General features: G+C 52.3%; 1 protein-coding gene across 1 annotated transcript; it reads left to right on the forward strand.

The window, feature by feature from the left end:
* The first annotated feature begins 13,267 nt into the window (after positions 1-13,267).
* ARL4C (ADP ribosylation factor like GTPase 4C) lies at positions 13,268-16,355 on the forward strand. Its single transcript, XM_040070367.2, is given in 3 exon segments — positions 13,268-14,106; positions 14,286-14,326; positions 14,329-16,355. Coding segments are annotated over 3 exon segments (651 nt in total). The 5' UTR covers positions 13,268-13,531; the 3' UTR covers positions 14,364-16,355.
* Positions 16,356-70,686: the final 54,331 nt, after the last annotated feature.

Here is a 70,686-nt window from a genome sequence, read left to right on the forward strand (position 1 = left end):
ACATTAAGAGGCTGCACGGTCAAGTGCTCTGATATTAAATTGTGCTGAGGCAGAGATCGCCTCCAACAGCAGAATTCTGGGAGTTTCACGTGGATCCTCAGCATTTCACAGGAGCAGACACAGGAAGGTGATGGCAGCACTCCCAGCACACCCATCCCTCCCCAGGCTCCTTCCCAAGAGGGCTTTGTCCTTGCCCTGCCCAGCTCCTGGTTTCTGCAGGACCCTGGAGGTCGCTGCACCTTTCGAGCACAAGCCCTCCACACATCCCATGGAAAATGTGGAAAAAGCACGTACCCAGAGCTGGAAAACTGCTGAAGCCTGGAAGATTTGAAATGAATGTGGAGGGCAGCAAATGGAGATGATGTGGCTGATTCTCATGGGAGGAAGGTGACGGCTGAAATCAGGCTGTACTGGCTTCCCTAGGAAAAGTTGGGATGCAGGCACAGCTTCCCTTACTCTCCAAGTGTGCTATCCCAAAGGAATGCAGCTCACTTGATCAGGCTGTGCTTTTCTTTTCCAAAGCCACCCACAGCTCCCCTGGGGGGAGGTGATGGTAGAGGCTTGTCCCAGATTATCTCCTCCCATCCCACAGTTTACTCAAACCTCCGACAAACCCAGCTCTCCATCTCCAAAGGGTTAAAATCCACTGACCTCAGGGCCCCTTCCAGGGCCTGAAGGGGCTCCAGGAGAGCTGGAGAGGGACTTGGGACAAGGGATGAAGGGACAGGACACAGGGAATGGCTTCCCACTGCCAGAGGGCAGGGATGTATGGGATATTGGGAGGGAATTCCTCCCTGGGAGAGGGTGGAGGCCCTCGAACAGGGTGCCCAGAGCAGCTGTGGCTGCCCCTGGATCCCTGGCAGTGTCCAAGGCCAGGTTGGATGAGGCTTGGAGCAGCCTGGGATAGTGGAAGGTGTCCCTGCCCATGTGGAACAAAATGGTTTTGAAGGTCCCGTCCAACATAAACTATTCTGGGATTCTCTGAGTCTATTTCAATGCAAAGGCACCAGAGATCCAAGCTTTTGGAAACCTCTGCAGATTCCCAAATCCCAGCCCGGACAGCTGACAAGGTAATTTTTGTTTTAATGCTTTGGAAACGAGGGAATGCAGCCCAGAACTTGGCTGGGTGACAGTCATTGGTGCTTGCGAGCAGGTCACGGCAAAAGTGTTTTTAAAGAGAAATGCGATTCTTTGGGTATTTCCCCGTGAGTGTTCCTGCCATTCCCTGTTATTTCCGGGTTGCAGCAGCTGAGTCACTGCTGGCTCTGGAGGGCTGAGAAAGTTCAGGGGGAAAACTAGCAGGTCCTTGTGTCCCTGATGACCTCTGCAGAAGGTCAGAGCTGGAGTTTTGCGCATGGGGTGAGCTGATGGAATTTGTCAAAGACCTGAAAATGGTGTGAGATCGATGGGAATTAACGGAAGAAGGGCTCAGAGCAGGGGTGGGAAGTGAAGGCGGAGTCGAGAAAAGGGTGGAGAGTTTCCCTCTTGTTAAAAAAGGTGTAAAAAATGAGGATTCTTGTGTTTTACACAAAAACTTGAAGCGTCTGTCCTTAATTTTGCTTTGTCTTTAAAAATAGTCAGTGGGTGAAATCTGTGGGGAGAAGCTCTAAGCCCTAGAGTCAAACCCTGAGAAAATGTGGAGTTGCTCAGGTGGAGCAGCTTTGGGGTTGAGCAGCATTGCCTGACTCTTACCTGAACAGAAGCCAAATGTCAATTTAAAGAAAAATAAAAATTAAAAAATAAAATAAAATAAATAAACCCAACAAGCCCCAAAGTAACGATTATCCAAGCACCAGCCTGGGAAGAGGTGAGGCTGATGGGGGCATCTCCGGAAGAAGGAGCTGCCCCAAATCCTGAGGCTGCTGCAGCTCCATGCCCCAGACCCAGCCAACCCTCTCCCGTGTTATCCCATAAATCCTGCGCAATCCCAGCGTGCCCATGATGTGTCCTCTACCAGCAGGCAGAGGGTCCCCAGGGTCACCGACTCATTTGGTGGGTGTCACATCAAACGCTGGGACAGCTCTGGGAGGGTCCCGGGTGGGACTTTGGTCACAGAACCCAGGGTGGATCCGTGTCTCCTTCAGAAGGAAGGCAGGGAAAGGGGCAGGGAGTGCAGGACGTCTCCGTATTATTTTTCTTCCCAGCCCAGGCTCCGTGCCAACAGTGCTGCTGGTATAAATAATGGAGCGTGATGACAGGGACATTTTTAAAGGAGAACAAATCGCCAGACTCCTTTTCCCGGCTTTTTTTGCTCTAGTCTAAAGTGATGCTAATGAGGGAGGTCGAGCCGTTTCCATCTCTCCCTGCTGCACAAGCTGGGACATTTATCTCTTTTGACAAAATAAAATAATAATATTAATAAAAAAAAATCCAAACTCCTGGAGTAGATTTTTTTTTTTTCCCCCAGCTTGCATGGCTGGTGTGTCCCTTTCCAGGGAAGAGAACTCCTCCAGGAGCTGGATGATGTCCTGGGGGATGCACCAGTCTTTCCCCACTGCCCTTGCTGCCTGCAGGGATCAGCTGGAATGTTGGATCCTGTGAGGTGCTGCCTCCAAGGTCACCTTGGGGTGTGCTGGGGACACCCCAGCTGCAGCAGCACTGGTGACAGGGCCAGCTGTCCACAGGGAGCGCTCGGAGCTCAGCAGGACATGGCGGGGATGCCGGCAGTGTCTTCATGCAGGGACAACTTCTTGTCAGAGAGGATGGCTTGGAGTGACAGCACCTTTCCAACCCTGAACTCATATCCCGAACATCCCATTTTCCCGTGACCCACATGGGAAGCACTCCCATTTCCAGAGCAGCAGATGCCAGCCCACACACACACACCGGACTGTGCTGAGTATTTGGGTAAAACTCGGTGTATCTTCACATCCCTGAAGTTTGAGAGACAACCCAGATTCCTGGGAGAGCACTGCCTTTCCTTCCTGCTGTGGTAGCTGGAAGTGGCTCGGGAGTTCCCAGCTTCACAGGAGCAAGCCTGGGCTCCCAGCTCTTCCTCTCCAGGCAATCTGGATGTGTCCAAAGGGCTGGGATTTTGGGTCTTTTCCTCAGGGGAAGAGGCTCCCTCCTCCAGGCAGACTGAGTGTTCTCAGGGAAGATTCCAATGGAGCTGGCAGGGGCAAAGCATGGCTCAGGCAGGAGGAGTTGACTCCTCCAGGGTGCAGTTCCTCATAGAAGAAGTTGGTGAAGGTCAAAATGTGCCCTGAGCTCCAGGGAGGCTGAAAATGGTTGGAGAAGCAATTCTTGGGAGATCATAAATCCCAGAACGGTTTGGGTCAGAAGGGACCTGAAAAAACATCTGGTTCCACCCCCCTGCCATGGGCAGGGACACCTTCCACTGTCCCAGGTTGCTAGAAATCCCATCCAACCTGGCCTTGGACATTTTCAGGGATCCAGGGGCAGCTCCAGCTTTTCTGGGCACCCTGTTCCAGGGCCTCAGGGGTTTCTCTGTCTCCCAGGTGGAGCAGTGCAAGACAGGTGTAAAATGGCTTTTGTCACCCGTGGAAAGCTTCATTAGGAAAGAGCAGCCACTTCCAATTATCCGTACTGAGCCCTGTTAAATTTGTCAGGTGAAGTGAGAGCCTGGAAAAAGAGGATTGGCTCCTGTCAGGCACCTCAGCATCCCTCCTGATCACCAAAACCTCTCCTCCATGATCAATAAACCTCCTGCATGTGGGAATGGCTCTGGGCAAGCTCATGGAATCCCAGATTGGGTTGGATTGGGAAGGACCTTAAAGCTCATCCCATTCCACTCCCTGCCATGAGCAGAGACACCTTCCACTGCACCAGGTTGTTCCTGGGGTCCATACCTGGTTAGAGTCATGGTTCATGCTGGAATTTTTGCTTTATTTGACAAGAGTGGTGATTTTATTCCAGTCTAACAAAAAAAATCCCAGTGGACTCGTTGATGTCTTCCTTCAGTGCAAATTCCTGACCAAACCATCCTGAAAATGCCATTCTCCACTCTCCCGCAGGGCCAGCAACACTGGCAACCTTAAAAACACAGACCCTGGCTCAGTTCCTTAAAAATCATGGAGGATTATTCCCTATTCATGGTTCTTACCTCTCAAATCTGCAACTAGCTCTACAAGCCTATTTTTTTTTTTTTTTTTTTTTACAAGGAAAGCCAAAATTAACAATTAATTGCCTCCCCCAGGGCTTCAAGAGAATAATTTAAAATAGCTCAGGAACTGCAGACAGAAAGAGTGGTGACACTGTCTGTCTCTCAGAAGACCTGGCTTCTTGCTTCATTCCCGCAGATTGCTGGCTGATAACAAACCTCTAAGAAATGTTCACCTTTTCAAAGACAGAGACAAAAAAAAAAAAAAAAAAGCCTGAGACTAGTCTAAAAATCCCTGGAGCCTTCCCATTTGGTGCATGGGCTCCGTGTGCTTGACACTAATTAATTAATTTCCTCAATTTAAATTGCTTCTTCTGCATCCCCAGTCTACAGGAAAACTTACACCAGACCTGAATGCATAAGAGGGGAAACAGAGTTCATTTAAGGTATCATTTAATGGCAGGTGGCTTTTTTGGGTTTGGTTTTGTTTGGGTTTTTTTGTGTTTTTTTGGTTGGTTGGTTGGGTTTTTTGTGGGTTTTTTTGGGGGGGGTGGGGGTGGGGGTGTGTGTGGGGGGGGGGGTTGTCTTTGGGGTTTTTTTCTGTGTTTTGTCTCCCAGACTGGGTTTGGTGTCCAGGGATGCAGCAGCCTCGGAAATAGTTCAGCTCTATTTGACCCACTTGGAGTCGGGGATGTGCTGGGAATGGGTCTGAAGCTGTAGGAGGAGGAACCACTCTGGGGTGGTGAGACCCACACTGGAATCGCAGAATTCCCACCGGGCTGAGGAAAAGACCTTAAAATTCATCCAGTTCGTGGAAAGGGACACCTTCCACTGCCCCAAGTGGCTCCAAGCCCTGGCCGACCCGGCCTTGGACGCTTCCAGGCATGGGGCAGCCAAAGCCTCATCATCCCGATATTTACAAAGATTTCTAAGGGGATCCGATCCAGGATTGGCCCCTGGAATGAGCCAGGAAAGTGCGTGGAGGTCGGGACCTTTGATGCTGGCCGTGCCCTGCGTGTCCCGGCGATGCCACCACCCGGGCGGGGACAGCGGGGACACTGCGGGCTCAGCTCCATCCATCCGACAGTCCAACGCTTCCCTCTAGCGACGCAGCAGCCAAAGATCGCGAGTCCCTCCGAGGAGGAGGAATTCCAGCCTTCGGAGGGAATTCTGCGGCTGCACATGGCATTGGATTTTTGGGGTTTTTTTCCCCCTCATCCCTTAAAAACCGGACTCTATAGATGGAAACTCCACCCTTGTGCTCCCGCAGCACCCATGGGGTGGAATGGGATGGGCTTTAAGGTGCTTCCCAACCCAATCCACTCTGCTTCCATTAAATTCTTAGTTTACAACCTGGCTACCCCACTGGCTGATCATCAGGGTGAATGAGCTGCTGCCTTTCTCAGCAGCCAAAATAAAATAAAATAAATAAATAAATATGTATATATTCCCCATGGATCAGCTCACATGGCTCTGTGTGATTTATTCTATTTACTCTGCACACTGGCCTTCTACTGACTTAAAATAGGAATAAAGGCATCCAGAGCCCAAAGTGCTCACGAAATGGGGAGAGCCTGGAAGCACACGGGACCCCAGGCAATGATGTAAACTCGGATTAGGCTCAATTTGTGATGGGAAGAGAAGGGCCCGTGCTTTGCCAGACCTCAGAGCCGCCAGGTGTGAGGGGCATCCTCGGGTTCCCGAAATCCCAAAGCAAGGCTTGTCCCTGCGCCATCACCAGGTGGCCCTAGAAAACAGCTTTTGCCCGTCTTGCCGAGCCTCCCGCGGCTGATTAAACGCGACTGCTCTTAGGGTTGGTTCTTTTTTTTTTTTTTTTGCTTTGGTGTCCTCAAAAGCAGGAGGGAGGCAAATGTCATCTGCATTTGCCAACATCTCTGTGGGCAAATTTCGGCCCTGACCCCTTGGGGCTGGTTTTGACTCCGCTGCCAAGTACAGGGGGAGGTTCCTGTGCCACGGGGAGTTTGTTCGGTATCAAAGTCCCCTGGGTGGTGATTTGTGGACGCAGGAGACGCCCCTTGATGGTGTGACTGTCACGCAGGTGGCTGCCACGGCTGTCTGCCTGGCACGTGGGGACCATCCTAATGGAGAAGTCATTCCGCGGGGACACGGATTGCAAGGAGAGGGACCGATTTTCAAACCTCTCCCTGGCCAGGGAGCACAAGCAGGGCTTGTTCCCCTCCTTGGGAATATCCCATTGGAAAAAAAAAAAAAAAAAAAAAAAACAACCAACCTGCAGCCGTGCCCTTGGAGGAGTTTGCCCCCGGGGTGGGTTATCCAGTCTCAGCTGACCTTGGGTGGTGAAGGATTGCTCAAATCCTTGGGTGCAGGATTGCTCAAAGAAATTCCTGCCCCAGCTCTTAATCCGCTTCTCCAGCCAGCCAGAGAAACTTCCTGACAACACAAAAGGCCAAAAGAGGGCGGGTTTTAGTTCGGATTCCTTCCTCTGCCCAGCAGACCGAGATGTGCAGCCAGGAGCAGGGACACATTCCACTGTCCCAGGCTGCTCCAAGCCCCAATGTCCAACCCTGGACTCTTGCAGGGATCCAGGGGCAGCCACAGCTTCTCTGGGCACCCTGTGCCAGGGCATCCCCACCCTCCCAGGGAAGAATTCCTTCCCAATATCCCATCTGTCCCTGCCCTGTGGCAGTGGGAAGCCATTCCCTGTGTCCTGTCACTCCAGGCCCTTCTCACAAACCCGAAGTCCATCTCCAGCTTCCTTGGAGCCTCTTTAGGCACTGGAATGTGCTCCAAGGTGTCCTCATGATGAAGCCAATATTTGATGCTGTCTCTCTGAGGAAAGCAGGGACCAGGCAACCCTTCCCTCCCACCTGGATGAGCCAGGATACCGGATCCCCTCTGCCTAGAGGGGGATAACCCTTCCCCTCTCCAGCTGGGTAAATACCTGCTCTCAAGAGCCTGGAACTGGGCTGTCCCCTCGCCCTCACTGCCCACAGCACCCGAGGGACAGCAGGGATTCTCCCTGTCCCCAGCCAGCCCTGGACAATCCTCATCCTTCCAGCTTTGAGGCTTTGTTTTCCTCGAGCTGTGGCTGCAGAGGGAGTTTGGGGACGTCTCGAGTTGGTCAGGTGTGGATTAGGAGCTGAGATCTGACCTTCTCCTTGATCCCGGTGCACTTTTTCCCTAAATCAGGCTCGAGCTGAGCAAAGTAGCTGCAAACAACCCTGCACCTGGTAAAGAGCACGGAGCTGGATTTCTCCCCTCTGGCCATGGAGCAGCTCCTTTAAGGCAGGAAAAAATCCCAACCCACCAGCCAAGGAATAATAAGAATAATAAAAAAAAAGGACAGGCAGCAAATAAAGTGCTCTGACATTTTGGGGGGCTAAGCAGAAATATGTGGTGCAAATCACCCGAGGAGGCAATTTGAGATGCTGGCGGGCCCCGGGTGATTCATGAGCCCTAAATCTCCCCAGCCCTGTGCTTTCCTTCTCTCCGCAGTGCTTGCAGCTCGAAAGGCTCCGAGATTTACTGCCCTGGGAATGGGTGCTGGGAAATTGAGAGGTTTTCTAAGAGTCCTCTGCTTACCAGTGGCAGCAGGGCTAATCCCCTTTTTTTTTTTTTTTTTTTTTTTTTTTTGGCTTGGGATGGAGTGCCACAGGAAAATTATAGGGTGAAGTCTTCCCCAGGCAAGACTGCTTCGGTCAGGAAATTTGCCACGGTAGGAAAGGGCAATTATTATCCAGAATCATTCAGGACTGGAATGAGGGAGGCCAGGTTGGACAGGGCTTGGAGCAACCCAGGACAGTGAAAGGTGTCCCTGCCCATGGCAGGGGGTGGAACGAGAGGATTTTAAGAATGATTTGGGTTGGAAGAGACCTGAAAAAAGCATCTTGTTCCACATGGCAGGGACACCTTCCACTGTCCCAGGCTGCTCCAAGCCCCAATGTCCAGCCTGGCCTTGGACACTTCCAGGGATCCAGGGGCAGCCCCAGCTTCTCTGGATACCCTGTGCCACCCTCACAGGGAACAATTTCAACCTGTCCTGCTTGAAACTCAATGATCTTACAAATCTTTTCCAGCCTAAATGACTCTGTGTTTCCTTGGCACCCTTCTGAGGGCAGCAGGGATTTTGGGAGCGTAGGGTCCCAGATGCAGCAGATAAACCCCAAAAGCTGCCAACGCTTCAAGCCCTAAAAAGCTCACAGGAGGAAATCCTGAATTTCATCACTCCCCACGCTTCAGGATTTTATTCCAAGCACCCAAGCAGCTGGTTAGGACATCCAAACCTGAGCAGAGAAATTTAGGGGAGAAACAGAAATGCTGTTTGGCCACCGTGTGTCCCCTCTCGGTGCCCACAGCAGCAGCAGCAGCAGTGCCAAATTGCCATCCGACATCTCAGCAAATCACGGGAACAAAGGCAGGGAGCTCGCTGCTTTTGTCCCGGCCTGCTCCAGTCACGCACATGGTTTGTCCTCCTGCCCAATTTCATGGCTTGGCAGGGGAAAAAGGGACGGGCAGAATTGGGGCTGCACTGAAAGGAAAGCACAGGAGGAGAGATTTCTGACGAAAATCACAGCCATGGGTTAACTGCGAGGCTGTGCTTGGGCTGTGTGAGTTTGCAGAGGACATTTCCAGGCAGCTTTCACACCTCTTTATCCAGCAAAAATCAGTGAGCCACGCATTCAGCCCCAGGATGCCGAGAACGATAAAAGCTTGCAAAGCTTCATCATGGGTGTGGATTTGGATTTACGAAGAATAAAATAAAATAAAATAAAATAAAATAAAATAAAATAAAATAAAATAAAATAAAATAAAATATAAAAATAAAATAAAATAAAATAAAATGTTTTCTAATATGTGGGGATTTTATGAGAGATGGGACTTGATTTTCCACACAAATACATGCCTGTCTTGGTCCTGTATTCCTCCAGCTGCCTCCACTCCTGGCTGCTGGACTACACGGATTTTGGGCTGCCTCGGAAAGGCTTTTTTGACACCAATTCATTTGGAGGAAGAGTTTGTTCCTCCTGGGTGTGTGGCAGTTTTGGTGTTTCCTGGGGCCAAGGCTGTAGGAGTCAGATTCAGGCAGGTCCTTGGAGGACTTTGCTTGGCCTGAGGAGGCATCTGAGGTCACGGAAAGGAGCTGAGCTGCTGCTGTGCTGCAGATGAACAGATTATTCCTCACTCCTGCCTTAGGAGCTCTGTGGATTTAGTAATTTCTCCACTATGATGGTGCTTTTCTCGCCCCTACAGCCCTTCCTCCGCCTGTCCTTCTATCCTCCATCCACCCGGGAGCACCTGGAGACACCTCGGTGTTTATTCCAGGTGTTTATTCCAGGTGTTTATTCCAGGAGCTCTGGGAAGGAGCGGGTGGGGATGGAGGGACGCTCCCAGAGCAGGCTTGAAGGCTGGAGGGTGAAGGCAGAGCCCAGGAGAACACCGAGGCTGTCTCCAGCCACCACCGGAGAAAGCTGTGCAAGGGTGTGAACGGAGCGCTCAGAGGGATAACCTGGTTAAAGATGTAGTGTCCCTCTGTCTGTCTTCCCCATTAACCCTTTCCGGGGGGTGCCCATCTGTGTCACCGGAATCCAACGTTGTCTTTCCCTGGAGGAAGGAGTCCCTTTAAATCCGCGATGCTCTTTTCCCTCAGAGTTAACATCCCAAAGGCTCCCATGGGCTCGCAGGCTCCTTAAGTGATCCTGCAGCACGTGACCTCGTTATCCGGCGAGTGGGAAATCCATGGAAAGGAAAAGAGTGGATGAAGGAAGAAAGAGAGAATGCTGACCGCGACAAAAGCCTCCCTGAGGTCTTTCCCCCTCCATCAGGGCTCAAAAACCGGGATGAGCGTTCCGTACACGGTATTTCCCATGGCTGCCATTCCCAGCTCACGCTGCCCCGGGAAAGCAGCTCCTTGGACAGAGCTCGTCCCTGAAACGCCGGGAGAAGAGGAGAGGAGCCCCCCAAAGCAGCTGGAGACCCCAATCCCGTGCCTTGTCCCACCACCGGCTCTTCCAGAAGTGGCGCCGCCGCTGTGGCAGCTCAGCGCTGTTCCCGCATCCCGGGCATTAGTCACGGGCATGGCATTAATTATCCCCGCGATTCCCAGGAACGGGGCAGCCCTAATTACAGCCCCGGCCCGCTGGCTTTGTTTGGGCTGGTGTCTGTGCCTCGAACGCAGAGACAAAAGGCGGCAGATCGGGACAAGTGATGCTGCAAAGAAGGAAGGAGCAGGGGAGGGAGAGAGGATCCGGCGTGCTCCAAGAGTTGGGATGCTCCCCGCAAACAGATTTTTCGCCTTCTCCGGGTCACGAGATTTGGCAGAAAGCTCCGGCAGAAGCTGCTGCTCCGAGGTTTCGCTTTGCCCGGGTGATGAAGGGCTAATTGGATGCAGATTAAGAGTCACTATTAGGGATAATCCCTGCGCGGCCGTGGAAGCGCGGGGAGCGTCCCTCCCTTGGCTCCGGGACACCGAGACCCTTTGTATCGCACCCCACCCCCGGGGAGAGAGAAAAAAAAAAAAAAAAAAAAAAAGAAAAAAGAAAAAAAAGGTAGTTAGAAGAGCAGGATGAGCTGGGGGAAGGGAGATGGGATGGGGAAAAGCTGCGAAGAAATAATTGCCATGTCTGAAAACAGTTACTATGGCAGCGACAGTCTTCGCGCCGCCTGAGCGAAATGTTGGGGACCAGCAGCGGTCCCTTTGTCACATCCTCAGACGCACATTTAGATGCTAATGCTGCCTTTAACCTTGGCTGCTTAACCTTGATAGGAGGGGAAGGGCGGCGAAGGGGGAGAAAAAGCAGCGAGAGGAAGGGGGTTTATGGAAAAGATGGGTTTCCTCTCCCTAAATTTGCCACCGAATGGACTTGGCAGACTCCTCTCAGCTGCGATTAACGCTGTTATTTCCGCGCTTAATATTCCGCGGAGGTTTTACCAGCTTATTTATGGATAGCTGGCATTAGCCGCAGCATAATTCAGCGCTGCGACGCTCCCGTTTATCTCCATCCCCTCGGGATTGTCTCATCTGAGGCCGGTTTGGAGAACATCCGCAGGTTTGATCAGCCTGGCTATCTAATCTCGCCTTTATTTAGAACAGGAGTTAAAAAAAAAAAAAAAAAAAAAAAAAAAAAAAAAAAAAGGAGGGATGAGCTGGAGAGAAAGACTCCCCTTTAGACTTTGGGTGGCGGGGAAAGGAATTGTGGTGGCCTGTGTGGCTTTTCTTGAGGCTCCAAGCTGTCTCCAGCAGCGGGATGAAGGAAGAGGGAGGGAAGGAGACTGAGGAAGGAATTCCCTGGGGAGCGCTACCTGGCACAGCACCGAGAGCTGAAACAGCATCTCCCGCACTCCCGGCCCCGAGCATGGGCTCACAGCCCGAAGGTAAGTTCCTAAATCCCAGCCCTACTGCACACAGATTAGCCACTACTTCTGGGAGCAGCCCGGGATGCCCTCGCTTTGGGATTATCCTTAAAAGCAGCCTTTAAGGAAGCTTTTGCTGGAGCGATTCAGGCAGAAGAGATGAGAGCAGTGCCAGTGCCGGATCTGCCACTCACAGATATGACCCTATGCGTCTGTTTCTGGCATTTTTTTATTCCTCTTTAGTGCTCCGGGTCCTGCAGTCAGGTGATCGCTTACAGCCTCTCTCCCCGTGCTCTCGGAACATCATTTCTTTGGCGTGGTGGCAGAGTAAAGCCTGACACCAGCTCAAAGATCAGTCTAGGACAGCCCTGCTGCACAAAGTATTTCCATTTTCTAGCCCATCCAGCGCCTGTGCCTCGCCTTTGCATTGGTAGTGCCGCCTCACTCGTGCCAAGGAGCGTTTCTCCCACTTGCATGATGCCGGGCACAGAGTTCCCTGCTCTTTTCCCGCTGTCTCCACACGGTGATGTCCACAAAACTGTGCCCAGTGTCACCTCTGAGGGCTGCAAAAGCAAGCTGCCTGTATTTTTAATGAAGGCATGTTAATAAGGTAGCCTTATCTCCATGCAAAGCCTGCACACTCATCCTCGGGATGAAATATGAATGTGAGGAATGATCCCACTCCTGCCCGACAAATCCTCACCACACGCTGAGGGGTGGAAGCATCTTAAATTAAAAGCAGTATCTGTCTTCTGCAGTGCACTTCTTTCTCTGGGGCTTTCTGGCTAAGCTGTCACACAGAGTCGATATTTATTTTACAGACGCTGTAAAAGAGGCAATGGGTAATATTGTAGCAACCAGCCTGCTTCTGCTTTTTGGCTCGGAAGCGAGAGCAGAAATAAAAGCAACAGCTCTGGCTCAGGTTTTGCCCAGAAGAGTTGTGGCTGCCTGGAAGTGTTCAAGGTCAGGTTGGATGTGGCTTGGAGCAGCCTGGAGTCATGGAAGGTGTCCCTGCCCATAGTAGGGGGGTGGAACTGGATCTTTAGTTGGAAGCAGTTCTTTAAGGTCCCTTCTGTGAATAACTGGGACAGAAGTTCCATGGCCACGGAGAGCTCAGGAGCTTTAACAGGGGCTGAGGACACTCACAACCTTTACAAAATATGAGACCCAAAAGGCATTAACAGCGGTGATCAGCGTTAGAGCCAGCCCTGCCCTGGATCCAGCACAGGTGAGGTTTTCCCCTCGTGGCATCTCTCTGCTTTGGGACACTGTGACAGCTGCAGAGGACACAGATGCTCCACATTGCTCTGCTGCCTTGCAGCTCGAATCATCACTGGTGCCGGGTGTCCCTGGAGAGCTGTGCCTGAACAGCTTCTGGTGCACTGGAAAGTCCTCCTGGTGTCTCACGTGCAGTGAATAATCCCAGAATCCCAGAATGGTTTGGGCTGGAAGGTACCTGAAAACACACCTGGTGCCACGGAGAGGGACACCTTCCACTATTCCCAGTTGCTCCAAGCCCAGTCCAACCTGGCCTTGGACACTTCCAGGGATGGAGCAGCCACACCTCGGCTTCGTTGCTATTTTTAAGGGGGGTTGGTTTGTTTGTTTCTGCTTGCTGCGATGACAAACACAAGGATAACCAAGGCTTCCAGCACGGAAGGGGGGTGGCGCTCCCGGAGGTCCCCGAGGAGCAGAAGCGCGGGCAGGGCCAGGTGAAGCGCAGGTAGGGGCGGTGCAGGCAGGGGCGATCCGGGCAGGACGCGGGGCGGAGCGAGAAGAAGGCGGCGGCGCAGCCCCTCCTTCTCCTCCTCTCCTCCTCTTTCTCTTCCTCCTCCTCCTCCTCCTCCTCCTGCCGGGCGGGGCGGGGCTCGGCAGTCCCGGCGCGCCGCCGCCGCGTGGAGCCGGGCTGCGTGCTCCCGGTCCCCGCTCCCATCTCCCTGCTGCTCCCCGCTCCCATCTCCCTGCTGCTCCCCGCTCCCATCTCCCTGCTGCTCCCGGCTCCCTGCTGCTCCCATCTCCCTGCTGCTCCCTGCTGCTCCCTGCTCCCGGCTCCCTCCGCCGCCCCGAGCCGTGCCCCCGCCGCGGGCCGGCGGCGCGGGGATGGGCGCGGGGCTGTGAGCGCGGCCGTGAGCCGTGGCCATGGGGAACATCTCCTCCAACATCTCCGCCTTCCAGTCCTTGCACATCGTCATGCTGGGCCTGGATTCGGCGGGCAAGACCACGGTGCTCTACCGCCTCAAGTTCAACGAGTTCGTCAACACCGTGCCCACCATCGGCTTCAACACGGAGAAGATCCGGCTCAGCAACGGGACGGCCAAGGGCATCAGCTGCCACTTCTGGGACGTGGGCGGCCAGGAGAAGCTGCGCCCGCTCTGGAAGTCTTACAGCCGCTGCACCGATGGCATCATCTACGTGGTGGACTCAGTGGACGTGGACCGGCTGGAGGAAGCCAAAACGGAGCTGCACAAGGTGACCAAGTTCGCGGAGAACCAGGGCACGCCGCTGCTGGTCATCGCCAACAAGCAGGACCTGCCCAAATCGCTGCCGGTGGCCGAGATCGAGAAGCAGCTGGCCCTTCACGAGCTGACCCCTTCCACCACCTACCACATCCAGCCCGCCTGCGCCATCATCGGCGAGGGGCTGACGGAGGGCATGGACAAGCTCTACGAGATGATCCTCAAGCGCAGGAAGTCCCTCAAGCAGAAGAAGAAGCGGTAGAAGCCCAGCCGAGGCGGGGAGGGATGGAGGAGCAGACAAAGGAACCGAGGGGGAGACAGAACCAAAGCGATTCTTTTGGGTTTAATCGTTCTTTTTTCTTTCTTTTTTTTTTTTTCTTTTTTTCTTTTTTTAAATTTTTTTTCCTCCTCTTCATTGTTTTCCTTCTTCCCCAAAGGACAGACAATAGTGGTGATAACAAAGCGGCTCCCGCCAGAGCCCGGAGCTCCCCTCTCCAACCGCCCCGTGCTCCTGAGGGTCTGATCCGGACTCGTTTGGGCTGGAAACATGGAGAAACGGGATGAACCCCCCCTCTCCATCCTCCGGGACCGCCGAGCCTTTGTGTGTGCCGGGGAACCAACAGGGCAGGACCCTGTTGAAGTGCGTTCGAACGGAGCCCAGCGTGCTCATGGATCTTCAGCGTGGGCGTTTTGGGGCATTTGGGGGTGTCGATGCCAGCCCCCCCCACATGCCTTTTGGGGTGGGGGGTGCGGATGCACCGTGGCTCGGCAAGGTCAGCGGGGAGGGGGCTTGCAGCCCTGATCCCTGCATCCCCGCATCCCTAGATCCCTCCCCCGCGGGTGGCGGTGGGAAGGGGTGTTGAAAGCTTGGAGGGTGGGTCGGGCCAGCAGAAAATGTCTTGGAGGGGTGGGTGTGATGGGCAAGGGGACATCCACCCGCCCTGGCTGGTGTTTTAGGGTGCAGAGCGAGGACGGGCAGCCTTTGGGGAGGGGGGGGGGAGGATGCGACACTGGGGTGCTGAGCAGCTGCTGAATGGTGCAGAGCTTTAAGCTCTTGGTTCCAAAAAAAGGGTGGAGAAAGGAAAAAAATACCCAAGGGTTTGGGGTGAACGCTGCTGGAAGCATTGGGGGGGGTTGTGCAGGACCCCCATTTCTCAAAGGCTTGGTGGTGTCACCTTCTGCAGCAAAGTCCCCCGCAGGTGTGCAGTGTCCCCGTGCACAGGGTGCTCCCAGGGCGTGATCCGAACTAGGGGTCACTTAGTAAAATCCCCCCAAAAAAGCAGAGTTTGGGGTTCTGGCCGCTGTGCTGCTCTGCAGTGGGGCAGGAGGCCAAGTCGGGGGGGAGGGTCATGGCAGGGCAGGATGGATGGATGGACAGAGATGGCCAGAGCCTGCAAAAAAATCTCTGCTGGAAAGGGAAGATGGCAGGGAGTGGACAGGCATGGGGGGCTTGTGGTTCGTTTTTAATAAAGATTCAAACCTGATTAAAAGCCCCTCGCTTCCCCCAGTAGCCACATGGGCAAGCTCTGTCTGCAGAGCAGCCTGAGCGCCCGGGCAGGGTCGGGCCTGGCCGCCTCCTCCTGCCGGTGGACATTTGGGTACCTGCGTGGGGCTGGGGACCAAAATCCACATGCTGTCCGCGCTTCGGCCTGGGATCCGGCTCTCCAGGGTCCTGGCTTCCCACAGAGCTGAAGCAGACAGCCCTCAGGGGCCAAATATCCTGAATTTGGAGGCAGGCGGGATTTTCTGGTGATTTTACACCAGCTTTCCCGTTCGCAAACCCTTTCCCGGAGCTGCCAGAGGGAAAGCACCAAGCAGACAAAAGCGAAACGCCCTTCGGGTTTCAGGGAGTTGATCCTCCCCTTGCAGCGACGAGCACCTTCCAAACAGCATTTTGGGGGGGGCGGGGGGGTTTGTTAGGGAACAAATGCTGCAGCCGAGTTGTGTTTCTTCTCCTCTTGCGGGGTTTGAGTTCCCGGCGCGAGTCCCGATTTGTGTGGGCTGGTCCCATCCGTTCAGGTGGCTCCCTTCCCGCTCCCTCGGGTTTCCCTGCTTTGTCTTCGCCTCCAACACTTTGGTACTTGCTGTCAAGAGAGAGAAAGAGAGAGAGAGAGAGAGAGAGAGAGAGAAAAGAATTATTTATTTTTGATGCCACAGAAGCCACATGTATTAACCCTTTTTCGGGAGAGCAACCTGTTTGAAATGTAAGAGCTGTGTTGACCCCAGCAGCTCGAGAGGGATCAGGTTTTAGGAATGACACGTGCAGGCTGTTAGAGGTGGGTTTTTTTCACCTCCTGGCTGGTCTCGGTTTAGCAAATGCTGGCGATGGAAAGGCTGTTTTTACAGAGCTGGGTCCTGCCTGGGAGCTCGTTCCACCCGGCTGCGCATCCCCTTGGAGAGATGGCAGAGCGCTGGAAGGTTCGGCTGAGCCGGGCGGGACGCTGTGCTCGTGCCCTCGCCGGCCACTCTGCTTTCTGCAATAATTAAAAAGACTTTTCCGACGAGTAGCTCCTGGCTTCCGTGGTGTTTCCGTAATCACCCGGTTCCATTCCGCCACCGCCCGCGTTCCCTCCCCCCCACACCGGGTGGAGATGCGCGTCGCCCTCGGGGTGGGGGCTGCAAGAAGAGGGGCCTCAGCAGAGCAGCTCCCAAGGGGAACTGTCTGGGCTCTTTGCAAAGTTGTGCATCTTCTCGGATTATGAATGACCTGTGATTTTTTGACAGGTCTCATTCCCCCAGGTCCATTTGGGATGTGTTCCCATCCACGATATCCCGCCGCTCGTGTCCTGCCCTCCCCATTGTCTCTGTCAGTCTCTGTTCCTCCTGTCTTTCCTTTTTTCTGTTGGTGTTTTTTCTTTTTTTTTTTTTTTAAGATGCAGACATAATGCTGTGAACTGAAATAAATTATTTATACAATGAAAGGGCCTGATTAAAAAAAAAAAAAAAAACAAACAAAAAAAAAACCCAAGAACCAAAACCCAGCGTTCTGCTCATTTCTCAGTATCAGTGCTGCATTTTGCGTGGTTTGAAGGAGGTTCCTGCTGCCTCCCCAAGGAGAGGAGACAAGGGGACAGAGAAGTGACCTGCTGAGGATCCAGTGTCACGGGTCCGTCACGTGGCAGCCCGCTAGGACATGGGGGACATCCGTAATTTGCTGGTTAATGAAATCTGAGCTCTTTTGCCGCTCACTTAATGTCTCTGCATCTCTGCTGCTGTCTGTGAGAAAGGAGGATAGTTTTTGGTGTGGGGGTGTGGATTTTGTTCCACCACCTTCTCTGATTTTAAATCCATTTTACGGGAGTGATCACACAGAGAGAAAGTTCCCGTTTTTGCTCAGCGTGGCTTTTTTTAAACGGGTGGCCTCGGGCGAGCGGTGTCGGTGGCAGAGAGCCAGGCCTGCAGGGGTTAAAACACCACTTGGGAACAGGATGCTGCAGACCGAGCTCGGAGCTCGAGGCTGCCTCTGCTCCTGGGTGGCTGCTGACACAGGAAACCCAGGGTGACATTTCAGAGGGGAGCAGTGGAGCTGGGTGGCAAATGACTTTTTTTTTTTTTTTTTTTTTTTTTTTTTTTTTTTTTTTTTTTTAAACGATGACGAGGCAGCCAGAGGGGAAATGATGAGCTGGCTTGTGAAAGTGAGATTTGCAAGGGCTTGGGGTGTTCTCACCCTGCCCGAGGTTCGTGGGGTGTGCAGTGCCTGGGTGAGGGGCTGTGGTGTCTGCCTGCAGGATCAGGGATGGGGGCTCTGATGGGGGGACAGGACCCAGGGCATGGCTGGAGCTGTATCAGGGCAGGGTCAGCCTGGAGATCAGGGAAAGGTTCTTCCCCCAGAGGGTGCTGGGCACTGCCCAGGCTCCCCAGGGAACGGGCATGGCCCTGAAGCTGCCAGAGCTCCAGGAGCCTTTGGACAGCGCTGCCAGGGATGCTCAGGGTGGGATTGTTGGGGTGCCTGTGCAGGGCCAGGGGTTGGACTGGATCCTTGTGGGTCCCTTCCAGCTCAGGAGATTCCATGATTCTTTGAACCTTAAAGGCTTACCCAGCGCTGCAGCTGCTGAGCTGCTCTCAAGGCTCAGAAATCCCTTGGAGCTGAGCAGGACCATGGCGTTCCAGGACTGAGTTCTGGATTGCTCAGCTGCCCCCATACCCTGCAGAGAGCCTCTGGAAGGTGCAGCTCCCCACCGGCTCCTTCCTCACACAGAGCATTGCCCGTGGGCTCCTGTCCCTCTGCCACATGGTCTGGTGCTCCTGAAGATGCTCCTGACCATCCTCTGGCCCCGTTTTCCGTGGGACACTGTGTGCTCCTCCTGGTTTCATGGATCTGAAAGCCCAGCAGTGGATGCTGCAGTGCTCACACCTTCCTTAGGCTGAAGGGACTTGGCCTCACCTATCCCACCTGGCAGAAGAGGATTTTTGGGGGTTTTCCAGCTGGCATGGAGGTGTGCACGCTGTCATTGTGTCCCTGGGCTTATCTGTGTGCCAGGGGAACTGGATTTTGGTCCCTTGGGCACCATGTGGAGCTGGGAGGGCGGGGGGGGTGGGGCAGGTTGGAGCTCTTTCCTTCTGGTTTAAAGGGGGAACCATCCCTTTCCCTGTGGTGGGGGAAGAGAAACAACTGCCAGGGTTTGGGCTGTGGCTTTGAGAGGCTGTGACCGGGTGTGTGTGACTCTGCAGCTGGATCTACCCCCTCCCCCAGCGCCGTGGAGGGGCCGAGCTGGAATTTCTCCCAGGGTTTGCGGGAAGGGGCGGGAGGGGCTGTGCCCTGTGGCCAGCGGAGCTCCTTGTGCTTCCAGCGGCAAGGACGGACATCCTCCTTGGAGCAGCCTGTCCTGCTGTCCATAATGCTTCTGTCAGCGCGGGGGAAGCGGTGTTTGGGCCGGTTGTCATGAGAACATCGCACCAGGGGCTGCTGACCTTGCGGCGCCCCGAGGCAGCGCTGGCCCTGACGGATGGGGCTGCGCCACCTCCCCGGGCGGGCAGAGCGGCCAAACAGCGAGCGACAGTCCCCGCTGTGATGTCTGGGGACCCTGGTGGCACACGGGGCCACCGGGCAGTGCCCAAGGACGCTGCCCCCGCACGGGGCAGGCCGGGAGATAAAACAGCAAGGGGAGGGTTTTGAGCTGCACCAGCTGAGAAGGACCTGGAACATTCCAAACAGCATTAGAGGATGGATCAGGGTTGGGAGCAGTGAGAGATGGGGTCAGGACAGGAATAAGCGGAGATGAGGCACCAGTGTGTCCCCTGTTCCTCCTCCGCTGGTCCCTGATGGACCCCTCCACCTCTGAAGGCCACTAGGGAAGCCTGCTGAGCCATATCCAAGTGTTCCCATGGACAAGGGAGCCTCGCCAGCTTGGTGTATCCCACTTTTCCATGCACGCAGCTTCCCGACGTCTCCTCCACCCCAGGAACCCCTCTGCTGCAGGTTCTGCCTCGCCTCGTGCTCTATCAGCCACACAGGTCCTTCTGCCTCTCTTCCCGGGCTTTGCCTCATTAAGCTAAATCCCTCTGCTTTATTTCAAATGGGATTTGCTTCCCAAGCAAGGATCTTTAAAAGGATCATCCTGGTTAACGCAATCCGGAGGGCGCTGGATCCTTGGAGCCTGGTGGAGTGCACCGGCAGCGACTGCACTGCACCAGGCGTTTCTGGCCAAATTTTGGGGCGGGCTGAGGATCACCATCACTTTGAAACAGGCTAGAAACTGCTACCAGAAGAAAGAAAGAAAAAATAATCCCACAGTAATTCACATGCTGTTTGCTTTGTTCCAGGCAGCTCCATTCTGGAGCTTCTTCAATGGGAATTACCGCCAAACCACCAGAACTTTTTTGTCTGAGCAGCAAAAGGCCACTGCTGAGTTACTTTAAGCACTTTGCACACACACCGTGTAAAAAAAAAAGCGCCTCGTGCTGGCCTGCTAGAGCAAAATTGAGACATTTCAGCACGAGGATGTTTGAATATGGAGAGCTCAGCCTGGGAATATTTGCTCTAATAAACCATTCTGTTTATTTCAGCTTAGCCTGTGTTTGCTTCCCTCAGACATTCATGTGAGATTTCAGGGAGGAAAGCTCACAAAGCCCATCAAACTCTCCAGCAACGACATTAAAACACTGCTGGAAGGTGAGTTATGGAGCCTGGACACCCTCCTGGGGGGTGTCCAGAAGGAATCCCACGTGTCCCATGACCCCCTGCCCTCCCTCCCTGACAGCCCTGACTGATGGCATCCCACAGCTTCCCAAAACACTGGAAGACGGGAATTTGTGAGAAGGGCAGAGAGCTCTTCATCAGCCCACAGATTAGATTCTTCTCATTAATTATCAGCCATCCTTAGTTTGTGCTGTGAATGATATAATAGATAGGAATTCTAATTATTATTATTAACAATATTAACAATATTATAATACATATATTTCTTAATAAATAGTGATAAAAACAGTCAAAAAATAACAAAAGGGTGGGGAGGCACAGGGTGCCCAGAGAAGCTGTGGCTGCCCCTGGATTCCTGGCAGTGTCCAAGGCCAGGTTGGATGTTGGGGCTTGGAGCAGCCTGGGATAGTGGAAGGTGTCCCTGCCCATGGCAGGGGGGTGGAATGGGATGTTCTTTAAGGTCTTTTCCAACCCAAACCATTCTGGAATTATTTTTATTGCTCAGCCCAAATTTTACAGCTGGGGTGAGCTGCTCCCGTTTTTGTGTTCCTGTGGTGCTGGAGCATTCCCAAAAGATGGGGACTGGGGAAACAGGCGCTCCCAAAACTCCTGATCCCACCTGGCATTGCTTTCAAGTATTTTGCTACCAGGAAGAGAGCAGGATGCAAAGCTGGGCCTAAATGCAGGGGTTTTATACTCCCGCCTAACCTTGGTCACATCACTCAACTTGCCCCAGACTTCTTTTCCACAGGAATAGAAGGAAATTTCCAGCATTTTTCCTACTCCCTAGGCTCCAAAAAAAGGAAATTGGTGTGATTCTCAGATCCCCACGGCAGAGATGCTAAACCTGCAGGACTATCCCTTCCGTGGTGGAGAAAGGGGTTGAAGGTTGAGGGTGGGGGGAGATTCCCGCAGATCCAGGTCCTCCTGCTGTGCTGTGGGCACCAGAGTCTTGGGGTTTTTTTGCTCCGAGATTCAGGTGGTTTTAGAGTCTTTTCGCCCTCTGCAAAGCTTTGAGCCAAACGCAAGAAAGAGACGGAGTCTTCAGGTTCTGATTTTTCAAGGTTGTGCGCTTTGTTTTTTGTTTCTCATTTTACAAATTTCTCAGTGTCCAACAAAGATGTTTGCAGCTGCTTGGGCATCTGGTGACTCCTCCCGGACTGGGCTGTCACTATCTTTTATACTAATTGTTACGTGTTCTTTATTTATCATTATTTGCCAATACCTATCACTTATACTAAAAAGGTCATCCCTACTGTGACCCAATCTCTTTAAACTACTTTGTGCCAACATCACTGCAGAAAATGGAGTGAGGGAAGAAGAAAGAAGAAGCAGGAGACAACGCCCCAAATCCTCCATCTTGCCCCCATTCACTTCAATGCTAAAAACCCAAACTTACTTTTTCTCACCCTGTGATAAGCTAAACTACAATCTTTCACGCTCTTGTGGCCTGTAAACCCTCTCTCAGTGTAGGAAGTTTCTCCCGTGGACTGAGATCAAAGCCAGTGTCTCTCTGAGCTCTGGGCCGGGGTCCCAGACCCCCCTGTCCAGGTCCCTGACCCTCCAGGGCAGCCAAAGGAGTGCCCTGGACTCAACACCAGAGCTGCGGCAGGGCTGGCTGAGCACCTCGGCTCAGCTCCCAGCAGCTCCAGGCCACCCTGGCTTCACTTCTGATCTCTCTGCAACCCTCCAGCCGTACCCTGCAAGTGATGGCTGCGAGAGGGAAGGAAACGACCCGTGCTCCCGCCCTGACCCCATGTCTGTGGGCCGCCTGCAGCCACGGGCATGGCGCTGGCAGCCTGCGGGCGGAGCAGGGGCACAGGAGCTCCTGTCACCGCCACAGCACCGTGCCAGACCACGTCTCCAGGCCTGGGAGCAGCTCAGGGCTCTGCAATCCACCCACCCAGAGGTGAAGGCCCGGCGTGGCAGTGGGAACTGGGAACACAGGGCGATTGTTGTTGCGCTGGTTAATGTTTAAGCGGCCCGTGGAAAGCCCCTCCTGTGCCGCCAGCGCTCCCTAACAAAGGGGGCCCTTCCAGCTCCTTGGCAGCTTCCCCACCCTTCTGCTGTCTCGTGAAAATGTCCAGGGGCTGGAGAGGGAATGGCAGTGCTGCAGGTTTCCGTCCTCCCAGCACGGGCCGTGCGCTTCCCAACCACCCTTGGAAAACACCTGGGTGCTTAGGAGGGAGCTGCTGGAGAGGACAATGGGTGCTGGGGAGAAATAAACACCGAAAGTAACAACCCATGACCCACACACCGTTCTTCACAGAATCACAGAATTCCAGAATGGTTTGGGTTGGAAAGGCCTTCAAGCTCATCCCATCCCACCCCCTTCCACCACACCAGCTTCCTCCAGCCTGGCCTTGGACACTTCCAGGGATCCAGGGGCAGCCCCAGCTTCTCTGGGCACCCCGTGCCAGGGCCTCCCCACCCTCACAGCCAGGAATCCCTTCCTAAATTTCTCCTTGGAGCCTGTATCTGGTTGTTCCACAGCCACATCTCCAGAACAAATGGCCTTCAGCCTTCCCTGTGCATCTGGACAGGGCCTTCTCTCCCAGGAATGGCCAAGGGGAAGCACCTCCCAGAGAGGTGGGGAGACTTCTGCTGCCTCAGCCCAGCCCTGGGACTTGCTGTGCTCCTTCTGGGACTTCCAGCAGCTCCAGGGTAGCCCAGACTGGGAATGAGATGGCCAGGATGGTATAAAATCATCCTCTGCCAGATTCTGGCACCAAACAACTTCCCACCCAGCCCGGCCTTTCTGGAGATGCTGCCCGTTTTTCATCATGGGGGCTGGGATGCAAAGAGTTCAAAGAGCTGAGCATTTGTCCCTCATCAGCTGCTAACCCACCTGGGGCCCTTCCCTTCTTCCCCTGTGAGGGCAAAGCAGGGAGGGAGGGCTAAAACTATTTATTACAACTGAGCATCAGCATTTTTTGTGTCTCGGGGAGCTGCTGGGGTGTAGCGGGGGAAATCATTATTGACGGCGAGGAAGTCCTGGTGTGACAACGTGGAGCATGAAGGGGCCATAAACCCATCGGGAGGACTGGGGGGAAGAAAAGAAGAGTCCCGCTGGAGTTTTATCACTGTGGCCTGAGGGTTTATAACCTCTGAAGACTGGCTTAGCTCTTGGATGAAGGAAAGCCTGGGAGAAGAGGATTTGGGGTCCGTGAGGAACACCCTCATCCTACACCATGGGGCTAGAGCCTCTGGATGCAGAGGGACACAGGCTGGTGCTACCAGCCCTGGGAAGGGGTTCCTAACACCAAGGCGTGTTGTTTATCATCCAGTGGGAGACTTGGGTGCTCAAGGTTCCTTTATTTTTAGCTGGATAATGGAGAGAGTGACGTGGGAGGAGGGGAGGGAGAAGGTGGGGCTGTCTCTGCTGAGACCACGGAGGTATTTGAGTTCCTCAGCTGCAATTCCTGGCAAAGAAGTTCTGGATATGTGGGGGGTTTATATATATTTATGTATATTTATATATGGGTGTTTACATGCCATCCATCTTCTGGTTTATATATATGTATGCATATATGTGTGTGTGTGTGTGTGTGTATATATAGTTGCACACAGGGAAGGATATATTGCAAATATTCCCTTAGCTCCTTCTGCCACTCTTGAAGAGGAGTTTTAAAGTGTGGGTGTGGCACTTGGAGACACGGTTCAGTGGTGATCTTGGCAGTTTTGGGGGGAGTATTTGGACTCCATGATTTTAAAGAGCTTTTCCAATCCTCCGATTCTGTATTTCTCCTGGTGGTTGGCATTTCCATCCCACAGCTTTTCCCATCCTGTGCTGAGTTATCCCTGAACTCCAGCAGCTTCCCTCCCCCCACCCCCCCGCCATGGATGTGTTTATGGAGGCAATCACAGATCTCTGTGACCAATCCATGTCCCCATTAAATTATTAGGTCCCAAATTATTGTTGGGTCCCAAATTATTATTGTGAAATTATTCCTGTTCTGGGATAAGAAACCCGGGGGATAGCTGGAGGTGGCAGGGATGCTTTTTTTGGGCTAGAATAAGGTGGATTTGGTGGGATCTGTTTGCCTGGGCACCCAGATTTCCACCAAGCCTTGAAGTGGGAATGTTGCCCATGGAATGGGTGTTTATCCAGCCCCTGTTCCCAGCAGGCTCAGCCAGGTCATGTCTTGGTGATCCATTAACCAAGGGGGGAAGAGAGGCCCCTGTGCAAACCTTGGCATCTGCAATGGAGCTGCTTGGAAAGCAGCCAGTGCTGCTCTTCCCTGGCCATCCACAAAAAACCCCCGAGGATTCATCAAAAAAGGAGCCATTTCATGGAAATACTGGTGGCAAAGTGCCACAGTGAGGGGGGGACAAGAAGGGAACCGCAGTGACCTTGGGCGTTGGGATAGTGCCGAGACAATATTGCTGGGATGGATCGTGCTCGCTCTGAGATGGCTCTTTACTAGGAATTTTTGAAGGAATTTTGCATTATTGAAGGTTTATAATGAAATTTCGGCAGGGCACCAGGGGTATTCTCCATGCTGGGACATCCAGAAATTTCTAGCATTGGCAGCTCAGGAATTCCAGGAAGCTCTGATAAATGGCAGCAGGAGAAACCCTATCCTGTTTCCCCCCTGCTCCCAACCTCCTGCCCCCTTGGAGCTCCTTTTATCGGGAAATGTGCAGGAAAAATGTTGCATTTCTGATGATCTGAACTCCCTCAGTCAAGACAAGACCCGGCTTGCAAAGAACGCGGGTAATTTATGTGTAGATAATAACGAGAGGGAGAGCAGCAGGCAAAAGGAGTTTGTCTTTCATTCCCCTCAGCCCTGCTCCTGAGGCTTTTCCCTACCCAGAAAGGTTATTCCTGATTATCCCAGGGGGTTTAATTCATGTGGGGACCTTCCTGAGTCCTCCCTTTAGCTTTAATCAATTCACTGTGGATGCAATTACTAAAACAAACAAACAAACAAACAAACAATCACAACAAAAAAACCAAAAACAACAAAACCAACACCCCAAAAATTACTTTTGTCCCCAAGTTCCTCCCAAACCTGTATTCTTTTGCATCCTTGCAGATCCTAGACTGGCTTTCCCCTACAGGCTAGTCCTTGGGAACACAGCAGAAAAAAATCCACCTTCCAGGCCCAATGTAATAACTCACTCTCCAAAACCCTGCTGGTGCTGGGAGAAACCAGAAGCCCTGACACATTTCTTTGTTTTTTTTTCATAAAAAAGCTCTAGCAAAGGCAAATATAGAACTTGTGAGAGGTATCATGGCAGGAGAAGGGCTTCAATAAACAGATTTATTACCCGAAAGAGCAGGAGATTTCTGACTGGAGGAGAAGGCCTGGGAGCTTTGCCCTGCGTGGCTGAACTCTGAAAAGGAAAATCCTTTAAAAGTTGCCCTTTTGGGTGAGAGGAACCTTGGCAGCCTCAGGTCTGACCAGGAAAATAACACAGGGAAATTTCAATAAGGCTCAGGTATTTCCCTCCCCCCCCATCTCCAAAGGGGGCTGATCTATGCCTTTTTAAAGCACAGAGAGGTTAAGCCTAACCCTGAATTCCTCACTCCAACCCCAACAACACATCCATGCATAGCGTGCCTTTAATTACTGTTAATTACTTAATCGTGCTCTCCACGGCTCTGCTTAAGACACTGCCTTAATTGCTCACAAACAAGCTCTGGACATGCACAAGGTGTAATGGAGACAGCAAGTCCCTTAAATCCCATTCCCTGCAGGTTTGGCCCCTCCTTCCCCACCTTTCCCAGAAGATATAATTCCCACTGGTTTGCTCCAGGCTTCCCGTGTCAGTTTTCCTGGTGATTTTCGGGCTGACCTGATGACAGAGGGCCTTGCTTCAGGCTGCTCTCACCTCCTTGGGGATTAGCAAGGCATGGGACATCATTTCCAGCAGCTCCAGGGGGACATCCCAAGCACGTGGGATGGGAGAGTCCCTTCTCCTGCAGAAGGAGAAATGAGAAGCAAGAAGAGAGAATGAACTCTCTAGTGCAGCGAGTTCTGTGAGAAAAGGACAGTGTGAAAAATTCAGTTTTAAGCCCAGACTGCTCAGGCCAAGGCCTAATGTCTTAGAGGGAAAGCAGCAAGTCCTCACTGTGGAAGAATTACAAGGAAATCGACTTCTAAGACAAAACAGTGGCAGAATCCCCAATCAACACCGGCTGCAGGCAACAAAATCAATCCCAGTCACATTTTCCCAGCCAGGCTGCTCATCAGACACAATCTTAGTGCAGGCTGGGAGGAGGAGGAAGAAATACAAACTGGAATTCCTATGGGCAGAACTGAGCAAATCCATGGATACGGCATCAAGCACCACATCAGCCAAACCACAGGGAAGCCCCATGGCAACCATTCCCAGGATGAGACAGGAGGAGAATATCAGAATCATGAAATCCCAGATTAATTTGGGTTGGAAGGATCTTAAATCTCATCCCATTCCACCTCCTGCCAGGGCAAGGGACATCTTCCACTATCCCAGGTTGTGCCAAGCCCCTTCCAAGCTGGCCTGGGACGCTTCCAGGGATCCAGGAGCAGCCACAGCTCCTCTGGTGCCACCTGCCCTGGCCTGGGGCAGGAGGCAGTGGGGCTGGACATGGCAGAGATGTGCAGGGTGGGATTTCCCCTCTCTGGGTATCCTCACAACATCGGCTCATCACTCCCAGTTACAAACAAAAGGCAGCAAAAGGCTCTTCCTAGGGAAGAAAAATGGGTGGGGAGCAGGGGTCCCTGAGCCCAGCTTGGCTCCCAGAGTGTGTCAAGCAGGAATGAATCACTCCAGGGTACCTGCAGGTGTGTAATTAGTGCAGTGAGAGGTCTGGCCGTGCAGTTTGCTATCAATCATCACCACAAACCAGTCACGTAGGTTGAGGCACCTCCTAGCCTGCCTGCCAGTGATTCCAAAAGCCCGTGTTCCAGGTGAGATCCAAACCCTCCGAGTTCAGTTCCAGCATCCCAAGTGTTTCATGCCACATTCCTGTCCCAAACTCCTCTGACAAGATCCTTGCCTGCCCAGCTGCACGGGGGATTTATGCCAGGAGAATCATGAGGACTGTGCCTCTTGCCTCCCCTTAAATGCCAGCTCCTCCACGTGATGCCAGCTCCTGGGAATTTTATCTCAAGCTTCGTGGTTTAGCACATGTTCCACATCCTGGGAGTAACTTCTCAGACTGAGGAGCCCCATCTTCCCTCTCAGATGTCAGAACGGAAACTTGCAGCCTCCTGGGTGATGCAGCAGATTGGAAAGAAGCCAGTACTTAGCATTAAAACAACCAACCAACCAACCAACCAACAACAAAAAAAACCAACACCCCCCCCCCAAAAACCCAACAAAAAACAAAGAAACAAAAAAACCCCCCACAAACACCCACCCAAAACAAAACAAAACAAAACAAACAAACAAACAAAAAAACCCACCCACACACACACACAAAAAACAAAACAAAACAAAACAAAACAAAACAAAACAAAACAAAAAAAAAAAAAAAAAAAAAAAAAAAACCACAACCAAAACCAAAACCCCACAACCCTCCACACTGAAAGTGAACTCCTGGGTTTTTTTCCTTTTTCAGGATTTCGCAGAGGGTCTGGTAGGAGCTATTCCAGCTGACCCAAACTGTGCTGGCTCTCATTTTTGGCATCAGAGACATCCCTGGCCCTAAAGCTTTGTCTGGGGCGAAAGCGTGCGGTGACAAAGCCAAGGTGTATTTCCCAGATGGAAAAAGCCTCGGGTCCCTGTGCCCTCATTTTACATCCCTGGCTGCACCGGGGTGCTGGGGAGTGGTGGGTGCTCTGCCAGTGCCTGCAGATTAAATAAATTAAATTCCAGTGACCATTTCACTCTCATCTGGGAGACTCTGACTCCCGGGGAAGTGCAATTCCCACAGACCACAGAGGAGTGACCTTCCCTTCGCTCTTGCTTGCCCTCAGCCGTCGGGCTCGTTGGAGGGAAGGGGAATCAGGGATGGAGGGTGATGATTAATGAATCTGTTAATTAATCCCTGCCTCAGCCTGAGTCCTTGCTGATCCATCCCCAGGCCGTGCCTCAGCTCACGGAGCCGGACAGGGAGACAGCCAGGGAGGGACGATCCCAGCTGCTGCATGAGATGCAGGAATTTCCAGGGAAGAGGAGCGCCCCTAAGGGTGCTTTTTTCCCAAATGGGGTCCCTTTTGGAACATGGGGGGGTGAGCTGTGGCTCAAGGGAATGTGTCAGAGTGGGGCTCACTCATCCTGACCCCTTGGATATGGCGGGAGGTGGATCCTGCCCAGGGAAAAGCTGCTGACACAGACAAGCAGGACCACCCTCAGGAATCTGGGATATTCTCCAGCCCTCGTTATCTGAGTAGCCCTGGCTCTAGCAGGTGTGAGCCCCGTGTACCTGAGAGATCCTGCCCAGGGGCTGGGAAGGGAAAGGGAAGAACTGATGAGACCAGGAAAACCGGGATTCCTGTCCCCATGTCACTGGCCTCTCCCCGACGCCAGCACACCCCATCCCAGGGGAAACCCCGCACATCTCCCCAACGCCAGGGAGGGAGACAGACAAGATTTTGGGGTGGGCTGGGGGGAGCAGCACATCCCCAGGGCAGGGGATGACCCTGTTTTTGCCACTCAAGGCAGGGCAACCCCCTGGAGGCCCTCCTCCTTCCCCAGCCACCTGGCCAGAGGATGGACATGGCTGAGGGACCTCTCGGTGGCATCAGGAGTGGCCCAGGGAAGGAGAAAGCCCCTCCCGGTGGCCCACAGCCCCCCCTGAGGAATTCAAGCTATGCGGGGAGCAGAGGTCACCGCAATCAGGTGCAGTGTAAAAGGGAAAGATAAACCCCATAAATCAGGCTGTGGGAAGAGGAGGAGGGCACAAGTGCACAGAGCTGCAGGAGGATGGTACAGGGAAACCCCAGCCCGGGCAGAGGGAGGGGGGAGGTGAGGGATAACCTGGCGCAGCCTGGAGAGGGGGGTCGGCCAGGGAAAGGGGAGCTGAAAGTATTCTTCAGTGGGGGAAGTTGTCTCAGTGTAAAAATAACCCCAACGAAACAACAACAACAACAAAAGAGCAAAATGTGGGGAAAAAACAGAAGCAGTGGGTTAGGCATAGGAGAAAAGCCCTCAAAAAACATTTTACTTCAATTTTAGTCTATTTTTTCATATTACTCCCATAATGGAAGATGGAAGGAGACACAAAACTCCCCTTGAGGAACATCGCAAATGAATTATTAAATTACACACATAATTATTTTTCTGCTTAGGCGGGAGACCCCCTAAGGCTGGAAGCTCCGTTGCACAAGCGTTCATCCCTGTGGCTCCAGCCTTCCACATGATGCTGCATGTCCATCTGTCCTGGAGATGAATGGATGGATGGATGGACTGACAGACATCTTGGCAACTTAGCTGGTGACCTGCTCCCCTTTCCTGAGCCCTCCAGGTGCAAACGTATCCAGGCACATTTTTGGGACACAGAAGCAGTAATAAGCTCCTGGTGAAAATCCGTGCTGGTCCACATGATGTGTGATCATGAGGGTGGTAAAAAACCCACACCAGGTGCACTAGATCTTCATCCCACCTGGTCTGGTCAGAGCTGATGCAGCCTGGGAGGGATGATACCAACAGAATCCCAGCATCCACAACAGGATACTGAGAGCCAGCTCCTGTGCAAAGTGAGAAGGAAAACGTGAGTGTTTGGAGGAGCAGATGGGAAATGTGACCCTTGGAGCCACCAAAAATAAAGAGGGAGCTGCATGGTCTCCTGGCTTTTAGCTTGATTTCACACACAAGGAGATCTTAAACTGCACCATTCCCAGTCCTGAGAAACTTTGGAGTCTCTGGCCAATCTCCCCCAGGCCTGGCAGAGGAGCAGGAGCCTCGCTGACACGGAGCGCCCACAAGCTGCGCGAAAATAGGTGACTCGCCGGAGGAGAAAGAGAAGGAGCTATAAATATCCTGAGTGAGGGAAGAATTCATCACTCACTCACTCACTCACTCACTGAGCTCTTATTATACATCACAGAGAGCTGTTATACAAAACCCTGCCACAAAGAAAGGCATGAATCACTCCCCGTGAGATATCCAAGAATCCAGCCACAGAGGCAAAACCCAAATGGACCCAGACAGCCTTGGAGCCTCTGTTCCAACCATGGGCTCCTGTTCATACCCCTGTGATCGTCCAGGAGACACTCTGTCCTTTTGGGAAAGATATCCAGGGGTAGAGGAGAGAGAACATCTCCCTCTGAAGGACTTCTAATTCAAAAAGACTGAAGTGGAGCAGTGACCAGAGCCCAGGTATCATCCCCAGCTTAAAAGATATGGGGAAAGGGGTTTTTAGGATGCAGAAAACAGAAGAGAGAGGGATCAGCATCATCAGCACCACCTCCCCTCCTCCATGAGCTCCCACTGTGCCTCATCAGACTTTTCCAGTCTGCAAGGAGAAGTGCACCTCCCCGTTCAAAACCCGTTCATGAATTCGTGGTATCACAGAGTGCTTTGGGCTGGAAAGGATCTTAGACATCATCTCATTCCAGCCCCCCTGCCACGGACAGGGACACCTTTAGTTCCCTGATGGAGAGGGGAAAAGGAGCGGCTGAAAGTTCAAGTCTGAAGGCTGTGGGGATAAAACCTGTCCTCCACAATCCAAGATCACAGAGAGGGCTGGACACTGAATGCCGAGATAAGGTAGATGCCTAGAATAACCCAAATAGCTGAGATAAGCCCTGGCCTGGGGCCTGGCACATCCATCCATCACTGACCTGGGGCCGGGAGCCTGCTCTGACCTGACCCAAGCCTCCACACTGCAGCCACTCCGCCTTCCAGATCCCAGGGCTGCTCCAGGCAGGGTCAAGGTTCTCAGAATCCTGAATCCATGTATGGGAGAGGGGCTGAGGCCGCTGGCTCTGAGTTGTGCTGGAGGGCTCTGCTGGAGCAGCCAAGGCCCCCTGCAGGCAGTGGGGTGGGGTTAAAGGGGCTTTGACCAGCCTGGCACACGGGGATGGGTTGGCAGTGACCAAGGTGGGACACCACCTGTGCAGTGGAGATTCTCCAGTGTCTTTGCTCATGTGACACCCCTGAGCCAAGCTGCTCTCCCAAAGGTCAGGAATGGGCTGTGGAGGGGGCTCTGCATGAATTTATTCCCCCAGATGAGCTCATGTCTCGGCAGGAGAAAGCTGCAGATGAGGCTGAGTGGTGTCTCATCCATGCCTCAAGCAATGCTGCTGGGTCCTTTGCTCCAGGTGGAAGAGATAGCCCTTGTTCATCACCATGTCAAACTATTCCCCCGAAAAATCATGGTTAAAGCCAAAGGTGAAGCCCCTCAGCTTCTCTCCTCTGGAATTCCAAGGGTGGAGAGCCCTGAGAAGGGAGGGCAGCTGTGTTGACACTACAGAGGGGATGGATGGGATGGGAAAAATGGATCAGAGGTGTCTTTGCTTGTTGTGGGCACTTGGGTGTCTCTTGCAAGGAGAGGCTCAGAGCACAGGGCAGGCACCCACAGGAGGCTGCAGGAGCCAGCAAGCTCTGCTCCTGTCATCATTCCTCCCAGGAAAAACAGCTCCCAGCACTGGGAACCTTAATTGGGCTTCTCTCATAAATCACCTTGATGTCACCCAGGTGCAAGCACTTTCCAGGCTGGCATGTAAAGGCATTTTCTGTCTTGAGTTTTGATCCCACTCCATTCTTCACCTGACCCCTCAGAGCCTCTGTCCCTGTGCCTCCTAGGAGATCCCAGGAGCTCTGCTCCCCCAAGAATCTCAGCTATTCCAGGTTGTTTTGCCCTGCTCGACAGGAACATTGATGCTTTGAGAGACACTTGCCTTGCTAGCAGCCAGCCACAGCACCTAGTTTCCTCTCCTAGATTAGTCATTCTTCCCAAATTTCCTTCTTTTGTGTAGGGATTCCCTCTGTTTCCTGCTACAGGCTTCGTTTTCCCTGTTCCATGAGCACTTGGAAGTATTTGTACTGCCAGGGAGCCTAGTTCATCTGTTCAGCTATTTTTATTCCTCCTGCCGTAGCATCTAAAGAATTGTTTTTCCAGAATAATCTCTGTAGGTCAGGAAGGGAAAGAAATCTTCTTGAATACAGCTGAATGGATTGAAAGCCGTTTCCTACACAACAGGACCCCATCATCCTGCTGAAGTCTTTAATATTGATACTCCATGACTCAATGATCCTTGTGGGCCCCTTCCAACTCAGGATATTCCATGACTTAAGTGGCAGAAATTCAAAACAGAGCCATGTTCTTTGAGACATCAGGTCCCAGTGTCAAAGGTGCCAGTGCTGGAATTGTGGGGCACCCACTGCATCTCTGAGGACTGGAGGGTTTTTGGTTTCTTTCCAGAACTATTAAACCTTAGCCGAGCATCCCACAAAATTGCTCTTGCTCTCAGCGTGCCCGGGCCTGGCACCAGGAAACTAGCCCTGCCCATGGCAGGGAAGTTGGAATGAGGTGATCTCTAAAATCCCTCCCAACCCAAACCATCCTGCAATTCTGTGCTCAAGCCTCTGCAAATGCGGATTCCTTTGGAAAAGGATAATCAAAATATTTCTGGGCTCTGCTCATTCTCCGTGGCTGCATCGGTATTTGGGGAGTCAGGCTCCCTGTTGCTGCTCCTTGGAGGCAGCGTGGCCGTGCTGCAGCACACCCAGCCTTGCCCACCAGTGTGGGATGTGCGGAGCATCTCTCGTGCTCTGCCTGCAGGGACATGCCTGGAATTCCTGCTCCAAGGCAGGAACTGGCTGCTTCTGGCAAAGCTGTGCCAAGGAGATGAAGCTTAGCCAGCTCCTTTTCCCTGGCTCCTTCCTCTGAGGTCGGTCTGGTCCCGGCAAGCCCCGACGCCTCCCCTGTGCCAGCCATCCCTGCTCCAGGAAGGATCCCTACCCAGCTCTCCAGGGATGGATCAGCCTCCACCTGGAGGGGAATTTTACAGGGGACAAGTCCAAATTGGAGCACCCCTCTTGGCTGCCTCTGTGGGCGCGTGTAAGACCGGGCCGTGCTGAGCTCAAGTGCCCAAACGCACTCTCCTCACTGCATTCAACCAAAACACCCCGGACGTTGCTCCTGGGAGAGGATATCCCCTTCAGGCATGAGCTGCACATCTGGTCAGGAGGAGAAACAACAAACCTGTGGAGTTTTTCCTGGAGCAGAAGGGCTTTTTCTGGGTATTGCTGATGCTGTCTCTCATTTCTGGGACACATTTGAATGTCTGCCTTGAACACCCAGAGCTTTCAAAACACTGTATTTTTTCTCATAGTAGCTTTCAAAAAATGCTGTATTTTTCCTCAAAGGAGCTTTCAAAATGTGGTATTTTTCCTCATAGTTGGTGTTTGGAAGATGGCGCATTCCAAAGCTTCTTTCAGCACCAGTGAGGTTCAAAACTGAGCTTTTGTCCTCAAGAGTGTGAACAGCCTGGAGCTGTTGGTTCAGAGGAACCCTTCCAGCTGCCCCTGCTCAGTGACCCTTGGTGGACTGTCCCCCTCAGTTTGGCAGTGCTGCGGCTGCCAGAGCTGCTGAGATGCCACGTTCCAGCTGCAGCTCCTTCTTGGATCACATCCTCCCTGGCCAAGGGTCTCGTCAACTTTGAGGGCAACTCTGCCTCCTCTTTCTCATGAACACAGCACGTCAGAATCAGATCTAGCCTCGGACCAGCCTCAGTTTTGCCCTTTCCCCGCTGTTGTCACCATGAGGGATCTCCAGTGACTACGGTATTCCCATCAGGACTCATCCCAAACCTTCTGAGCCCACAGCCCAACACAGCTCTGTGCTCAGGATGTGTGGCAAACCCAAACAGAGCTGTCTGGCCACACTTCTCTCTAAATCCTCCTCTGGCCTCTTCCTTGTCCGGGGCATCATCTAAACCCCAGCCTTTGATCATTTATTCCCAGGCCGCACGGATTCTCCCCGTTACGAATTACAGGCCTCTAATTGGATTGAGAGCCAGGCCTGCACCTTCCCCTGTAATTTAGCTTTAATTAATGCCCATTCATTATTAACTGTTTTCAGCTGGGCTTAGGCTTAATATCAGCTGGTTATTATCCAGAGGCCAGCACGGATTGTTTTCATCTCCTTTATTACCCATTTCAGCAATTTCCCCCCTCCCCTGTTGACAGATGCCCACAGAATGCGCACGATCAGCATAAAGGATCCCTGTGTAGGAACAACGGGGCTTTCAAAGCCACCAAAGCCCGAGGAAAGCTTCCCCACGTCCCCAGGTCAGTGCCCAAGGCATGTGGACAAAGGAAAATCCCCCTGTGTTCCACAGGAGATACACAGCTTATATATATATATATATTTTTTTTTTTACTGGCACACAAAATCTGTGATGTCTCTGGGAAATTACCCAGGAGCTATTTTGAAAGAATTGGGGCATTTTCATGTTCTTTTATATTTTCCATTTGCTCATTTCTGGCTTTAAGAAAAAAAAAAAAAAAAATTAAAAAAAAAAAAAAATAAAAGAACAGAAAGAGAAACCTTTCCTTCTACTTCCTTTTATCACATTTCCCTCCCCACCCTCCCCCCAAAAATATTGCAGCAGTGAAAGTACACCACCACAAATCCAAGAAAACATATTTGAGAGAGGCCTCCAGAGCCTGGATTAAAAAATAGGGAGCTGAAGAAGGAAGAGGAAAGGTTGAAAAAGATGATCAGCTCCAACCATTAACCTAAAAGCTGCCAGCTCCACCAAAACCACGTCCCCAGGTGTCACATCCACACGCTGAACATTTCCAGGGATGGCCATTCCACCATTGCCCTGGCCAGGCTTTCCATGAAGAAATTTCTCCTGATATCCAATCTAAACACTCCCTCCTCCAACCTGGCCGGGGGCATTGAGTGTGCAGGGGACCGACAAAACTCACCAGAGGTCGTGGTGGGCTCTGGAGCCAGCACCAAAACAAGCACAAGTCTCTACTACAAACGGTGACAGTGACAATTTCTGAGGGAAAGCAACAGTGGCAGAGGTGAGAAGAAGAGCTGAGGCACGGCAAGGCCCCTTGCTCCCTTGTTGGGGGTGGAAGAACATTCTGAGAAAGGTCAGGAAGTGTCGGAGGAGCAAAAACCTCCCCAAGGAGGGATGTCATGTGTGACTTGCAGGTAAAAAAAGCAACAAAAAACCCAGTTGCAACTGATTGGGCTTGACCTTTTCCCCACCCTTAGGGGATATTTCAGTTCAAGGGGATAGCTCAGTTCACTCTTTCTTGGCAATTGTTGTGAAATTGGCAGCTCTTGCCACATTTAGTGCTTTCTTCTCCTTGCTTTACGCTAAGGTTGCAAAATTGGCCTCTGGTTTTTTGGTGGGGAAAGAAATCAACACTCCAGAGTTTCCAGGACTCCAAATCCCACCTTGCTCCCAAGCTCCCTTTGCCCCAGGGGAGTGGGGGACGTAAATCCCCTTAAAACCTTTGGCAGCAGCTGAGTGAGACCGAGCAGGCTCAGGCAGAAGTCACTTAAGGGAGGTCAGGATGATAAGGGCATCCCAAGCACTGGCTTTGGCCTCGTGGAAATGGGAAAACAATGGGAAGGAGGGAAAAGTCTGTGGAGTGTTAAACCACCCCATCCCCACCACAGCGTGAGAGCTGCCCTGGGACAATTACCTTGAGCCGAGTGCATCATCCAGCCGGGAGCTCTTCCCTGCAAAGGCCTCGTTTGCTTTAATTACTCTCATTTGGAAGTCAATTCCGAGCAGCTTTCCTGAAGATGCCTGCCTGGAGCAGCCCTCGAGGAGCTGGAAAACAACAAAACTGTTTTCAGTATCAGCTGTATCAGCCCCCTCTGGCTTGAAGAAAAAGAGGGGAAATGCATCAACAAAACACTTCAAAGATGTTTTGTAAAGAGGTTTTCCCCGAATTTGCTCATACCCAGGCTTTCAGTACAGTCAATTTCCCAGCCCTCAAGGCTGGAAAAAATCAGAGACCCATCATCATCCCCATCAAAGGATTTGGGCTGGGAGGGACTTTCAAAACCAGCCAGCTCCACACCCCTGCCATGGGCAGGGACACCTTCCACTGTCCCAGGTTGATCCAAACCCTGTCCACCCTGGCCTTGGACACTTCCAGGGATCCAGGGGCAGCCTCAGCTTCTCTGGGCACCCTGTGCCAGGGCCTCCCCACCCTCACAGCCAGGAATTTCTTCCCAAAATCCCATCTAACGCTGCCCTCTGGCAGCGGGAATCCACTTGCCCTTGTGCTGTCACTGCAGGCCAGGACAGAAACCATAAATATTGGATGCTGCCAGTCTCAAGGGCTTTTTGGTAGCCAGGAGCAGCCTGACTGATGGTCCAGCATGTTTTCATGGCAGCTTGGGCTAACAAAGCAATGGCTGCCTGTGGCCACAGCATTTTATTTTGGGAGATCTGGAAGGCACAGGATTTTGAAAAGAACAGCATACTGTCAAGGAAGGGTTTCTGAAATATTTTCTAGCATTCACTATTTAAAAAAAAAATAAATCAGCAAAATGTCACTACACCGGGAAAGAGAAATCAAGAGCGAGCCAGACCTGTCCCCTTCTCTGCTGACCCCCTCCTCCTCTCTGAATTCCTTTGGAGTTGAAACAGTGTCTGCCACAGGTTCTGTCTCTCTCGGATATAAATTCATCACGTTTCAGCCACTTCCGAGCCAGACTGAAAATAAGCTCTGCGTGGCCCTGCAGGTGACCCAGAACAAGCAGCAGAGCAGGGTTTGGATCACAGCTTTTAAATCCTGGCTCTGCTCCTGCCAGCAGCCCTTGTCACCAGCTGATAACCAGAAGCAAAGGGCTGGATGTGGCACTGTTTTCCAGTGCCCTGGAACGACAGCCTGTCCTGCGGGGAACAGATGGCCAGCGTGGATCCGGGCATCACCTCGGCTCGTTCAAAGCACTCCGTGTCCAAGTCCTCTCCTGGCATGAATGGACACATCCCAACGGATTTCCTACACAGCAGGAGCTCTGCAGCAGCTTTCCACAGTCCCTTTTCCCCAGTGATGTAAAATCCAGGAGCTGTGGAGCTGCGGTTCGCATTTCCTGACGCCTCGTGCCACAAGCACGCGTGGTCCCATGAACCCCACAGCAGCAAGGATGAGGATAAGCATTGCTGAGAAGTGGATTTTTTAGGGCTGAAAACGTGCCTGGGGGCACAGCCTTGCTGTCTGAAAGCCTTCTCCCACACTCCTCCTCAGGGAAACAGCATGCCTGAGGCAGATTTCTCGCCTCGCCAGCCTGGGGAGGGGAAAGGCATAGACAGCAGCTGAAGCTGGAGCTGCTTGGAAAATAGGGAATGCTGGCACCTCGCGGGGTTGCAAGGGCTGGAGGGTGGCCCAGGCACCTGATAAACTCAGTGCCAGTCCTGCTGAGGAAGGGAAGTGCTGGGAGCATCCTCCTGTGAGGATGTAATTGCTGCTGGCCTTCCGTCCACGCTACATTTGCCATTAGATGCTCCTGGCGATGAGCAGAAAGATTTTGAAGCCTTGGCATGTTCCTGGGAGAGCCTAGAGTGGGCACAGGCAACTTGGAACCCGCCCTCGCTCTGCAAACAGAGGTGTTTCCCTTTCCCAGAGCTCCCAGCCCTTCCCAGAGCTGTCCTCAGAGTAATTTGCAGGGACACAGTGGCTGGGTTTGGGATATGGGGACATTACACTGTCCCTGCATCAGAGACAGGGCAAAAAAGACAAGAAAAGCAATGAATGAAAAGGGTGGTGAGCACTGGCATGGGGTGCTCAGAGAAGCTGAGGCTGCCCCTGGATCTCTGGAAGTGTCCAAGGCCAGGTTGGACAGTGGGACTTGGAGCAACCTGGGACAGTGGATGGTGTCCCTGCCCATGGCAGGGGGTGGAACAAGATGGGCTTTAAGGTCTATTCCAATCCAAACTGTTCTGGGATTTCATGGAAAACAAAGCCTGGCTGTTCTGTGACAAAGGCAAGCAGGCATGGAAACGTGCCCTCTAACCTTTTGGATCACTCCCTTCTCCAGGGCAGGTGTTGTTTTGTATTCTGCTCCCTCCACCTCCCCGCTCCTGCCCTAGCAGGGAGAGCTCCTGAAATAGCTGCTCCTGAGCCGCTTTATTTCGGATGCAAATCATTGGTATTCTGCAAGAAGAGCTCTCTTGGAGAGCTATCCTGCCAGACCTGTTCCAGCTGATTTCCTCACAGAGCTGAAGCCCTTCCCACAAATACCTCCGGCTGCAAACCAGGGTTCGCCCCCTTTCTTTCTTTATCATTTCAGGCCCGTCCCCCTCCTCATTTGTCTCCTTTTATTTCCCTTCCCTCACATCTGCGTTGCTGCAGAGTGCTGTTAATAAGATTTATGGCTGAACGTTCTCTGTCATCCAGGTAATTCCATAGGCACTTGCTGGTCCGGTTTGAAAAGCAAACAGCTCCCCTCACCATTCCCCTTTCGGCTCTGCCACCTGAATTCCCTAGGACAAACCCTGGGGAAGGTAAATATTTGGTCATGGCTCCAAAGCTTTAAGGCTCCCCTCTCCGTGGGGGGATCTGGGCAGGGTTAGGGATTCCCTTTCCCTGCCATGGGTTCACTGTGGATCGACAGCGCAGGGGAGGAGGGGGAAACGAGAACACCCTGACTCTGTAAGAGACTGAGATCACCGAACCAGAGTAATTCCATGTGAAAAGATCCCTGGAGGCCACTGCTCCAAACCCTTGATCAAAGGCAGGGCCAGCCAGATCCAGTTGCTGTGGCCAGCTGCTGTTAACCACCTCCGGGGATAAACTGGATTTGTAGGAAGATGCTGCTTCTTGGGGAGGATTTTCTCACGTTTTCCTCAACTCTGCACAAGCAGGAGTCATTGAGAGCTTGTCCAGCAGTAAATTAAAATGAAGACATCCTATGCCTCCAGCCAGGAGATCAGAAAATGGGGAAAAATAGCTTCTCCAAGAGCAATTATGCAGCAAAGTGACTGAATGGTGGAGACAGCCGAGGTTAAATCCATGTCATGGATCCTGTGGCAGCAGCATTAGCAGGAAAACCTTTATGGGCTTTCACACTGAACAACAAGCAGGGGTTTCATCAGTGACTGGGAAATGGGAATTCGCAGATGACAGAGCAGGGATGTTTCAAAGAGCTGTGGTCATGGGGTTGCAGAATGGTTTGGGTTGGGAGGGATCTTTAAGACCATCCCATTCCACACCCTGCCATGGACAGGGACACCTTCCACTGTCCCAGGCTGCTCCAAGCCCCATCCAACTTCGGGCACTTCCAGGGATCCAGGGGCAGCCACAGCTTCTCTGGGCACCCTGTGCCAGGACCTCCCCACCCTCCCAGGGAACAATTCCTGCCCAATCTCCCATCCATCCCTGCCCTCTGGCAGTGGGAAGCCGTTCCCTGTGTCCTGTCCCTCCATGCCTTGTCCCAAGTCCCTGTCCAGCTCTCCTGTGGTGTTTTTCAGCACATGGGCCACAGCAAAAGGACCTTTTATCACCAAACCAGGTTCCCCAGCTCCCTAAAGCACGGTGATAACTCACAGGATTTCTGTCAAAGGACAGAAACCTTTCCCTTAGTTCCAGATCTTCCTGGAAACTTCTCTGTGAAACAACAGAAGGGAAGAAAACCAGTGCCAAAATGTAAGCTGAGAAACCACCCAAATCTACCTCTAATCCATGAGCACAGCCCAGGCCTGCCATGGAATGGGCAATTTATATCATCTGCCAACAAAAAGCAAATTGAAGGGAACTCCATTTTGCACCTTGCAGTTTCTTCTGCTGCTGGCTGCTGGGATATATTTTTATTTTAAGGTTGGTTGTGCTTCCTAGACGGTAAAGTCTTGTTCCCTGCCCTGCTGTCCAGGGATTCCCATGCACTTTTCCCTCCCTTTCTATATGTTGCAGACCTTGTGATATTTACAGGGCACCTCGGGGACATGTTTTAGTGATTGCACTCAAGTTTAGAGAGCTTTTCCAACCTCAGTGACAATTCTGTGATCTTGGAAAATCCTGTCAATTTTATGCTCCGCACCAACTGCCCCTTTGAAGGGCTTGCCCAGAGCAGGCCAGCAGGGGCTTATCCACCCTGGAATCCTCCTGCCAGGCCTGCAGCTGGGGATGAGAGGAGGATGGCACCGGGAATGGCACGCTCCAGACGGCTCATCTGCAATGCAGTGCAATCAGGGAGTGACTCCGTGGCAGCCCAAGCACTCCACAGGCAGTTTTCCCTTTCACGGAGGGCACTCCCTTGGAAGGAGCACTTGGCAGCAGATGAGTGAGGAACGAGATGGCTCTAATCCCGTAATTTAATTAGAGCTGTGCAGAGCTGCCTAACAAAAAGCCCATTTCCTGAGCAGGCTGCAGTGCTGGTCTGGGACACTCCTGCTCTTCCACACTGCAGTGCTTTCCCACCTCTGCCCCTATCTCCTGTTTTCCCTTCCCATGGGTTTTAGTCTGGGACTGGGATTCCCCCAGCTGTTCAGCCTCACATTTGTGAAGACAGGACCAACTGGAGTGGTCTGGTGGGGAGAGGAAGGGCAGGAGTTCTGGTTTTATCCCTCAGAGGCAGGAGGTGGCAGTGGAAATCTAAACTCCAGGTGTCCTTCCATGTGGGAGAAGTTCCAGGCCTCCTTCTCTTTTGCAACAAGCAAAAAATGTTGGCCAGGACAAGACAAGGATCTGCTGAAGGAGGGTGCTGGGGGGTCAGATCCCATCTGCCTTGACCCCCCCTCACACCATCCCACGAGCAGGAATCTCCTCCAGGATCTCCCCAGCTGCTGGGGAGCCGAACACATTATCACATGCACCGAACAGTGCTCCCTGATTATCCCATGGAGCAGGTCCCATATAAAATGCAGAAGAAGCTGGGATGGGACAGCGTGGCCTGGACATCACTTTGGAGCACAATCATACCTCCTTCCAGCTGGCCTCAGTGCCCAGCTTCCCCTTCATGGCCTGTGAATGTCCTTGAGGGCAGGGAGGCCCTGGAAAAGGATGCCCAGAGAAGCTGGCCCATCTCTAGAAGTGTCCAAGGCCAAGCTGGAAGGAGCTTGGTGCAGCCTGATCTGGTGGAAAATGTCCCTGCTCATGGAAGGGGGTGGAACATGATGACCTTTAAGGTCCTTTCCAACCCAAACTATGATGGAGCAAAAGGATCTGGGAATGAGAGACCGGCATCCTGAGGGACCATTTAGTAAAGGCAGGAATGCATAAACCCATCCCTCCAAGAGGGCAGCAGCCTGTTGATACCTCCTCCCTGTCTCAGGGAAAAGCTCATCCTGACCCCAAATCCACATGGGATCAGTTCAGCAGGAGGTTTTGGTGGGATTCTGGCTCGTTCCTGCCCCACGCATTCCTGGGCCACGCAGCCTCCCGGGGGCTCAGCCAGACACAAAGCCCCCCTGGTGCAAACGAATTCCTGCACAGCAGCAAAATCCCAGCAGCAGAATGCCTGATTAACAATCACTGGCTCCTCGCCACCCATCCACCAGGCCTGAGCTTGCAGCAGTAATTGCTGCCCCATTATGTTTTCCGGATGCTCCAAGGTGAAAGGGAGCTTTGTCCCAGAGCCCTGGGAGAGCCAGGGATGCCTCAAGCTGGCAAGCAGCTCCTCCTGCACAAAGTCCTGATGCTAGGACAAAGGCAGGGCTGGGCATCCCGTTCTGCTCCTCAAAGCCTTGGAAAGAACTCCCAGCTCGAAGGGGAAGACAGGAATTCTGATACCTCACTAAAAGTCCTGACCAGTGTCGCTGGTGATGCACTGGAGAAACCCTCTGGAAATGCATCCAAGGGATACCATCATCCCAGCCCTAGAGAACCACCCCAGGAAATATCATTATCCTGGTCCCACGGAAGTGTCCTCAGGCAATGTCTGTACCCCAGTGCCACAGAAATGCCCTCAGGAGATGTCACCATCCCAGTGACACCAACGAACGCAGCTGCAATGCCCCTCCCCTGGCACGGGAAGAGCCCCAGGACAGCAGTGATGGTGTCCCACGCTGTGGCTGCTGCAGGTCCCCAGCTGGTTGCCACCCCAGCTCTGAGGAACGTCCTCTGCAGGCAGCTTCTGACAGGAGCCAAAGGAAATCCCCAGCACTGGGGAATTTCTGACCTCTTCTAAGCTGAAGGCTGCTGGAAAGCTGCACCAAGACCAAAGATTTTGCTGCTGGTTTCCCAACGTTTTCCTGACGCTAGATGAGACCTGTGGCCCAGCCCGGAGGGAGCATTTCTTTGTGGCTCCCTGAGGAATCTCACACACACAACAGTGCCTGGATGTGGTTGAACAGGGATTCCCCTGCTCCACCTTTCCCTCACCTGCAGCTGCGGGAGGGATCGGAGCCACTTCAGCATTTGACCTCTTCAGAGGAAGCAGAACAGGCAGGAAAAGACGCTGAAAAGCAGAGGGAGTTGGGAGAACTTGGCTGTAAGAACTGGTCTTGGTTTGCAAACAAAAGAAAGGAGTGAAGGTTCATGACTGCAGGGCCAGCACCACACTCCCTTGCTCTGGGGCTGTGCGTGACCTACCCTGTCTCCCACAGCCTAGCCCTGCCCCAGCCTGGACAATCAGCACCAGGCACAGCCGGCCCTTGCTATTCCAGGGCAAAGCTGTGGAAAAGAGCTGCTCTCATGCCATCTCCCTGAATTTCTGGGTCCTCCTGAAGGACTATTGTCCCTTACAGCACATTTCCCCAAAGGATTGCTTTCCTTCCTTTTCAGACTATTTAGGCAAAGGGTAAATCATGGTTTGCTAACCCAGGCAGGAGGAAATTGCTCTTGTTTAGCCAAGGCTCTGAACCTTGGTGAATCCAGTGGCCTGATCCTGGATGCAAAGCAAGCCTGGCCAGTGCAGCTGTAGGGAAACATCTCAATATCTTTTGATCCCACTGCTGGTTCCCAAGGGACCCCTGGGTGAGGAGAGACTCTGAGGGTGGCCAACTGCTCCAGCCAAACCCAGACCTCACCCAGCTGCTCTGCAAAGCACCAGGCAGGGCTCTTCCCACCAGCTTCCTCTTCTGCAGAGAACTTGTGTGTGCAGCTACACCCAGCAGACACAGAGCAGCTGCAACTTCCCGGTTCCAAAATCCCTCCAGTTTGACCTACAAGCAAAAGTTTTGATCCCATAGAATGGTGTGGGTTGGAAAAGACCTTAAAGATCATTCAGTGCCCCCCACCTTCCACTGTCCCAGCTTGCTCCAAGCCCCAATGTCTAAACTGGCCTTGGACACTGGCAGGGATCCAGGGGCAGCCACAGTTTCTCTGGGCACCCTGTGCCAGGCCCTGCCCACCCTCACAGCCAGGAATTCCTTCCCAGTATCCCATCCCTCCCTGCCCTCTGGCAGTGGGAAGCCATTCCCTGTGTCCTGTCCCTCCATCCCTTGTCCCCACTCCCTCTCCAGCTCTCCTGGAGCCCTTTTAGGCTCTGGAAAGGGCTCTGAGATCTCCCTGGAGCCTTTTCTCCTCCAGGTGAACACACACAGGTGTCCCAGCCTGCTCCAGAGCAGAGGGGCTCCAGCCCTTGGAGCTGTACTGTAGCTCCACATCTTTCTACTTTGACCCCAGGGCTGGGGCAGCTCTGCAGGTGGGGCCTCACCTGATCAGGCCAGAGGGGCAGAATTGCCCTCTTCCCTGCTGCTCACGTTGTGGGACCAGCCACATCATGGGGATTTTCTGGGCTGCAAATGCACATGGCTGGGTCCTCTGAGCTTCTCAACACGTCCTTCTCCTCAGGGCTCCTCTCCATCCATTTCCCACCCAGCCTGTATTTCTGCTTCTCACTGTAAATTCCTTCTTCCTGCCATGAAACAAGCAGCAGGAGTGAGGGATGCAGGATTCCCAGCCAAATCCCCTGCTTTCTGTCTCTTCTTCCCACTCGGAGTGCCAGCCAGGTGGAGAAGCACTGGGCTACCAGCCTGGTAGTGCTGGGATGTCTCTTTGCTGGAGACATCTCAACGTGGAGCATCCCTCCCCATGCATCCTTCTCTCCAGGGAGTGCAAGGTGAGGAGGGAGTTCAGGAGAGGTTACAGCGCCAGCTGGGGACAGAGAAAATGAGATTTATTACCCTGCTCTTCTTCAGGCTTTGGATGAATCACAAGTGACTCAGCTGCTTTGAAACCAAGGGCACTTGGGTCTCTGAACAGCTGAGGTGACTTTGGCACTTTGTGGCCCTCAGTCTCCTCTTCTGAGTGTTGTCCCCTGGTGGTAACGGGGGTAGGAGTTCAGGTTCATTTCCTAAGGGAAGAAATCCCTCCAGGAACCTGCAGCAGCCATGAGGTGCTCTCGAGCTCATGGCCATTCCAGCCTCCACTCCTGGGAAAGGCAATCCTATGAGCAAGAGGCACCTTTAGAGCCTGCAGCACCTAATTATAAGGGAGGCTGAGGAGAAGAAGGGGGAGAAAAAATAATAATAAAAAATAATAATAGTAATTAAAAAAACCCCACCACACCAGGAAAACAAAGGACATTTCTGAGCAATGATTAGTTTGCCACAACTGCATCCAGCCTCCAAAGATTCTGGAACAATCCCACTCCTGTGTCCTCCTGTGTAGTTTCTGGAGCTAAACAGCTGCTTTTGGGAGGGAGACTGCTCTGTCCTGCTCCAGCAGGAAATCAAACCAGTAGATTTATCCTGTCCTTTCCTGCTGGAGGGTCAGTCCAGTGGTTTCTGGCAGCAAGGAGGAGGTGTTTACACACATCTGCAAAGCCCTTCCAGGGCCAGGGAGCAGCCAAACACGCAGGCTGGCAGGGAGTCCTGCCAGGAAAAGCACTCACAATCCCCTGGGATGCAGCAGGGCATTGAAAAGGTAAAATGGGAGATCGAAGGAGGGCAAGGAATGGGCAAGATGCAGCTATGGATGGACTGGAAAAACACAGAGAAGGAGAAGGAAAAGGGAGGTAGTGAAGGGAGCATGTCAGCACCAAGTGAATGAGGCAGTAACGTGGTAATTAGCCTGCCTTTCCCAATGGAAAGGTGTTTCCACCAGGAGTATTTCCTTCAGCCATGAACCAGGGACAGCACAAAGCACCCATCCAGCCCCAGTGCTCCTAGCACGAGATGGGCCACTCAGGAGAGTGCTTGGACAGCTGAGCTCCAGCTCCCTGCCCTGCCAGAGCTTTCCTGCAGGAAGCTTTGCACCCTCGAGGGCGGGGATGAGGGCAGGCAGCCAGCCCACCCCATCAGGTGCCGGGGGGGGAGAAACAACAATCCTGTCTGAACAAGAAACTTCCGCGGGTTTCCAAGCTCGCCTGCAAGATTTGGGAGGGTGTGCAGGGATATTACCACATTCCAGACTGCAGCAGCGTGGCTAAGCTGATATCCATCTTCCTCCTTCACCGGGTCTGACCTCGGGAGAGGCAGAGGCTGCGCCTGCTCGCTCGGGATGACTAAAGCAAGGTTTGATCCAGCTTTCCCCAGCCCAGGATTGTACACACACCACGCTCCATCTCCAAGGAAAGGGCTGGGGGGGCTTGGATTTTGCCAGCTCCTCTTTCCCCAAATCAAGGGCAGTGACACCCACGTGAAAAAACACCTTGTTCTGTGGCTGTACAGAGAGGCTGGTGTTTTTATTCGGAGTGTGGCCATCCCATGCCGGGAAGTTACACCACAGGGCTTCAAAAAGAGACTGGGAAGATGAAATTGCATCAGCATTTAATGGGGTAGAGAGGGACAGCGATAGGCCTAAATTGGGTGCAAGGAAATGGACTCCTTGATTTTCACTGTACCTCTCATGCTAAAATGCCTTTCTTTAGCAGCTGAAAATGCTTTATTATTTTTTTTTTTTTTAATGGGGAAACACCAGAAAGAAGTTTCCTGAAGCTACAGGATGCTCAGAAGATGGGAAAGGTTTTTGAGCACTGAATTTGCACAGCTCCCACCTACACAAGTCACGTCTTAAATGCACACCAGCCAAGACTGGGGTGTGCTGGGCTGTTGGGTGACCTCCAGGACCATTGGGCTGGACTGGCCCCTGTGGGGAACTGCTGGAGATGACAATGCACTAAAGGATAAAGAGACTCTGAGTACATCTGGTCTGGGCAGTGTGCAGGCCAGGGCCAGCCTGGTAATAAGGAAGCGAATTCCCACTCCAGAGCCTGCTTGGGAAAAGGAACTCCGGAGGAGCTTACATCAGACTGGGCCAGAAGAGTCTCCATGTGTGACCGAAGGAAGAGCTCCTGGCTTGTGACAGGAGTCCAAGTGACTCAGTTGTGGTGGGTGGGGCAATGAGAGAAGGGGATGTGGTCAGGGAGCAGGGCATGAGTCACCAAGGAAGGGCATCTGCTGATAACAGCTGGATAAACTCGAGGCAGAGACATCAGGTCTGCTCAGGAGAACATCCGAGCTGGAAGCCAAAACCTGGAGACAGCAATCCTAACAGGCAGAGCAATGCAGAGCTGTGAGAGCCTGGCACAGGTTCTTCCTGCTTGGCAGCTCAGCCAGGGTTCAGGATGAACATTTTCCAACAGGTAACGCCATGGCCTTGTGTCTCGCATTCCGTGATTTCGCCATTCATCTGGGCTTGGAGGCAGCCTTATTCCCTGTCATATTCCTGCAACCTCACATCACCACGAGGGACAGACAATTCCCTCCCACTCCACAAGGCACCAGCCCTGCAGACTCCTCTTTGGAGCAGCTCCCTGCAGGAATGTTCTTGTGCAAGAGGCAGGAGCACGGCTGAGATGTGGGACAGCACAAATCAATTTGTACTCTGCAACTGCCTCCTCTCCTCCATCACCCTCAAAACCCCAGCTCAGAGCAGTCGGGAGATCCCGCTGAAGAAAATGAGGGAAAAGGAAAGGCACAAAGGAACCGCCTTCACCTGGTGGGAATGACACAGAGGGTGCAACCTACAGGTCCCAAAAATGCCCCTGGCAGCAGATGAGGAACCTCAGGCAGGAATATGGGCCAACGTGTCCATTGAGGAGAGCAAGGATGAGAGTTCATTGCCAAGTCCCTGGGACACTGTGGTGCTTTGTGGTGCCCACAAGCCTGGGAGGCCGTGGAAAAGCACACACTGGGGGCAGGATTCCTGCTGGATCCTTTACCACACATTAGTCAGCACCATGGAGAATACGTGCAGCCACAGTGGGATTGTGTCTCCAGCTCCTAATCCCTGCTCTCCACCGGCGTCTAGCTCCCATGGAGCTAAAATCCTCCTGCAAACCTATCCTTTCCTCCCTGGGAGCTGACTAATGGGATGTGTCATGGTCACAAGGCTGCCCCTCTGCATCCATCACCGCTGTGGCACTTCCCCTTCAGCTGGGAAGTCAGAGAAGCAGGGTCCACGTGGCACAGGAGCAGTGGGGGAAGAGGTGCCTGACTGCAAACAGCAGCTCTATCCCTCTGTGTCCCTTGGGGACTCATCCAGATGATCCTGGTGCTGTCCCTCAGCTCTGCCACGTGCTGGACCCACCACTGAGAGGGCACCAGATCAAACAAGGTTGTCTGTTGCTCTCTGTTGTTCACAGTGCCAGGGAGAGGGATCCTCATGGAAGAGGAGGAAGATGGGGCCATGGAGACCACCTTTGGCACAGGAACTGGGGGAAGACCAAAATTCCTGAGCATGGGGAAGTCACAAACCACCCAGCTCAGCCAGCAATGCGTGGGGACATCGGTCAGTTTCCCTGCAGGGAAATGTTATCTCCCCACAATCCCATGGCAAGGAGGAAGATATTCATTGCCAGGAGATGGGCTTAAAAGCAAGCATGGTCTAGGAAGAGCTCAGTAAACTCAGCTTTCCCCAATACCTGTGCCTTGGCGTGCAGTCTGACCACATCTGTGCAGCTGTGTCAACCCAAGCACAGAACCCACACACTTCCATTGCCAGGAGGTTTCTTTCTACTCCTGTGTCTCTGGAGGCTGGGACCTGAAGGAATAAAAATGAGACCTCCTAAAACTCATGACCTGTACAAGGACTTTATCCATCTAGGGCAGATTGCAACTTTTTTTTCTTTTTTTCCTTTTTTTTTTTTTTTTTTTTTTTTTTTTTTCCCCCATGCCTGGCTTTAAACAGGGGAATAATCTGTTTTGGAGCAGTGCATCCTTAAGCTGTGTATCCTGAAGCCCATCAATCCCCCATTTGCTTCCAGAAGTTGCTAGTGAAATTTTCCTAAGAAAAAGCCTCCTTGCTGCTTTTGCCTCTCCCAGTGACTGAAGTTCTCTACCTGGATGTGTCCATTGGCCACACAGACCCAGCTACGTCCTGATCTTCCCATCTCAGACAGTCATGGGATCACAGCATGGTCTGGGTTGGAAGGAACTTTAAAACTCACCCAGTTCCACCCCCTGCCATGGGCAGGGGCACCTTCCACTATCCCAGGTCACTCCAAACCCTGTCCAGCCTTGCCTTAGATGCTTCCAGGGATCCAGGGGCAGTCTGGTATCCACAGGGATCCACAGCAATCTAGGTAAAGGAGGCTCAGTTACTCTGAAGAATAATCCCATTAAACACTACACACCAGGAGTGAATTACTTTATGTCATGCCTGCATTTGCCAACGTGTGCTGTAAATAAATATTTGATTAAGGTAATAACCCTCGTGCAAAAATAAGAGATTTACATTACCACCTTTGAGCTGAACACAATATCTGGTGCCTGCATGTTGCAAAAATTAGACCCTCCCTCCAACCACTCGGAAGCAACAGGAATCACAACTGCACTTTGTGGGAAAGCCCACGGGGCAAAGGGAATTGCCAAGCACTGCTGAGAGTGCACTTTTCACCCCAAAGGCAAAGAGGGTGAGCAGTCCTGATCCTAACCCTCCCGCAGAGAGCAATCCCACCAGTGCAGAGAGGCTCCAGCATTACTCCTGGCACTGGGAGCACTGAATTACATTAATTAATGACTTCAGTGTTACCCCAACTCCACAAAAACCGGCAGGATCATTTCCTTGCCTAGACAGCCTTAATGATGCTCCCGTGTGGCCAGCTGGGAAGGGAGCAAACAGGGAGATCACAGGTTTGGAGAGGCTGGAGTCGGAGCCAGCTGAGATGGTTGGAGGAGATGTCCGTGCACTCAGACAAGCGCGGGCACAGACGTCAGGCTGGCAAAGTGAAACCAGCAGGCTGCAATCACCTCCTCCTTGCCAGCGTCCAGCCTCCTCCAGGTCTGCCCTTACACCGCGGCACTGGTTTTCCTGGCTGGGAATGGCAGTGCTTCCACGGCATCACTGATGGACTGATGGATTCCCAGCCTGCTCCACGCCCAGCCCACATTCCCATCCTGTGGCGTGGTGTCCTAAGACACTGACCTCTGCAAACTGTACCCACAATCAGCTTTCTAATTCCAGCATCCTGCTGTTTGGCATCCCTCTCTGCTCCTCCACACCTCTTCCACTGGTTGATCTCCCTGAGCTGTTTGCTGGACAAGCTCTAACCAAAGCCTTGGGGGGAGGCAGCAAAACTTCCCTCTCTGCTAAATCCATCTCCCAGGACTGCACTAGCAACATCTTCCTGTGCCTACAGCTATCCTGCAATCAGTTTCTACCCCACTTCCTCTTCCTATGGCAATTCACACGGATGAGAGTCCAACAAATGGGCCAAGTTTTATTAATAGGGATTAAAGAGATGTCGTTAACAGATAAAAGATGCAAACAGGCTACCTGCATTACATCATCTCACACTGCTTCTCCTAAGGGGCCCCAAGGTCACTCCATCCTCCCCGTGGGACATCCAGGCCCTCTCCCCCATGCTCTCCAGTGTCTCAGCTGCAGAAGTGATCCATATGTTTCTCCATGTGAGCCCAGCTGATTAGGAAAGATATTAATGAAGTCAGTTCCAAACTGAATCCCTGAGCACTTCTGTTCACCTCTGAACACATCCTGTTGTTCATCCTGTTTCCAACCCACCTGAAATTTCTACAGCAATGCTCAGGTTGGCTCCTTTCATTGGAAAGAAAAATAAAAAACTCCTTTATCAATAAAAGGCATTTTGGCTCCATCTATTCAAGCTCATGATATCAGTCAGATGTTTATTGACTAGACTAAAATCAGTTCTTCTGTCTAAGGAGGTCACAGGAGCCAAAAGCCAGGGGGTAGAGGCTCAAATTGGATATCAGTCCATGGCTTAGGCTGTGGGTGGCAGCACCTCTGTGTAGGAGTCAACGATGCTGCTGCATCTGGGCAAGAAAATTCCCCATTAATGAGCTCTTTGCTTTTTAAAGATGAGCGTGAAGCTAGGTCTATAAATGGAAAATAAATTAATGGGCCCCATTCAGGCACAAGCGCCTGAAGATGTGTTTCTGTGTGAAGATCATCCCTGGCAGAGCCAGCATCACCCCATCCAAATTAGAACAGGTCCAAAACTCAGCTAAAAGTCAAACCAAATCTCCCTCATGCTGGCAGTGACAAGCAATAGCACGGGTTGCACTTCCCAAGAGAAAACTAGCCCTGTCCTGCAAGGAAAGGAGAATCATGTGCTTCAGGGAGCAAAAACCAGGATCTCGACTGTTTGGAAGTCAGCAGCACTGCTGATTCGCGTCCAAAAATGTGTGGATGTGACCCTTGGGGACATGGATTAGTGGTGGGTTTGGCAGCGCTGGGTTGGACTTGGTGGACTTGGAGGGCTTTTCCAAATGTTATGATTCCATGATTCCCACAGAACAAGAATTCCTCGCCCCAAACCCTCCAAGACTAAATGGTGACATCAAATAGGGGTGTATTTAACCACAGGTACATTGATTAAAGCCCACAGGCATCGTCCAGAACGTGGCTAAAAAAGCTGCCAGAGACAAGTCCGTGTGAGCCCACGGGGCCACTGCAGCCATCCCTTGGAAAAGGGCAGGGATAAGAGCATGGCTGGACAGTGCAGGACGGGAGGTTTCACTCACGAGCAAGCAGATGCAAGATGTCCTGAAAGAGAATTTCCCAGGGATGCATCGTGGGACGTGGATGCTGCTGCACCACTGCCACCCCAACAGCACCTGAGAGGGCTCACAGCTGGCTCCTTCCTCAGGCACCACTCCCAGCTCCCTGCAGGAATTCCCACTGGATGGAGAGATGCTAACTCAGCACCTCGGAGGCAAAGGAGAGCCGATGACCCTTTGAAAATGCCCGGGGTGCTTTGCAGGAGCTCCCTGGGGCACCGTGCTCCTCGTGAGGCGCCTCAGACGGAGGACCAGGAGTGCTCCGTGCCTCACACATCCCACGGACAAACAGCACATCCCACTGCTGTGATTCACTCACGCTCCCTAACCTGGGAAGGTGCGAGCGCCTGGGCGGCTCACAAGCTCTGCCTGTCCGTGCCTCGGCATCAGACCAGGCTGGAAATAATTTCTGGAGACGGGGAAGGAGTTGCTCCAGGCAAAATTTTGGTGCAGTAAATGTCTGGTGAAGCCCCGTGAGAGACAGAAGCCAAATCAATTAGAAGTCGAGGCCTGATGCCCTTCCTCAGCTTTATGGGAATTTCCACCAACCTGCACTAGGAAAATTGCCTTCTTAGGAGGTGATACAAGAGTCAGGATGGAGGAGAGAACTCCCAAATATTTGAGGTGCCTCAGAGAGGAAGCAGCTTGTTTGATGGTTTTAAAGATGAACAGAGATCACTCCAGCCTAAAGCAAGGCCCAGACCAGAAGACACCATCCCATAAAGATAGGACCAAGGAGGACAATTCCAGCAGCACAATGTCAACCTTGGCAGCCTTTCCCTGGGGTTTGGTCCAGGGGACATTTGGGTCCAGGACACAGGGACTGCAGAGGTGATGTATTACAAAGCACCCATCTCGTCTGGCGTGCGCTTCTGGAAGTGCCGAAACACTCAGTCTCTGCCTGATCCCTTTGAGCACACAATCCAGAATCCACAGGCTCAGCATCTTTCATTGCCAAAGGCCAGCATCCTGAAAGGATAACCCAACTTTCCCTATCTATCTCCATGAAAACAGTCTTCACAAACTGCTTGGGATTAATCCAGTGATTTCAACCATCTGCCAGCTGCAGCTCTGGAAGCAGGTGAAGGTTGCAGTGGGTTTGCTGCCAGCACTTTGCTGCTGCGTTCCCACTCGACTCTGCAGCTTCAGGAGGTTGGACAGGTTCCCCCTGCTGTGATGGGAATGCTGAACAAGACAACCGCAGCGCCTCATCCCAAGCACAGCAAGGAGGGCACTGTGTGAATCCCCTGTCTCTGCAAGAGCTGAGAACTGTGGGATCTGGTCCCTGCAAGTGCATGCCAAAGGGACAAGTGACAGCAGGGAAGATGCAGCCACTACATTCTGTATTTTCACGTGGCAGCCATGAGAAAATTCAGTCTTGGTTGTCCGTCTGCTCCTTGGGCTGACACAAAACCCCAGCTCGGGACTGCAGGAGCCTGAGGGTTCGTGGAATTCCAGAATGGTTTGAGTTGGGAGGGACCTTAAAGGCCATCTCATTCCACTGCCTGCCACGGGCAGGGACACCTTCCAACAGGCCAGGCTGCTCAGAGCCAGTGGTGGTTGCTACAGGAGAAATATCTGTGAATTAGGCACAAGCTGTTCCCCTTGGGACTCACCAAGGTCTGCCAGTGGGATTCCAGCAGCCAGGGACCTGGGAAAGGTGGCTGTGCCCTGTGCTCCTGCCACCAGCACCCACCACCTCTCAGAAAGTGTCTCTGACTTCCCGGGAGCCACGTTTTATCCCCGTTTCCAGAAAAGCGGTTGCTACGGCAACAGAAATGGTTTGCATTTTTAAATGCTTCCTCAAGGACGTCCATTAAGGGGGCTGATCAGGAGAGAAGAGGGATGGTCCCAGCCCTGGGTGAGCAGGTCTGGAGCAAGCCCAGGTGTCCATCCATGTAATGCATGGATCTTCTGGAGTGCAAGAGCCTCCTCTCCCTTCACACTCCCCCTGCAGAAAAGGCTGCTTGCATGTGCATCATCGAAGAGAAGAAGATCCAGGCAGGAAAACTGTTACTGGCAGCTTGACACAAACAGGGAAAAACAACCACAGACTCACACACAAAAAAAAAAAAAAAAAAGGGAGGGGGTGCGGGTGGGGAAAGGTCTTTTTCTCCAGAAGGCAATAAAATTGACTCTGCTGTTGCCATTTAAACGGACGAGGATGTTCCGGCAGCACTCGCCAAGTTTCCTTCCCGAAAAAGACTTACAGAGAAAGTCCTCGGAGGGATAATTAACTGGCTGACAGACAGGAAACGAGGATAAAAATAAGTGGAATATTTCCACCGTGGAAGGAGATTATCTGCGGGATCTCTTCCCATGATTGCGCAGCGAGTCGCGGATCACAGAGCTACTCCCAGCCAGCCACTGGAGCCTGGGTTTGGATGCCACCAGTGCAGAAAGGAGAGCTCCTAGGTCATGGAATCTCCACAGAATGCTTGGGTTGGAAGGCACCTTAGAGCCCATCCAGTTCCACCCCCTGACACATTCCACTACTCCAGGTTGCTCCAAGCCCCATCCAACCTCCAAGGTGGAGCACCCCCTCTTTTTCTTAAAAAATTACTTACGGGACACTGTGTCAGATGAGAGGAGAGAAGAAAAGCAGCAGCCAGCAGGTTTAAACCAAACATTTATGCTGCTATTTGTTTTTAAATCCCTACAGCATCCCGAACATGTTTTGCTCAGGTGAGAATCACTTCAACACGCCAGTGATGGATGCAAACAGTGCGGATTGTCCGTGTGCTCATCCATGCAAACTCCAGCTGGAATGCAGGGCCCGCCTCTCTCTAACGTCCACGGATGCCTCCCACCCTGGCAGCTTTGGAATTTTCTCCTGGCTCTCAAACCAAGCTGAGCTGGTGCAGAGAGCCTCTGTGAAATCGCACCCTGCGTACGTGGACTGTGTGGTCCTGCCAAGGGCTCGGTGGCTTTCTGTGCCACTGGCTGAGCCAGGGGTGGCTACAATAATTACAGGGGAGCATGGGAACCTCAGGAGAGGCAGAGGGAAAACACAGACTCCGTGGAAGAGGAGCCACATGTTGTGGAAATAAATAATGCAAAGGGAGAGCGGGGTGCATAGGAAAACCTGCACAGGAGGCAGTCCTGGCTGGAGAGTCACAGCAGTGCAAAGGCACCTGGCAGGGGACACTGGTGGCAGTGAAGCCATGGCCAGGTGAGGAGAGGCGTGTGGGGCAGCTGGGCACGCAGCAGGAAAAGCACAGCTCAGGCACCAGCATTTGCTTGAAGGGAGAACAAGTGTGACATAGGAAGGACATGGAGAGCATCCACAGGGAGCCACGGAGATGCTCCAAGGGTTGGAGCTCCTCTGCTCTGAAGCCAGACTGAGGGAGCTGGGGGAGAAGAAAAGGAGGCTCCAGAGAGAGCTCAGAGCCCCTGCCAGGGCCTAAAGGGACTCTGGAGAGCTAGAGAGGGACTTGGGACAAAGCATGGAGTGACAGGACACAGGGAATGGCTTCCCACTGCCAGAGGGTAGGGATAGATGGCATATTGGGAAGGAATCGTTCTCTGGAAGGATGGGCAGGCCCTGGCACAGGGTGCCCAGAGAAGCTGTGGATAGATCCCTGGATCCCTGGAAGTGTCCAAGACCAGGTTGGACATTGGGGCTTGGAGCAAACTGGGATAGTGGAAGGTGTCCCTGTCCATGGCAGGGGGGTGGGATGGGATGGGATAGGCTTTGAGGTTCATTCCACCCCAAACCATTCTGGGATTCTGTGATCCCCAAGCCTGATGGGGTGGAAGAGGCCACGGTGGAAGCTGTGGTTTGGAGTTTTGATCCTTCCAGCCATGTGCACTGAAGCATTGGGAACATCCCCAAACACTGGTGGCTTGCTGGAGATGTTTTAATTACTCCCAGTTGTTTGTTTCCTTCTGTGTTTCTAGGCTTCCGTGGTTTGAAATCTTCCTTCTTGACCAGCAGCCCCAGTGGTAAACTTTTTTAAAAAAGGACCCTTTTAAAAGGGCTAAAGCATATATTCTGTGCACTGATGTGATTTCAGAGCTGAGATTTAAAACCCAGGCAAACCCAGACAATGAGCTCTTGCTACAGACTGGGAGCTGTGGGGTCTGCTTCTGGAATGGGCCTGGTATGGGGGAGAAGAAGTCTTCTTCTAGCAGTGAAATCTCAGCTGCTGCAAGTAAGCAAATTCCACCCTCCAGCTCCCAAAGATCCCCAGCCTCCAAACACGTGTGTTTCTTGCTGCCCTGCTGCAAAGCTCCACATCTTCCCTCCTCCCACCCACCGTCTGTCTCTGCTGCAGCTCCCAGCCTTTCCCCAGGGCCTGCTCAGCCAAGGATGCTCTTCCCCAAAAGAGCTTCCCACAAACACTCTCCCCTCTGCTGAGGAATGCTCTGACATGACAGCTGCTGTCTTCCCAACCTCTTGGGATCACTAAAGTTGGAAAAGCCCTCCAAGATCGAGTCCAGCTTGGCACTGCCAAATTCACGACTAAACCGTGCTACCCAGGCTCTGGTTTGTGTCCATTTTTTGTCTTTCATTCTCCATGTGCAAAGAGAGAAGCACTGAAGCAAAAGTTTTGTCAGCAGGTCAGTTTTCTGCCTGTGTTGATAACCCCACACCAGAGAGGTTAGCGGGGGTGAAAGGGTTAAGGCAGGCTGGGGACAAAAGCAATGGATTTACTAAATGAAGCAGAAAATCCTACTGTTTTCTTTCCTGCCCTTGCTGGAAAATATTTGCCTACTGTCCTCCCGACTTCTATCAAAAGCCCTGCAGGAAATCAAACTGTTCAAATCTGCTTTTCTGGTTACAATGGTTTCTGGCACCTCTTCTTCTCCCTCCCTCCCCACGTGGCATGGCAGGGGTTTAACACCCATCATTGATACACATTTTTTTCTCCCCTCAGGCTTTTTATCCACCTCAGGTTTTCCACCCTTAGAAATGCCCTCAAGTGTGGCTAAGGCAGAGCAAACAACCAGAGGAGTATCCATGAGGAATTCTTGCATTCCTTGTGGCTCGTTTTCCCCGGGCCGCTCTGAAATTGCCAACTCCTGCGACCACCAAGCCTTCCCAGTGCTCGCAAGAGAAATGGAAAGTTTGTTTTTGAGGAAAAGCAGAGGGATGCCTCGCTCCCTGTGTGCTCCTTCCTCTGCAAAAGGAACCATATGGCAGCGCTTAACTGCACTCACTGTGCTGGAATGACTTGGCCTCCTGGCTCTCTTCTCCAAGGCTGTCCAACTGTGCAATTCCCACCAAGCTGCCACCTGCCTGCCTGGCATGCGCCGTGCCCCTCCCCGGGCTCCAAACATCTGCAGGCAGCTTTGGAGGGCTGCAGTCCGTTTCCAATCTTGCATTTGGAGTGGTCTAGCTCGGCGTGACCACCCGCAGCACCATGGTGTAGGAAGGACACGGTGTGTTCCTGCTGGTCCCCTCCAGGTCCCAGCCCTCCCTATGCTCCGTACACCAGCATTCGAGGCCAGCTCCTCCTCCTGCCTTTCAGACCCCGTCATGTGGATTCTTGTTGTCTCCATTGGGTCAGGAGGCTTGAGAATGGTTTTTCCCCTGTGTAGCATCTACCCTCTCCAAAATGAACGAAATCCCAGGCAGAAAAAGCCAAAAGGAAAACTCAACAAACCTGATGACAAGTTTAGGGGAACATCAGCATCTGGCAGTTCCATGTCAGGTTGTGTTGCGCCTGATCCCACGTTCCGGCTCAAACCATGGGAGGGACACCGTGCTCTCCTCTGCACCAGGTGCACGTCGAAGTGGCCACAGGGTTCCTGGGCAGCCGCCGATGCAGCAGAAGCTGCTCTTCTCCTTGGGGTCACCTCCTGGAGCCAGGCCTGTTGAGAGGAGACTGGTGGAGGACCAGCCTTGGCACCTCTCACAGTGGGATTCTTGGGGTATCCCAGTGCAGGATCAGGAACTGGGTCCTTGTGGGTCCTTTCCAGCTCTGGATATTCTGTGATTCTGTCCCCACCAGCAAAGCCGTGTGTGGAGCAGACAGATCCAACAAGGATGGTCACAGACCTCAGGAGCTGGAAACAGCAGGAAAGGGGAGCCTGAAGCACTCTGAAAATAAATTGAACCTCAGGAAACCCTGTAAGAGAAGCCAGACAGGTGTTAAATCACAACAGCAGCTATCTGCTTTAAGATCTTTTGCACAACAGCGTCAACGACAAAACCCAGGTTTCTGCTTCCCTATCTATCGGAGAGAATAAATATTGGAGCCACTCACCATTACAGCACAAGCAGGGAGCAGGGTCTGGGTGGGCTGGCAGGGCAAAGCTAACATTTTACACAGGTGAGTTAAACAGCAATAAGGTTTCATATTAAAGAAAAAGCCGTGTTTGGTGTTAAACTCGGTATAGTCAGAAGGTGAGGCTGGCTTCTCTCCCAGAAGAGAAGATCCACGGTGGGTTTATCCACAGCTTAAGCAGATCACCTTACAAGTTAATCCAGTTCCACTGTCCTGGGGTACCTGGGATTACTGCAGTGGCTGTGCCAGGCTGGGATTGTCCGTGCTGCTGTGTCAGCCCGGGCTCTGCCTCCGTGTCTGACACATCCTCCTGCTTTGGAGAGAAGGATGCAACTTGGGGGGACCAGAAGCATGCACTAGGCAGCTCCAGCACAGCCAACTCTCCTTGCCCTGGGCTCTGCTCATCCAGCTGCGTTATCAGAGCTCGTCATTCCTGCCCCAGACTCGCAGAGATTGTGGGCACACGGTCAGACCACCCAAAGGGAAAGGAGGAACCTCTTCCATGTGGGTGAAAACCACGCTCAGCCCTCCAGAGGGGTGGTGGCTCAGCAAAGCTCTGCAGGATCCCTGCCAAGCACTGAGTGTGCCACACGATCAGGGGCTGCTTCACAGACAATGCAAGGAGAGCACCCGTTAATTCAGCTCGCTTTGCACAAAGTCTTATTTTTAGCGCTCACGAGCGGTGCCAGATTGGCAGCATTATAAATAGAAGACTTCTATTTATCCTACAGTCTCAGTACTGCCGTGCTAAGTCAGTCTTACGACCTCAATAAGTCCAGATTAGGTGCTCTTGAGTTTGTGTCACCATAAAAATAACACCTCCTCTGTGTTGAGACCCAGCTGAGGGGGCTGCTGCCCCTGTGCCTCAGCCTCTGATGTGTCGTGATGTGACACAAGCTGTCATTCAAACAAGACAGAGGATCCCACCTTCTGACCCCTCAGTCCCATCTAAAAGGTGATTTCATTTCAGGGATTTGAGGGTTTGCCTCCCAGGACAGGGAGCATCACACTCTGCACCCTGTCCCTGAATGATGGCCAGATGCTGTTCCGGGCAGGGTTCAGTCAGCTGAAGAAATCATGGTGTCCTTGACCACATCAGCTGCAGCCACGATGGCAAAACACCAGAGGTGGGAGTGAGAGCAGCTTGTTGCTCTGGAAAGGTGGGAAAAGAAGGGCTACAGCAGGAAAAACGGTGTGGTTTGAATGAATAATGCATGTGCAATAGTAAGATGATGCTTTCCTAGCAAACTGACTGTCAATAACAATTAAAACACCAAATCAGAATCACAGACTGGTTAGGGTTGGTAGAGACCTTAAAGATCATCTTATTCCATGGACACCTTCCACTATCCCAGCTTGCTCCAAGCCCCAGTGTCCAACCTGGCCTTGGACACTTCCAGGCATCCAGGGGCAGCCACAGCTTCTGTGGGTACCCTGTGCCAGGGCCTGCACATCCTCCCAGGGAACAATTCCTTCCCAATATGCCATCTATCCCTGCCCTCTGGCAGTGGGAAGCCATTCCCTGTGTCCTGTCACTCCAGGCCCTCATCCAAAGTCCTTCTCCAGGTCTCTTGGAATCTCTTTAAGCACTGGAAGGGGCTCTAAGATCTCCCTGGACTCCTATTCATTCTTCCCCTCTTAAAAAAACAAAAACAAAAAACAAAACAAAACAACAACAACAAAAAAAACCCACAAAAACAAACAACCACCTCTCTAGTTCCCTTCCACTTTTTTTTTTTTTTTTTTTTTTTTTTTTTTCTTTTCAGTGAGTGGTTGCTTCATTTAATCCGTGGCATTGTGACAATTCCCAGCACAACAAGCATTTCCTGGTGGTCACACACCTCCCTTTGAACTGGTTGTGCTGGTCCCAGGGACAAGGAGTGCTCCTCCTGCTAAGCCCAGCCTTTCAGGATGCCTGCTCCCAAAAATGCCACCTAATTCCTTATGCATCCACCTGAGCCCATGCCCTCCTCCAAACCTCAGGCATGCTGCATGCCTGGAGACTGACTGGTCTTCCTCTAGGCTCTCAGCCAGGGAAGGGCAAAGGGGAAAGGTCTGGAAGCCTCCAGTTACCCTGGAATTACCTACACGGGAACCAGCCTGTCCGGCTGCTTTGGTCTCTGCTGGGAGCCCAGGGAGCAAATGCACTGGGAAGCGGAGAATATCAAAGAGCAGAGGAATTCCAGCAGCTGAAGGTTTCTGATCCTTTCATCCTCTGGGAGATTTCTGTAGTTTCCAAAGCTGGAAGCCTGCACCAGTACAAGCTGCTTGGCTCAGGCACAGCACTTTTTCTGCTCAGCTGCTTGGCGCTGGTCTGGGACAAGCGGCCTGCCTGCCCCAGCTGCCCACGAGAACTTGATTCTCCTCCTCACCCGACCTAGAACAGGGTCTGGGAGGAGGGCAGAACCCCCCCCAAAATGTGAAAAGTTGATTGTGGAAAGGAACAATCTTATTAATCTCATAATATCATCAAATGGGTTGGGTTGGAAGGGACTTAAAGCTCATCTCATTCCACCCCCTACCGTGGGCAGGGACACCTTGGACTGTTCCAGACTGCTCCAGGCTCTGTCCATCCTGGCCTTGGACACTTCCAGGGATCCAGGGGTTGCCACAGCTTCTCTGTACACTCTGTACCATGCCCTCCCCACCCTCACAGAGAACAATTTCCTCCTAATATCTCATCTAACCCCACCCTCTGCCAGTGGGAAGCTATTCCCTCTTTAAAGCCTGGATGTGGAATGGCTGCTGGAGAGCCTGGAGCTTTGGGCTGTATTGTGCGGGAATGGAATTAAAATGCAGAGTGTGACGGGTTGTAAAGGAGAAGGAAATTAAAAAAAAAAAAAAAAAAAGAGAGATAGTATGCAATTAAATAAATAAAAATAAATAAACAAAACAACAACAAATATATATATATATATATATATATATATATAAAACAAGCCAGGTTTTGTGAGTTACTTGCCATGCTTTGCTGTCCGGGTTTAGAGTCACGAACCTGAGCACTAAAACCACCACGGAGTAATCACAGAGCTGCCTGTGCTGCTAAACAGGGATTTCAGCCAACTTCCAGGTGCTTTGGAGAGGCACTGCATCACTCAGGTGCCAGGATGGGATGAGGATCTGGGATGAGGACTGCTGGAAGGCACGTGGGTGCCAGAGCTCCCCGGAGGGCGACGATCCCATTTCACGGCAGCTCCAGGGGTTTCAGAATGAGTTCCCCCCACCTGAAATGAAAGCAGCAGCTTTCAGATGCTTTCAACAATTAAAGAGGGGGAAAAAAAAAAAAAAAAAAAAAAAAAAAAAAAAAAAAAAAAAAAAAAAAAAAAAAAGATAAAAATTGTTGAAATGTCTATTTTGGGATTAAAATCTTCAGTCTTTTCAGGACAGAGAGGATATTGTGCTGCATGAGGCAGTGGTTGGGAGGGTGAGGTTCCCATCCAAGCCACCCCAGCTCTCATCCCCCCTTCCCAGAGGCATGGAAGCAGTTTGGTACCACAGCGAGTGTCAACACGCCACGCTCAGCAAGAACACCCCTGTGGCTGCAGTGCCACCGAGCCAGAGGCGCGGCACAGGCTGACACTCAGCTCCTCCGTGCTTTCCACTTGGAAAGGAAAAGCGGACTAAGGAGCTGAAGCCGCCCAAACAAAGGTGTTAATGGTTTGGCGGGAGGGTGGGGTGTCCTGCGGCTTGTTACCGTCCCCACCTGGTCTGTCATCGCTGGCTGCCCTTCCAACACAGATCCAACTCCGAGGGACACGCTGGCTCCTGCCAGGACAACAGTTTGTGCCTTGGACCTCCCAGCTCTGGCATCCTCTGCCTGCACACAGGTCTCCTCCTGTTTGCTCCTGACGTGAGGAAACTCTCACCAGAGGATGCGGAGGTGACACTAGCTCACTTTCCATTAATTCTGCCTGAGTGGAAGTGACATGAGCCTGGAGAGATCTCCTGGATCCCAGCTCCTGACAACACACCCCACTCTGGGGCGGTCTGGACCATATTGTGCCCATCCAAGGACAAGCAGGGCACTCAGCAGCAGCGCCTGTCCCTCGGGTTCCTGCCGCAGAGCCAAATTCCCAGACACACGCCCGGGTACCCCAGAGGAGGAGCAAACAGGCTGGAAAGCTGACAGCTAGGTTGGCTTCCTTTGGATCTGTTCCTGTGCTGCCAGCTCAGCCAGACGGAAGGCTGCTTCCTTATTTATTTCATAATTAAAACGAAAGGCATCTTCTGGGAGGCCCATTTTTCTCATTTACCAAATGAGGTTACAATAGCCAGTGGTTTGCCCAAAGATTTATGCCTTTGGGATCCTTGTGAGGGAAATAGAGTTCTCTGTTCCACCAATCCTTCATCACTGAGGCTGAGGATGGCAATCCTGAGGGATGAAGCACACAACCCCTGGAATCAGCTGGAAAACATGATTTTTCTCTGCTGGAATTCATTCCAAGCCTAGCTGTCCCACTGCAGTGACCATAAACTAGCTGCACAGCAGCTTCTCCTGCTCTGAGCTGTCACACACACACACAAAAAAAAAAAAAAAAAAAAATCCATGGAGCAAATTTTACTCTCAACTTCAGACCTGCTCCAGCACCAGCCCAGCGGGGGTAACTCAGTGTTCAATCAATATGAAGCAGTTTAATCCATTTATGCCTTGTTCAGGGGGAAGACAACCCCTTCCCAGACCTGTGTTTCCTGCACAACCACCAAGCACTGGGCATGGGCAGAAAGGATTGGAAGAGCCTCCTGTTCCACCTCATCCCACAAGGCCTTGATGGCAATCCCAGGACTGTCCCCACCCCAGAGCTGAGGCAAATCCTGCCAGCCATGAGGTGTAAACATGACACTGAGTTCAGTGGAGAAGGAACACAATATTCATCTTGGCTTTCTCATTTCAAATCCTTGGTGATGAGCTCAAATCACCCCTCAAACTGACCACAGGTTATGTTCTTCCTTGTGCCTTAGTTTCCTGCCACAGTTATGGGAAGGAATTGTTCCCTGTGAGGGTGGGCAGGCCCTGGCACAGGCTGCCCAGAGAAGCTGTGGCTGCCCCTGGATGTGTCCAAGGCCAGGCTGGATGAGGCTTGGAGCAGCCTGGGACAGTGGAAGTTGTTTCATAGCAGGGGGGGTGGAACTGGCTTGTTTTGAAGGTCTCTTCCAACCCAAACCATTCCAGGATTCCATCCTGACTGGGCCCAGAGGAAGGAGCTATCTGGATGTGCTAGCTTTGGCCCCATCCTTGTCCCCATCAGGACAGTGAAGCAGCCCCTGAGTGTGCAGTTTATGTATTTCTAGATCATTAAGCCTTCTCCTAGCGACAGCGTTTAAAAGCCACGATGACGTTTCATTCCTCCCCCCCCCCTCTGCTGTTTGGCTCTTGAAAATTAAAAGATAAGCTTTGTAAATCTCATCGAAAAGAGGGAACTGTCACTTCAGCTTTAGAAGAAAAGCCAGCAAAGAAACAAAATTCCTCTTTTGGCAGAGGAGAAAAAAATCCATTATTAAAGGCTTAGAGACAAAGGCTCTCAACACAATTAAAGGCAAACCTAAGCCTTTGAAAGCAGAGGGCATGACACTGGAATACACACAAGAGGTAGAGATGAAAGCCTCCATTGTGGGGCTGCTGAAAAAGTTAAGGGAAAAAAAAGAGGAGAGTTTCAATGGATGCCTTTGCCTAAACCAAACTGGATGAGAAGCTTCCTAGAGAAGGGCTGGAGTCTTCCCATGTGTTTACACAATGCCAAGAGCCGCTAGGCTCAGTCTTAATTAGGATCCTGGGGCATTACTGGAATAACTTGGGGAGTGAGGGTCACAGCGTTCATTAAGCAGAAAGAAAACAGGGCTCTGATATTTTCTGTGGGAAACTTTCCACTTGGGAGACCTAATCTTCCTCTCCAGCCTGCTAAGCTGAAGCAGAAGATGTTTTGGTTTAGCGTTGTCAAGGCATCTGTTTCACGGGAGAGCCAGCTGGGGACACGGCGCTGCTCTCCAGGCACACGAGTGACTCTCAGCCCGGCAGCGGTGGGAAGGCGTGGCCGCCTCTGGAAAACGCTGAGCTTTCCTGGCTCTTGCAGCCTCTGAATTAAGAGCACCAGATCCAAGGAAAACCAATGTCCGGGACGACAGGAATGTTGTCGAAGTGCTTTGCTTAAAATCCTGCCCCTTGTTCTCGGCCCCTCCATGTCCAATCAGCAGCACCGTGAGCCAAACCCTCACCGTGAGATGCTCCCAACCACCATGGAAATGTCCAAGACCCCTCGCTGCCACTTGTCAAGCCCTGTGGTGGTAAGAGACCACCAGCACCACTCCATAAAACCATGGATTTGCCATCCACCCTCTCCTGCAACTGCTCAAAGCCAGGGCGGCCTGACCCTACCTGGCTGTACCATGCTGGGGAGATGATGCTTCTGCTGTCCTAAACTCTGACTCCTCCTTGAGAGGCTGAGATAGCTTTGAAGGAGAACAGCTCCCTCTCTGCTGTGGATCAGATGGGCTAGAGCAGCTCATGTGTCTCTGGAAGGGGATGGTCCAGTGGTGGCTGTTTTTCCCCAGCTGGTGTGTTAACACAGGAAGTTTAATTTTTATTAATGCTGGGTTTAATCCAGGGCTCTGCAGGGAAGGCAGGAATTACTCATACCCAAACTCAGCACCATTTTTGGAAGGTTGGAGGGGGAGACTGTGGGGTAAGGACAATGCACAGGGTCCCAGGAAGGTCTATCATTACAGGTACCTGACTTTTTAACCCTAGTTCTCCTGTCCACAGAAGCTCCTGGAATAGCTGAGCCTGTTTTGGGATGACTTGGATGCAGGCCAGAGCCATGCCAGGCACGCTTCCATCCTGCTCATAGCCACAGCCCAGGCTAATTCAACTGTCCTCCACTCTGAAAATAAAAGCAGGGTCCAGGGATGGGTTTAGATTCCATTTTTTTGTGTGCTTTCCATTGGTTGGTTTCATCACCAAGGAGACTAAATTCCTACACTTGCTGTTTTAGACATTTTGCCGGAACATAAATCCCGGCTCCTGTGCCAATGGCCATCACAGCACAATTACATAAGGAACGTGTTGTGTGCTGAGCTGGAGCTCTGCTCACTCCACCTGTGATCTGCTGGGTTTTCATGGCCATGCAAAGGGGAAAATGACATCTGCCGGGTCAGCTCCAAGCCCAGGTCCCTCCCGGCATCGTGGTCCCAGAGCCGCCTCAAATCACCCGCCTCATATCCACGTAGAAAATCCTGCATAAAACACAACAGGGCATGGGGGAAAGGAAAAGAACTCCTGGTGTGCTCCTGCGACAGCAGCTGAGGCACGAATTCAGAAAATACCACTGCTACCAGGCCCTTTCCTGTCCTCAGTGAGCAGCAGTGCCTCTCTGTGCCCTAATCCTGGCTGGGTTTTGTCCCTCCCCCCTCTCGACCCCGCTCCTAAGTGGGAGATCAGTTTTCAAAGCACTAGACAGCAACACCATTGGATGGTGTTAATGGGAATTGTGTGCCCGGGATGCCTTTCAGAGCGCAGGACTCGCCAAGCTTATCCCAAGTCCCCCAGGACACAGACTGTCTCATGGTGTTTGCTTGACGCCTGTCACACTGGCCTCCATCTCCACGGCAATCCCTAAAATCCAGCACCTGACCAGAAAATGGGAGGCAGAGCTCCTGCCAGGAGGGCAAAGCGATGTCCACTGCAGGGTGTTGGACCAGGAGATAAATGGGGTGTTTGCACGGGTCAGAGATGCCATCGGGGCTCTCGGAGCTGTGACACCTCACCACAACCCCACGGCAGGTCACTTATATAAATGGTTACCTAATGATGTGTCTTCCCAGATCTGCGTCACGGGGAACTGATCCGCAGGAGAGGCGGCTCCAGTAACACATCAGGGAGGATGTGTCAGGAGGAATTTGTGATGCTGAATGCTGGAGGTTTTGGAGGTGAAAGTGTTGCCTCTCTGTGCCCACCCCCCCAAAGCAGAGCAAAAGAGAAGGCCAGCAAGCTGTTGTGCTTTGCAGCAGAGAGATCCACCCCCCATACACTGCTCATTCGACCCCCTAACCTCCCAAAATGCAGCCCAAACACATCTGGTCTTCAGGACTAGATCTTTGCACCAGCCCCTATTCTGTCCTCTTCTAGAATCAGCAACAAAACCCTTTCTTGAAGCAACAGCTGGTTTCCATGATCTTATTTTCAAGCCAGCTCCTTAACAGATACTCCCTTCCCCTCCTCCCCCCACCGTTTTAGCTGTGTTACTGCTCCATCTGGTCCCTCCGTGCTTGGAGGAATGCCAATACCTCCTAGGAAAGAAAAAAAAAAAAACAACCCTCCTTTTCAGTTTGGGATTGCTGGGAAAACGTGAGCAGGCAGTGGCAGTGACTGTGTCCATTTTCAGTTCTGACTCTGGAGCATCCCAGGAGGCTTCCAGCAGCAGCTCTGAGCCTGTGTCTGCTGCCAAGGGAAGGTGGTCTCCAGCCCCCTGGGCATGTCTGTGTACCCCTTGGGCCAGTCTGAGGTACAGAGAGAGAAGCTGAGTAGGTGACACTGAACAGAAAAACATTCCACTGGGGTTTTAACCTGTTTGCAGACCCTCAGGCGTTACTTTCCTTCTGCTCTTCTCCCCCCAAAAAAATGAAACACGGCAACTTCTAAAGATGCTGGTGAGGGTAGAGGGAAGTCCGGAAAGATTTCCCCATAATCCGGGATATGGTGGCACCATTTCTCACCTGCTGAACAAAAACCTGCTGCACCAGCTCTGCTTTCCTGCTCCATCCTGCTCCTGAGTCAAGCAGCAGCACTTTTTTAGGATTGGCAAGAGGGAATGCATAGTTTGCTGTTTCTGGCTAAACCAGGCCCGACAAGCAACCTGGAAAACATCAGGAAGCCCAGTCCAGGATGAAGTAAAGGCTCTGGGGCACTTCCTATTGTTGCTGGTGCATGTGAGGAAAAGTTCCTTTGTTTTTAGGACAATAGTTTCCTCGCCTCCAGGGATCCTGTTTCGGGCTCCTATCTTGCCTGTGTTACAGCTCAGGAATGAAAAAACAAAGAAGGAATTGAGGAAAGCAAGTCCAAGCAACCCCAGGAAAGGGTGGGTTTGTGCTCCCCTGCGCACGGGCTTTGTTATGGCAGCCAGGGAGGTGTGAGATTATGCCAAAGGGGATTTTCCCTGCTGGCAGCAGCCACTTCTTCCCCTGTCAGGCAGGAAGCCCCGTGGCAGAGACCCCGGTCCCCCACAGTGGCCATGGTTGGGTTTGTCACAGGCTCTAGGCTAGCAAGACCCATAAGGGACAGGGATATGAAATCTCCAAGGCTCAGGGCCATCCCGGGAAGCTGCAGCCCCAAAAGGAGAGCGAGCCAACTCAGTTTGCCTCTCTGCCAAGCAGGCTGTCTGCATCCAGCTCCTGTCCCAGCTGCCTAATCCCAGGAGACAGCAAAGACACTCACACTGACAGGCATCCTCCTGGGAGAGTGGCTGTGCCTGCCAGGGAAGCGTCTCCACAGCGGCTGAGCGTTCCGAGCTCCGGGAAGGGGGTGATGCCCAGGCAGGGGAGGAGGCAGCTCGTTCATGCCACAGTGACATGCCAGGAGAACAAGTTCCCCATTTAAATCAGCACAGTCCAGAGAGGTCTCAGGTGTAGAAGGGAGTCCAGGTACTTCCCAGGACTGGCAGAGCTGGAAAGGATTGTCCTGTGCTTCGAAACACATCGTGGCACGAGTTACGCTTTTCTTTTAAACAATCGTGGAGCTGTTAAAGTTGGAAAAGACCTCCAAAATCATCAAGTCCAACCGTTGCCCAAGCAGTGCCAAGGCCACCACAAAACCATGTCCCCATGGCAACATCCAAGTGCCTTTTGAGCACCTCCAGGGATGAGGACTCCACTACCCTGGGCAGCCCCTTCCAATGCCTCACCACCCCTTCCAAGAAGAAATCCTTCCTGCTGCCCAATCCAAACCTCTCCTGGCACAGCTTGAGGCCATTTCCTCCCATCCTGCCCCTTGTTCTCTGGGAGCAGAGCCCAACCATCCCACTCCTGTTAGGGAATTGTGCAGAGCCACAAGGTCCCCCCTAAGCCTCCTTTTCTCCAGGCTGAGCCCCTTTCCCAGCTCCCTCAGCAAAACCTCCCAACCCTGCCCCATAATGCACACAGGCACGTTTTTAGATCCAGTTTAGAGGGATTCTAGATCAACCCCAGCCGTCAGCAGGGCCTCAGATCCCTACTGCCTCCCCACCCTGGCAGTGAGGAGGTTCCCAGAACTCCAAGCCTGGCCTTGTTCTCTCAGCCTCTGGACACAAAGCCAGGTTTTAGAAGGCAGTTCAAAACCTTTCCTCTCTTAGGAAAGATTCATAGCCCCAAAAACGTTTTGGGGTGATATCCATCCCAGTTCTGTAAAGTGAGAGGGACAAAACCTTAAACAGAGTTAACAGTGAGAATGCCATGGATTGGGAAGGTCCTGCTGAAGGGAGCAGAGAGGTTCCTACCCCCTTCCACAAGCCTTGGAGCAGAGAATAAGTTACCAGCCCTCTGAACCACTGATAATAATTTGTGAGGAATCTGTGAAAATTAATTAGATGCTAGAAAGCTTAATTAGGCTGCTTTCCTTGAAAGGAGAAGAAAAATTAGGGACTCTCACATCCTTCAGTGCCACCATCCCAGCTTAGCTGAGCTCAAGGCACAAGTTACACCTGGGCAGCCACGGCAACCCCTCCTGGAAAGGGTCAACAAGGATCGACTCCACCCCGACAATCCCACCCTGTGCGTCCCTGAGATTGTCCAAAAGCTCCTTGAGTTCTGGCAGCCTTGGGAGTGTGATCATTCCCCTTTTCCAGGTGCAGGAAAGCAGCCCCAATTCTTGCTTTCAAGACTACCAAGCACCAGCCTCAGCCAGGGAAACCCCTGCTGTGCCTTGTGCTGCTCAGCTGTGCGAGGCAGAGCATCCTCTCCCTTTGAACCAGCCCTGAGCATCCCTTTGCTCCTCCAGACACATTGACGGATGGGCCTGGGTGTGTCACATAGCAAGGCAAGGGGCAGACCCCGGCACGTGGGGCAGGGAAGGAATCCTCTCCTCTCTGTAGGACCTGCATCTGGATCTCATCAAGCTCGTGGCAGGCCATTCCCAAAAAGGCTGAAACCAGAGCGAGCTCCGAGCTGATTAACAACACGGGTCTTGAGGGATTGATTTATGGGGGGAACTCATGGGGTTCAACAAGCCTTGCTCAGCTTGAGGGATTGATTTATGGGGGGAACTCATGGGGTTCAACAAGCCTTGCTCAGCCAAGTCATGATTAAAGGAGCCTGGAAAATACCTGGGGTGGGGGGGCTGAAAAATCCAATGGCCCATCAATGGGGGGAGGCCCAGAGGTTGACCTGGAAGCCTGGAGGAAAGAAAATGGAGAGGGGCTTGGCCCTGCCAAGGACTGAGGGTGCTGCAGCAGCACTCAGGGGGCAGAGGGTCACACAAGGGACAAAGCAGCCCCACTGAGAAAGGGAGGACCCACTCTACGACGCGAGAGGGGCGGTGTAGCTGCACGAACCCATTGGGACAGGTCGGAAAGGTTGCCTTTCCCACACGAGAGCCAGAAACTGGGCTGGCACGCAGCTGTGGGTGAGACCACAGGCCTGGGGCTCTCTCCTGGCTTTTCTGCCAGCACTGCGTCCCCAGAACAGCTGCAGATGGGCACTGCCTGCTCCAGCAGCAGCAAGGATTGAGAGATCCCAGCAGCTGCACGGGGCTCCCTCTCCCCAGCAACCAATGCAATTTGCAGAGTGATTCAGCAGGGTATTGATTTAACTCTCTGCAGACAAATGACCTCTCTCTCTGGGCCACGCTTTTTAGTGCAGGGCTTCAGTCTTCCGCATTAATATTTTAATAGATTTACAGCGGAGTCGCTGCACCTCAGCAGGGAGAGGGAGGGAGGTGAGGGCAGGGATGGGGAGAAGCAGGAAGGGAAGCATGGGCTGGGAGGTTTGGAGTTTCTGCAAGCAGGCAATGAAATTGAGGGTTTTTTCCAGTATAAAGATGTTCCCGCTGTTCTTAATTCCCATTAGCACTGCACCAAAAGTGACACACTTGGCTGCAGTTCTCCAGTCTCCACTTCAGAGGAGGATGAGGGATCGATCATGGCATCATTTAGGCTGGAAAAATCCTCCAAGGTCATTGAGTCCAACCATTCCCCCAGCACTGCCAAGCCCAGCACTAACCCACATCCACACAATTTCTAAACCCCTCCATGGATGGGGACTCCACCATTGCTCTGGACAGCTGTGCCAGGACCAGACAACTTTTCTTTCCATGAAGAAATTTTTCTTAAAATCCAATCTAAACCTAAACCAAGATGAGCTACACCGGGTGGGGGCACAGTCACCAACATCCCATGGCTTAGGTGAGGCACACACCTCACCCAAAAGTCCTCTGCTCTCAATCAGCAGCACAAAAACTCCTGGCAGAAGGGCTTCTCCGTGGTTGCTGAGCACATTTTACCCCCAAAGTATTTTTCCCCCTGCACAAATCAAGCAGCACACAAGCCAAGACCTCAGCCATCACAGCCTTGGAGGAATGCAGGCTGATTTACCCCAGCTGGGAAGAGGCATCTCCAAACTGGAAATATTTCATCACCACGTGGCTACTGTGACAGCTTGAAATGGAATCCTGCAGCACCAGGGCTCATCTGTATCCCAAATCCAAACATCCTGTGTCATCCCCTGAAGCAGAAACCAACTGCTTTTTGGCTGTGAGCTTTGAGAAGAGGAATGCCTGCATCCTGCAAGGAGCAACCATCAATAGGATAATGCATGGAAATGGTGCTGGCCCAAACTTTCTGTTCTGCCTCTCTTTATCTCCAGAATCCCACCCTTACACAGAATTACTTCTCCAATGAGTCCATTCCTAACACAAAAGGTTTGAGATTTCCAGCTTATTCTTGAGCAGCCTTCGTCTCCTCTGCATGGTGGAAGGAAATCCAAGCCGCTCTTTTTCTCCCACAAAATGGGAATCTGCTACCAAATCCAGATGCAACTGAGACCTTACAGTATGATAAACTTAATTTTTCAACACAGCCACTGCTACATCCCCTGCTGACTGGGCCTTCAAGTGAATGAGCTTTGATGGAAAAATTAGACAGGAATTCCATGGCTGCCGAAGTTCCCGTCATCTTTAAAGGATGAGCTCATCTCAACCCTTTTCTTACACTGAACTGAAAATGTTTTCTTATGTCCAGGACACAACTGGATGCAAGCATCCCAGCCCTATCCCACTCTCCTAAACAAACCTCAAAGTTCAACAGAGAGCTTTGATAACAAATGAAAAACCCAGCCCACCCTAAAACCCAAAGGGAGAGTTACAAACAGCACCCATTGCTCCTTGGAGTTACCCAGAAAAGTTTGAGCATCGGCATTTTTACCCCTTTTTCAAGGCTGGTGACAAAGAACCTCTCCCACCCCACCAGGTAAAACACACTTCCACCACACAGTCGTCCTGAATCCACAGCGCTAGGAAAGCTGTATTTGCTCAGAGATTTCCAGGAAATGAGTCAATCAGCAGAGGAGAAACACTGCATTGAAACAGGGAATGGGAATTTAAAGGGATTCTTTTCAAGTTAGCCAACAGAGCCCTCTGAGATGCAGAAGCCACTGAATTTGCCCTTAGGCTGTGGGGAATGAGTCATTTTTTTTCTCTCTCGGTATAAATGTCATTCCTTGGTGACTTCACCTTTTTCTCCGCATTGCTGGGAAACAGTGTCGGGCACTGCTGAAAGGTTTTTAA

Source organism: Hirundo rustica, chromosome 7 (assembly GCF_015227805.2).
Source record: "Hirundo rustica isolate bHirRus1 chromosome 7, bHirRus1.pri.v3, whole genome shotgun sequence".
Taxonomy (NCBI): domain Eukaryota; kingdom Metazoa; phylum Chordata; class Aves; order Passeriformes; family Hirundinidae; genus Hirundo; species Hirundo rustica.